At 41.5% G+C, this 60,948-nt stretch overlaps 1 protein-coding gene and 1 non-coding gene across 4 annotated transcripts; both read left to right on the top strand.

Moving 5' to 3' along the window:
• Positions 1 to 7,823: 7,823 nt before the first annotated feature.
• On the top strand, positions 7,824 to 39,301 carry LOC116039626 (multidrug and toxin extrusion protein 1-like). 3 transcript variants are annotated; one of them, XM_031284554.2, is made up of 16 exons: positions 7,824 to 8,231; positions 11,985 to 12,086; positions 12,185 to 12,253; positions 12,482 to 12,630; positions 15,064 to 15,106; positions 15,259 to 15,303; positions 15,396 to 15,493; positions 15,829 to 15,926; positions 16,440 to 16,621; positions 16,726 to 16,834; positions 21,698 to 21,773; positions 23,016 to 23,085; positions 23,181 to 23,313; positions 23,425 to 23,519; positions 24,904 to 24,967; positions 25,047 to 25,364. In XM_031284554.2, exons 1-16 carry the CDS (start codon positions 8,040 to 8,042, stop codon positions 25,280 to 25,282), a joined length of 1,761 nt encoding a protein of 586 aa, XP_031140414.1. In that variant the 5' UTR covers positions 7,824 to 8,039; the 3' UTR covers positions 25,283 to 25,364. The 3 variants fall into 3 exon arrangements, with proteins under 3 accessions (XP_031140414.1, XP_031140412.1, XP_035856231.1); XM_031284552.2 differs by lacking the exon at positions 25,047 to 25,364 and adding an exon at positions 38,463 to 39,301 and having other exon boundaries at positions 7,831 to 8,231; XM_036000338.1 differs by lacking the exons at positions 7,824 to 8,231; positions 11,985 to 12,086; positions 12,185 to 12,253; ... (11 more) ...; positions 24,904 to 24,967; positions 25,047 to 25,364 and adding exons at positions 31,014 to 31,380; positions 32,622 to 32,723; positions 32,876 to 32,944; ... (11 more) ...; positions 38,320 to 38,383; positions 38,463 to 39,291.
• A 21,117-nt stretch (positions 39,302 to 60,418) lies between these two features.
• Positions 60,419 to 60,492, top strand: trnai-aau. The gene has a single exon. It is a non-coding gene; the product is annotated as a tRNA-Ile (tRNA).
• Positions 60,493 to 60,948: the final 456 nt, after the last annotated feature.

Here is a 60,948-nt window from a genome sequence, read left to right as displayed (position 1 = left end):
GAGACAGGCACTCCAACAGAGCGTCAGAGAGAGGGTGAATAAAGGTGCAGAATGAGAAAAATAACTGTTTTTTTGCAGACAAATGTAACCACATCCATTCAAACACTCCGTGGCGGGGTTTGAGCGCCTCCTGGTTGTTGGTCGGCATCCTCCCCCACGGCACCGGGGCTGACCAACACAAAACCCCAGAGAGAGGAAGAAGAAACTTTAACTTCATCAACTTGCAGGGAAGCAAAGTTTACATACAATTTGTCTTTTCCTTCTGTTGCCCTTTACACCATCTTAAAACATCTTAAGAGATAACAAAAAAGAACAGAATCAATTGTTCCCAAAACATCAGCGTGGCCCCCCATTAGCAGGATCTTACTCCTCCTGTTTCAGCTGAGTTATGAGCCACTTCCTGTCTTGGAGAGTTGATGAAATGTCTTTACTCTTCGTCCTTAAAGAAGACAAAAACATTGGGATTGGTTTCTTCCTCTGAGGAGTTCACAATAAGAGAATCCTTTATAACACAGAAAAACACAGACGGCGAAGGTGGGATTTGAACCTTCAGACTGTGGTGCAGTTTCTCTTCCAGTTGAGCTCCCACGACTCAGAAAAGTCATAAATATTTCAACTCAGCTTTAAAGGTCCCATGACATGGTACTCTTTAGATGCTTTTATATAGACCTTAGTGGTCCCATAATACTGTATCTGAAGTCTCTTTCCTGAAATTCAGCCTTGGTGCAGAATTACAGCCACTAGAGCCAGTCCCACAATGAGCTTTACTAAGGATGTGCCATTTCTCTGTCTGTAGCTTTAAATGCTAATGAGGAGGAGAGAGGGGGGGGGGGGGGGGGGGGCCTTGACCAACTGCCACTTTTCTCGTTTGAAAGCCATGATGTCTCTCTCTCTCTCATGGGTGGGCCAAATTCTCTGGGCGGGCAAAGCAGAGAAAGGGGAGGTAACCTTTCCCCTTATGACATCATAAAGAGAAGATTCCAGATCGGCCCATCTGAGCCTTCATTTTCTCAAAGGCAGAGCAGTAGGGATGGGCAATACCACACTTTTAGGATTTTATACGATACCGATACTTTTTCTTGCATTTTCATCGATATCAATACCGATACCGATATCGTTAATTTCTTATTGGCAATTTTTGTCAGTAAAAATATTATTACATTTAAGACAAATCACAAGACAAATACAGACCATTTATACAAAATGTATTATGGTCAATACATAATAAAATAAATAACATAAATATTAAATATGAACAAAATTAAAATTAATATGAACAAAAACATACACATTTTCAGGCCCTTGTCTGTGTCGCTGTCGGCTGTGTCGCACGTTGACGCTCATTCGCTCGTCTCCTGTCACGTGACATGGGCCAGCTCAATACGCCGCCAAGTACAGGGGTGTCCCGGCACGTAGTAATTTAAGCAAGTAATCTAAAACAGCTGAAAGTGATGCATACACCCCCAATTATTATTTTTTAGTTTATATCAATATTTTTTTAAGGAAATCAATGCCAAATGAGTAGCGTGAGTATATCGATCTATCGATACCACAGGATCGATACGCCCATCCCTACAGAGCAGGATACCCAGGGCTCGGTTTACACCTATCGCCATTTCTAGCCACTGGGGGACCATAGGAAGGCTGGGGGAACTCATATTAATGTTAAAAAACCTAATAAAGTGAAGTTTTCATGCCATGGGACCTTTAAATTTACAGAGTCACTTCACATCTGTGAAACAGGTTTCAGGTTATTTTAATGTATAGATAAATGTATTACAGGGTTTGATTTGTAATCACTCATGTCTTGGAAAGTGTTAAAGGGGTTTTTCAAGGTTTATCTTCACATTTAAGATGTTTTTTTTATGGATTATCTGCATGTTTAAGAGATTTTAAGGGGCAGAAGGTGGTGAAGGAACAGAAGTAAAGGACAAACTTTGTTTCTCTGCAGGTTGATGACAGTGATGTTTCTTCTTTCTCTCTGGGTCTTTGTGTTGATCAGCCCCGGAGATGGTCCAGTGGAGATATGCGATAGCCCCTCCAAATGTCTGTGCCTGTCGCTACATAATTCCCTAAATCTGAAGGGGGGGGGAAAAGAGTCAATCTTTTCTGATAACTGCATTTAACTACTCAACCACTAGAGGGCAGAAACATTTAAAAACAAACAGCAATGACACACTACTGCATCATTGCTTTAGGCCGAAAAATCATCACGTTGAAACTCAACTTTTAAAGAAAAACATGAGAAGTCTTTAAAAGGGAAGAGAAAAAAGAGAGGGAAATAAATAAATGTAGACTTAAGAAATAAAAGGTCTCTGAAATAAATGAATGTGGCCTCATGAAATAAAAGTCCCCTGAATTAAATTAAAGTAGTGATTTCAATCATATTGAATGAAATGGCATTTTATAATGTGATGATGAAAAAAATGGGAAAAAGTGAATTTGGGGTAAAACAGAAAATCATAGGTGAATTCTTGTGTTAGACTGACCTACCCACCATATACTGATAAGTCTGCTGTTGCTCAACCGATAGCGGGCACAACATTTAATTAAAAAAAAAAAAAAAAGATATATATATATATATATATATATATATATATATATATATATATATATATATATATATATATAATTGGAGTATGCGGTTTTTGCGTAAGGTTTAAGGACCAAAAAATTCCCCTCATTTTGACATTTAATCATTTTTGTACCAAAAGTATTGAATTTGTGGATAACCTTATTTTTGAAGAAGATATCTGTGTCATTAGGGGTGGTCGTCCAATATGGGTGAACTTTGAGGGCCCCTGTCTCGCGAATGGTTGGTCATTGTGGTTAATCAAACCACGTTCTAACACTCTCTCATTTAGGTTAACATGTAGAAAGAAATATTCCAAATAGAAAGAAGTGAGGTGATTTCTGACTGAATGCCCCCACTGCAATATTTCAAACTTTTAGGATACATGTAGAGTTATTTACCCTTTTCAATATGGACTATTTATTTCCCTAATCACTCAACTTTGGCTGTCATCCAATCATATATACACACACTCACTGGGGAGGAAAATAAACTACACCATAGTAGAAAAAAAGAGGTTGTTGTTTTTCATACAAGCAGACAGCAACTTTGTTTCATCACAAAATAACTAAAAATTGTAGCTAACATTTTTAGCATGTCCTCAACCTGGATTCCCTCCACAATAACGTTGTCAGGAAAGCTCTTTATGGTGAGTATGCTGATGTCAAACACTGTTGGTCTGTACGTTCTGCTTTTAAACATGATGGGTTGATGTTAAGATGCTGTTAAGCTATATCCAGGATTTTCTTTTTCCAAATAGACATCATATAAAATACTGTGCAAAGCACTCAAAGTTACACAAAACATTACCAAACAGTTAATTCTGACTTGAGAATAGATTTTAGAAAAAATCCTACTGTCAGCTCGCCTGTCCGTGATCAGTCTCGTAAATATTTAGGGACTGTCTTGGATGACAAATGTGTCAAAGAAAGCCAACGAGCGTTTGTATTTCTTTTCGTAAGCTCCGTAATTTTAACACTGATGTGACTCTGTGACAATTTCCACTTCGACGTTCTGCATTCAGTGGAAATCCGGATTTCCACTGAATGCAGAACGTCTGCGGACCGGCTCCGCTGTGGAACGGCTCCGTGTTCTGCTGTCCTTCAATACCCACCAGGTCCGGATTTGTTGCGGAACGGCTGCGGCCATGACTGACAGCTGTAGTCACAAGGACCCACCAGATCTCGCGAATTCACGTAGAATAGAACCACAAAACCAACAACAGTTTGTTTCCATCCAGAGGAGTAGAGGGGAAACTACTCTGTGCTGTGTTTTCAAGGTGTTGTGCAGGGAAATATGATCTGCCGTGAGCACGGTGTATTTTATGTTGAAAATTATCTGGATGTTTTATTTTGTTTCTGTGCTTGACTTCCTGTCCTGCACTATCTGAATTGTGCTGAATTGCTGCGGAGCTCTTCAGCGGCCAGCAAAAATAGAAGCTCTGCGTATCTGCTCCGGAGGGCTGCGGACCGCCGGAGCTGGGACGCAGTCGGAACACAGCCATTCTGCAGTCAGTGGAAATACACACACTTACTTTAATGGAAACCTAATGACTCCGCCGCCGTTCCGCAGCCATTCCGCAGCTGTTCCGCATCCAGTGGAAATTGGTGGTAACGGTACAGATCCATTTGTCCGACACGACTGAAGCGTGGTGTCGCAACGTCATACATCCATTGTTGATGCTCCACGCCTTTGACCGGCAGCTGATTGGACGAACGCCTGACGTGGGTTTGGCTTCTCGAGAATTTCAACAGACTGTCATGGCGGCTCGTTGAGAATACGATCTAGTATTTTACGAAAATAGTTCACCGAAACGTGTTTCTGAAAACATTTTAAGCGAGAAATAGGCCATACAGTTGCTGAATCTGTCTTTATTTCAGATTGACAAAGGTCAGTTTAAAAGATTTTTGTCTACTTCTACTGGATCGTCGCGTCGCATTCAACGTATTTATTTGCATAAAAATGGGCATCGGCCAGCTTTTGGACGCGCAGCATTTTTTCAAATGCATCGCCGCCTTCCCGGAATTTTTTGCGTGCACGTTGAAGTCGCTTGACGTCACCCATAGGAATAGAGTGGAGCGCGGCGCGACAGAAGCGTCGCACGGTCAAATGGATGTGTACCGTAACCTGTTAACATGGGAGCCGAAAAATAAAAACGGACACGCCACGCAGCTGACACACTCACGCGACGCAGCCAGTGTGTGGCCGGCCTAAGTTAAAACGTAATTGTTGCTGCTGCGATACGTGCTCTCAATGATTGCTGTCGTTGTTGTTGTATGATTGTATATGTTGGCTGCTGGCTGTTTCACAGATTGCCCCTCGGGGATTGAGCCCTATCCGTGTTTATACTGGCCTCACAGCCTGTTTGCTGTCATTGCGTTCTATAGGCTTGCCTTTGAATTTTGTATAGATAAAATGTTTTTTGTCAATTGCAGGTGGTTAATGCCACTGGTATTTCCATTGGCACTGGTTTGGCATCCACTTGTGATACTCTCACATCTCACCAGAGCTTCTTTCCCCTTAAAAGCAGCTCAACAATATGATTTTGTATCAAGTTTGTTTTCTTGGCCTGTTCATACCTTTGCTTAGTAGTGTGATAGGTATTGGTTAACTCTACATATTTATCTACCTGTTTCATGCAGACGTATGGGAGTGGTAACTTGAAGCGTGTGGGTGTTATTCTCCAAAGGGGGGTTCTGATTCTGCTGCTGGCCTGTTTCCCCTGCTGGGCTATCCTCATAAACACTGAACCTCTCCTACTGGCTGTCAAACAGAGCCCAGAGGTTGCCAGGTCAGTCCCAATGGGGAAGTATTTTTGTCTTCATATGAGTGGAGTGGAGGATGGAGTCTGTGATTGCGTTCCTAACAGCTTGATCAAAAAATGTTAATATTATGATGTAAATGGCCATTGTCTTAATCACTTTTTAGCCTACTGTACAGTAACCCGGGCTCACATTAATTCCTTCACTATTTACATAAAATATACAGTCTTATGATTCAGTTCTACATGTTATTTACATACATATTGTTTGTCTTTTATAATGTAGATTTGAAGAAACTCAAAGAAGAAATCATTTGTATATGAAATAACCAAATGGAAATGTCTATTTTTGGTTAATCCTGTGAATTAAATCAAATTATTTTATTCCACTGCTGTTCAAAGCCTTTAAATTCAACATTGACACAAGGTAGTCTGCTCCATGATTTGCAACATTGCCCACAACGGCCTAATATAATAAGATATATTTGAGCGGTAGAAAACAAATCTTTATTCTCTCACCTCATACAGTCTTGCATAGCCAGTGGATGACTTTATGAGAGCTTTGTGAGTTAATGATGTGAGTTTCTTGAACATGGTTTGACGTCAGGAACGCCTTTGTGTGATCTGTGCCAATTTTGAGTAACTGAGTGTTCACGGTAAAATATCTGTGTTCCCAAGTTGCTTTCTTTGGCTTATCCTCCGGCTCTTCCTGTTTTAGCCTCCCTCTTAGTTTGCACGTAGAATCCAAGGTTGCTGAGGTGAGACAGGGTGAAAAAATGTTGGCAACATTTTGAAGTATTTTTTGGCTCGGGTAGTGTTCCTCTGGTCTTTCCAGACCCCAACCCAATAACCACAGGCTGATTCAATGGATTGTTTTTGCCCATCTGAGCAGATACTCCTTAAAAAGCACCTGGCTCTTTAATGTTGGCTGTGCCACTGTGTTATCTCTCTAGTCTTCTATCTGTCTTGTCACTCTTAAATGCTTCTCAGGCGCCTGAGTTGCTGGGTTGCAGGACGGAGATTGGCCTACTGGGGGGAGACTCTATTGAACCGTCAGTATGGCACATGATATACAGTAGTCAGAAGGGAATGTAAAATGAAGTAGCTGTGGTCTGCCGGTGGGAACACTGTTTTTATGAGAGGGGGAGGGGGGATGACCCCTTTGCTTCACTAGGTGTCAAAAGAGTAAGAATAAGTGACTTGTGATAAACCAAAGAGCCAAAGAGAACCATTTATATTTTCTCAGCTAGCAGACCATACCAGGCATGAAATGCAAGCAGTACCCTATAAAAAAAGATGAATATGGCTAGGGGCCATAAGTGTAGTTAGAATGTGAATTCAAAGATTTTAGAGAGCTGACACACCAGCCCGATAATCGGCCTAGATTGGTGACTAGAGTCTGTTCCGTGTGTTCCGTGCCGTCGTCCGTCCGAGGAGCCGTCGGCCTTCATTTGACCCGACCCAACATGTTCAGTCTGGAGAGAGCAGTCGCGACTCGCCCGGAAATGGGGAGCGTATGAGCCTCTCAAAATGTGACGAAAATCTTTTAAACTAACCTTTGTTGATCTGAAATGAAGACAGATTCAGACACTGCATGGCCTATTTCTCGCTTAAAATGTTTTCAGAAACACGTTTCGGTGAACTATTTTAGTACAATATGAGATCGTATTCTAAACAAGCCGCCATGACAGTCGGGCTGTGAATTTACGGAGAAAAAAGAACCATGTGACGCATTCGTCCAATCAGCTGCCGGTTTTCATTTTCTGGGAAATAATCAGACTGTTAATGGAAACAATACAGAGCAGCGCTGCCTGCTGGTATGGAGACGTATTACGTTTCGCGCACGCGCAGAGCGTACACTCAAGTCGGCGTCGCCTCAGTGTGTTCTGAGGCATTTTTTGGACCTCGGGACCCGACTGATCAGTCCGACTGGCTTTTCTGCCGACGGTCGGCCCGTCTGGTTGGTGTGTCAGGGCCCTTAGGATGAATATGTTTGAGTTTCCTTCTTCAGGTGCTACTTGAATATATAGTAAAGAGATTCAACTTGTAGTTCAAATCAGCATAAATGAGACTGAGATGTGTGGAGTTCCTCAGGGGTCAATCCTTGAACCACTTTTATTCAACGTGTTGAATAAATGTTATAAATGTTCCTCCTTAATTTGTAAATGTCAGTTTAAAATAGAAATGCATAATTTTTTATCAGTTATTCTGATCACCCACTTAGCACTGCCATAAACAAAGTCAAAACCTTGACAGCATGTAGCACACGAGCGGTCAGCTCAGACTTTAACACAAATAAAGATAACTATTCTGCCATTTATCTCCCCCGTTGGATCAGTTTGTTTCCATGACTTCCCTGTATGTCATCTTGTGTTTAAGTCCAGTGTGAGTGTGGTTCTTTTTTTCAGTTTCATAACTGTTGAAAATTAACCTGCAAGCGTAAGATGCCAGACACCGACTCTGAAGTGTCACGTAGGAAGAAGCCTAAACAGGTTATGTATTAAACTATTAACATCTTAAGATGTCGTAAGACATGGCGCTGTTCTTGGGGGCTTGGTCTACCCAATGGCAGTGACGCCCCCAAAACTGCTGCACGAGCTGGTTGGCTAGGAGGAAACTCCACGTGGGTACCTTCCTCCATAACACACATAGACACCGCTGTTAAAGGGAAAGCGGTCTGTCTGTTGAGGAACCCAGTAGCTAGTCATGGACAGTTCAATTAAAGCACCAATTAAATACTCAAAGGGAGTGGAAGGAGATTCGAAAGTAGGTAAGGCGGATGCTTCTGTTCAAGGCTCTGGTGATAGCCGGGGCTCCTGTCTGAAGAACATGAGTTGCTTCATCCCGCCAGACTACCGGCATGAGCTGGTACAACTTCTCAAGCTAGCGGGACCGGTGGTAAGACCGAACTGAATTTGAAATGAAACAGTGACGTTAACTGATGTTTGAGTGTTGAATTTTTGTTTGTTCACGTTTCTCCCATTTTCTGTGCATTGTGTATGCATTAGTACGTTAATTAAGTTAGTTTATAACTTTATGAAGCGAGCATTTATTAGGGAATATATATGCTTTCAGCTATTCAATAAAGTTAAAGTAGCCTCCTTTTAGTGCCGCAAACAGGTTGTTTTTTAAAGGCTACCATACACAGTGCATAGGAATTATATATAGGCTAGCAAATAATAACAATAAACCCATTAATTACATTATCTTAATGCAGTGTAACTACTGTAGCATGTAAATAATGCATATAAAATACAAACGTGAGCAAGGGCGTTCAACAATTGCCATTATATCGAATCAACAGCCACGTGCAACCTAGCTAGCAGGTGAAGAACACAAACAACGAAATCACCAGCTAACAATGAACTGACAACATAAGTTATACGACTTACAGTTCTCAAGGACGCACACGTTCTCGTAATACATCCATGACGCACACACGCGACCTCCACTGGCTAGTTATCCTCGTCTCTTTTTCCTTTCTCTCATTTTCTCTCATCGGAATCGGCTAAAATCGGTATCGGTAGGTCAAACTCAATGAAAAATCAGAAATCGGAATCGGCCTAGAAAATTGTAATCGGTGCATCTCTAACACAAAGCAATTTACAAAACAAGAAAGGAAAGCATTACATGCAATGTGAAATAAAGACTATGCAGATTGTAACATTTGTTGTGGAATGATATGCTAAAAGAACAGGAAAAAAAAGTTATAAACAGTCATAGGAGCACTAAAGGGCAAGGCAACAGTTATTAAATTAAATAGTGGCTGGGTTGGCTCAGTTGGTAGAGCGGGCACACATATGTAGAGGTTTACTCCGTGACGCAGCGGCCATGGGTTCGACTCCGACCTGCGGCCCTTTGCTGCATGTTGTTCCCCCTTTCATGTCTTCATCTGTCCTGTGAAAATAAAGGCCTAAAAATAATCTTTAAAATTAAATAAGCAAGGATTTAGGCATATTAGAATAAAGTTTTATGGCTATTTTTTCCATGTAGCCTATGAAAAAAAATGTATGGCTGCATACAGTTTTTGTGAAACACATTTGCAATATTCAAATTACCACATACAAAACACGGTGGACCAGTCTGCTCTGATTGGCCAGCATGCTTCTGGAATCTCTGGAGCCTCCGCTCCGTGTTTCACTAGTTGAAGCTGGAGCTACTGTAATGGAGTATATAGCAGGACTTTGTACCGTGAAGAATCACCAATAAAGGCTTCTAAACCAAATATTAAACAACCGGACATGTCCCAGCAGTAAAGTGACCGGAATTTGGGGAGAAATGACCATCATTGGAGAAATGACCAGCATTGGCCAACACAGCTTTGTTGCGTTAGCATGTAGCTACGTAATAGTTAGCAGTAAGCTAACGTTAGATTGTAGCTAGTGGAACGAAGCAGCACTTTCTACCATCAAAAATCACAGATAAAGGCTCCTGAACCAAACACTACCCAATCAGACATGTTTTAGCAGTAATGTGACCCGGAATTGGGGAGATTTAACAACATTGGCAGCCCAGATGACATTGTTCACTGCTGTCAGCAGCACTACTTTAGTTAGCAGTTGACATAAGGTGACCAGACGTCCCCGGTTTCCGGGGACAGTCCCCGGTTTCGGTGACCTGTCCCCGGCTGGAGATGTCCCCGGAAATGTCCCCAGTTTTCACTGTGACTGACAGACCCGAAATTGGAATGAAATAGTCGTGCACCCTGCACGCACAGGCTCAAGACAGCCAGAGCAAGCCTCAGAGCTCAGAGATGTTCTAGAATGCCCATTTTACAATGCTAAAATTACTGTTTATTTACATGGAGTCTTGTGGGTTTAGCGAACACAATTTCGCCGACTTTTTATATTTAAAAAAGGATCTTACTCTTTAACAAAAAGATCGACCTCCTTAGAAATCCTTTCCATAATGTTGTCAGACACTTAGAATATTAATCTGAGTCTGTCAGTGGCAAAACGAGCACTTTTTTGAAAAATGTAAATACAAGCGGCACAATTGACGTCCTATTAACTTACATTATAGCTTGTATCGCCTTTGCCGACTGCAGCGATCTCGTTTAATACTGGACCAATGTCAAATGAAAATATTTCCTCAATAGTTTTAATTGTATCCAATACTCAATGAGCTGCTGCAGAAACAAGCCCAGCGTGAAGCAATAAAGCAAAAGCTGTCAAATAAATGTAGTGCAGTAAACATTACAACATTTCCCACTGAGGTGTAGTGGCGTACACATACAAGTATGAAGTAGTAGCAGGGGCGATTCTAGGATCAGACCTTTAGGGGGGCTCAGCCCCTAATGAGAATGTGACACGGATATAGTGCATGCAAAAGTGTTAATCTGCGACATGAAATTACCAACTTCTTCACAACCGCGCTCCTGCTCTCCCTCTGACATTGACATATAATGTATTCTCATGTAAACTATTTATGTCAACACAGACATATATATATATATATATATATATTTAAATCCCACTTACAAATATGAATATATATTTCTACTGGTATGCTTCCTAGTAACATTAATGCAAAAATATGAAGAAAAAATCTATTCAACCTGTGTGTGCATGGTTAAAATTCTGAAGTGCAAAATAGTTCAGGCTACAGCACAAATATTTCCATCCATAGATAAGAAAAATCAAGTCTAACCTCTGAATTTCTTTTCAAAGTGCACCAGATTGATGCATTTAAATGTTAAAATAGACAAAATTTTCTTACAATGCATGCCCATGTGTGTCCCCGTTTTAAGTTTTACAAAGATAAAAACATTACCTTTTTGGAGGTATTTATGCTTCTGAGCTGAAAATGTCCCCGGATTTTGTCTCTGGTCACCTTAATATAGCAGCACTTTCTACAGTACAAAATCGCAAATTAAGGCTTTTAAACCTAATACTATTAACAGAAAATGTTTCATGAGTAATGTGACCCAGAATTGGGGAGAATTTAACGACACTGGCAGCCAAGATGACATATTTGACTGCCGTTAGCATGTAGTTACATGGGACAATGTTAACACTGCAGTGGCCTAAGAAAAAAACACTCCAGTGCTGCCTACTTGGAGCAGATGACCAATCATAGAAGTTTGGCTTAGAGTTGCGTAAGACTTAGCCGAGAGTAGAAAAAACTGTTGAAACCGGAGTGTTCAGAATAGTTGGAAATCTGAAAGTTTTAGCTCACAGAGATTTGTCTAAAATACATTTACCTCATTATTTGAAGTTTTGGCCATATTTAACATGAAAGTCCAACATTATAACATTGTAGATATGATAGAAAACACAGAAAAGCATAAAATGTCAAATGATCAAATCTAAAATAGAACTAAAAACAAACATTCAGACAGAACAATCAGTCCAGTATAGCAACCATTTTAAAGTGCAGTTCAATGGTGTCACTGTTTAATAATACATAGCAAGCCACCTCTAATCAAATGCATGTCTAAGTGCAACCATTGCATGGTATTTAGTTGGTTATTAGAAATACGTAATGTTATACATTTGTTATATTTATACAGTAAGGCTTATGATATCCATTAGGTCTTCACTCACTGAAAATGTCTATAATTATGCCTCATGTTTGTATTTATTTTGTATGAAATATCTGCTTTGTGTATTAACATGAAAATGAGGACTGATATTTGTGTTTGTACTCCAGATCATTTCCCAGTTGATGGTATTTATGATCAGTTTCGTCAGCACTGTGTTCTGTGGTCACCTGGGGAAAACTGAACTTGCAGCAGTGGCATTATCAATTTCGGTGAGGAGACTTTCTCTAATCCTATCTGGGTTTGAACTGGCATCTGATTTATCTATCTTTTAATGTTTATGTTTTTCTCTTAATTGTTTTTTTTGCAGGTGGTTAATGTCACCGGTATTTCCATTGGCAATGGTTTGTCGTTAACTTGTGATACCCTCATATCTCAGGTAGTGATCTCACCAGAGGTTGTTCTTTCACTTCCTTTATCTAACCAAGACAAACACAACTGCTACTGCTGCGTTCCCAGGTAGTCCTGGGGTCCCCTTTAAAACAACTCAACAAGGAGCTTTTGTATCATCTTAGTTTTCTTTGACCAGTCCTACCCTTGGTTATTGCTGTGATTTGGTATTTTGCATCTCTGCTTATGTAAGTATCCGTCTACCTGTTTCATGCAGACGTATGGGAGCGGTAACTTGAAGCGTGTGGGTGTGATTCTCCAGAGGGGGGTTCTGATTCTGCTGCTGGCCTGTTTCCCCTGCTGGGCTATCCTCATAAACACTGAACCTATCCTTCTGGCTGTTAAACAGAGCCCAGAGGTTGCCAGGTCAGTTATTTTCTAAAGGCGGGGCTGGTATCTATTACCAATATACACTTTCTATACATTGTTTGAAATGGTCTTTACGCCCCGACAGCAATAAATAGCACAAATAGCACAACTGTGGTTTTTATGCCTACTCCTGTACAGTTCTCATCAGTTGTTAAAACCAACTGTACCAACTGTGAAATTGGACTACTATTTAACACAACTACAAGACGTTTTTTACCGGTTATGAAACTGTCTCAATTTAATGCTGATGCCATCAGACGGCAGTGCAGCCCGCCATACGGCAGCTCATCGCTGTGCTGCTGGCCCCTGGGGCAGCATGGTCACCGGGAGAGTCCGGTACAGCCTAGTCTCGCAATGCCAGGCGCTAAGGGACTGTTTGTCATTTATTTAAGGGGTCACCAGAGAAGTTTTGGGACCTTCCGGCTAGAAGACTTGACCCTCAGTAATACTTTTTCTATGACCCTCCACAGCAATTTGAAAAAGAGGCATGACCCTTCCCTCATGTACTAGTTTGCATTTAGCAAACATGTACAAATGCCATTTGATTTTTTACAGCCATGACATACATGCGTTAACCTCTGCATTCTCATTTTACACATCCCACGCCTCTGTTATGGTGTGGCGGCCATTTCAGTAGATTTACTCACTAACACTGTTGTGGAAACACAATAAGCATGGAAACTAAATGCACACTTCCTGCATTACTGCATTACTTCAAATACTAAGTTACTCCTCTAGTAAACTAGTATTCACATGAAATAAAACAATAAAATAATTGAGACCATTCTGCAAAGGACACTGGGAAATAACAAATTCAACACTGGTTGCTATGGACTCGTCACTAGGCTTCCTCAGTCATTGTATATTTTAGCACATAGGTAAAGCTGCCGAAGCTTAACATTATATTCCAAAACATATATGTTTATTTTTAAAGCAGATTTAAAATTACATTGTAACAATTTAACAATTCGCCCTTATGAAATCCAATCGGTGCACCGCTGTCTTGGAATGCAATAGACAGACGTGGCGGAATGCCCCGACACTTAAATTAAAAATGTAACAGTGAACAATCAGTGTTCGACTTACAGTCTGTTGAGATGCCTCTCCAAACTCACCATAAAACGTTAAGACACGTTAAGAAAAAATATCCGTATTTTGCCATAATCCAATGACACGAAAAAAAGTAATCCACAGCGATCAGTAGATCCACAAAAAGGTAAATGACACGGTGTATCCAGCAAGGCCGATACGAGCATCACATTCACCAGCCAGCTCCTAACAGGTGAACGAGGCCTCTCCACTTCGCCGTTTAAACAAAGTGGAATAAATGTATAAAAATTCAAATCTACACAAAACCCGCAATCAATTAGTAAGCTGACATCACATTTATATACATGGCATTTAGGAAACCTTTATTGCAAGGTTGGCACGGCAAGATGTCCAGACTCGTGCAACAGTAAGTGATAGCTTACAGCAGTATATGAAATCTGATGTATTACCTACCACCATTTAGTTGTTTTGTGTTATTTAAGATATTTATAAAATATCTGGTCATCCCCCCCCCCCCCCCCAGCAAACTCATGGGTCAGACCCATCTGGTAGCGAAGGAGGGCCGAGACTAAGAGCTACATGAAAAAATATGCACCAAACAAGGCACTTTGAAATGTTGCTGTTTTCATGAATACAAAAGTTGGGTGACCCCCCACCTCCCTAGACTAAAAAATGTTGGGTGACCCTCCCCTATTTTCTTCCGGTGGTCCATTCCATAAATACCGAACGGTCCCTAAGTGCCGGACGGAGCCACGGTGCCGCTGCAAAATAGCCTCAGGAAGGAACTTGTTTTGGTGGAACGTGTACCTTCAAAAGTTGTTTTAGTCGTGCAACAGAAAACTCAGATTGGACAGATAGTCTAGTTAGCTGTCTGGATTTACCCTGCAGAGCGGAATTTCCGGCGGCCCCTGAACAATCCCGGAAGTTGTTGGCGCTGGCTAAAAACTTCTTTGCGGCACGCCAAAACTTTCCATATGCAGGAAAACCCTGATTTAAGAAGCTGGAATTAGAAAATGTTGACTTTTTAAGCTCACCCAGTAGAGTGTGTGCCCCATTTAGGCTGAGGCCTTAACAGCAGCATGGGTTGAATCCGACCCGCGGTCCTTTGCTGCATGTCGTCCCCCCTCTCTCTCCTCTTTCCTGTCTGCAAGCTTTCCTGTCAATTAAAGGCCATAAAAGCCCCAAATTATATCATCTTAGACAGAAAAAAAAATTACTAATTATTATTAAATAATTGCCGATTCATTTAGCCTATAAATTGACTAATGGATTAATCGAATAATCTTTGTGGCTCTAATTTCATATATCCATTATATTTACAGTCATATGTTTTAAGCCCACAATGATATGCATATTTGTTTGTTGTCTTTCTGTCTCAAGTATCGCCCAGCTGTATGTGAAGATCTTCATGCCTTCTCTGCCGGTGAGTTTGGTGCATTCTGAACCCTGTGTATCAAGATAATAATACAAAACATACAGAGGTTTTCAATTTCTGCATGATCATTACTCTCAAGCTCCAATTTGCCAACACTATGCCAAAGTAACACTGATTAATTTTTCTGTTTTCATTTTCAGGCTGCCTTTATGTACCAGCTGCAAGGGAGGTATCTTCAAAACCAGGTACAGCAATGCAAACTACACCAAATGTTAAAGTTTATGGCTGAACCATAGTTATTAAAACTGATATTGATACCAGGTGCTGTTGTTTACAGGGAATTATATGGCCTCAGGTTGTGACAGGAGTGATTGCAAATATCCTCAACGCAATCATCAACTACATCTTCCTCTACTGTCTGGATTTGGGCGTTGCGTGAGTTTTCCAGCCTTATTATTTTGTAGTGGAGCTTAGTAATTATTAGCACAGTATAACACTCAATTATTATATATTATTAAGAAACAATCAACCTTGCATGACACCGTGGCCCGTGGCAGGTGACACCATGGCGCGTGACACCTAGTTGACCAATCAGTTGTATAATATTCAGTAACATCTTTTGTTTATTAATCTGAATGATCATCTGGACTCAAAATATGTATGAAGTGTAGTTTCATAACCATGAACAGATGTCCACAAAATGTGAATATAACTGCTTTGTACTGTTTCTTCTTTGCTCTAAATGTGCTGTTTTTTTGTCTTTCTTTAAGTGGATCTGCTGCAGCCAATGCTATCTCACAGTATTTGCTGGCTGTGATCTTATTCGCGTACATCTGCTGCAGGGGTCTGCACAAGGCCACATGGGGAGGTCAGTTGTTTTCTTATTGTTTTTGAGATATTTGACCACAACATGAAATTGATTAAATATATTTTATTTTCTTCTTATGGGGTTGACTGCATTTCATCCTCTTTCATCATTCAAGTCTCTGGTTTTTCAGAACTTCTAAATAGGTTGTCTATTGTTGAACATTCCAGTTTTTAATGTTTGACTAGGTTAGTTACACTCTATAACTGTGTAATGTTGTGTAAAGGAGAGGTTACAGTGACGTAATTTGTCAGAAGGCTGTTGTATAAGACTAGCAATAATTTGCCAGTAGTGCAGTCATCCTGGCCTTTTTCTGACTTGAACAAAAAGTTTGCACATCTATTTATGTATTGAGTGAACCATTTTAACCTTGGCTCTATTAAACCCACTTTATGACATCAACATATGTCCATCCTTTTCTGTATTGTGATTTTAGCATAGCAGGAGTTTGCTCTAACATGAGATAAGAAATTAAAAGATAACCTGTAGCTTAACGTAAAGACCTCTGACCCACAGGTTGGACACTGGACTGTCTGCAGGAGTGGGGGCCCTTTGTCCGGCTGGCCATCCCCAGTATGCTCATGCTTTGTCTGGAGTGGTGGCTATTTGAAATAGGTGGATTCCTGGCCGGAGTGATCAGTGAGACTGAGCTGGGAGCTCATTCTATAGTTTATGAGCTGATGGCCTTAGCTTACATGGTAACCCTCTGCTTGTGTATTGGCCATAGTGCTAGTGAAATAACAGTGACGGAAAATTAGCTCTAATACACTTTTGGTAATAACTGCTCTATATCCTCCCATAGTTCCCACTTGGATTTGCTGCTGCTGCCAGTGTACGGGTTGGGAATGCTCTTGGTGCAGGAAACATAGAGCAGGCCAAACTGTCTTCCAAAGTCCCCATCATTTGTGCATGTAAGACCCCATGCATACTGTACATGATAACTGGAACACCTTTTCACTTGAGTGATAGTAGTAGTTTTGTATTAAGAATTAGTGGTGTAACGGACCATAGTTGATCTATGGTCCATACGGATCAACACTCACGGTTTGGAATGCATGTGAACCGCGGATTAATTGCAAAGTTTAACGATAATAATAGTGTGAAATAAATTGTTACTGTCGCTGTTACTTAAAGTAGGCTGATACATCTTTATGGAGGGTTGCCTTGAGGCAACGCAATTTTCTGTTTACGTGAACAGCATTTCTTAAAACCAATCAAGATCGTCTTGGGCAGTGCTAAGCGCTGCACGGAGCCCTGGTGCCGCTGCAAAATAGCCTCGGGAAGGTAACTTGTTTTGGTGGAACGTGTGTACGTCCAAAAGTTGTTTTAGTCGTGCAACAGAAAACTCAGATTGGATAGATAGTCTAGCTAGCTGTCTGGATTTACCCTGCAGAGATCTGAGGAGCAGTTAACCATAGTCCTCATAAATCCACCAGAGTTTAGAACGCCAACACAAAGAAAGCGTTAGGTAATGGAAATCCGGTCGAAAAAAAGGACATACGGCGGAATTCCCAGCGGCACCAGAGCAATCCCGGAAGTGGAAGGTCGTGGGAAAAACAACACAGACGGGACTAAACGGTGCGTTTATATGAAACCTCGTGGTGCATTCAAAGTTATTGTAAAATACCCTTTTCTCATCTGTTCAACAGCAATTTACTGGTGAAATATCTGTTATGGGTTTGGTGTTTTTTGTCTTGTTTTGGTAATCTGTTTTTTCTGTTTTGTATTTTTACCCTGTTTCCTGTTTTATTTTGATGGTCTTGTTTTCTGTCTTGTCTTGTCCTGTTTTACTTCCTGTGTTTTCCCGCCCTTGTGATTGCCCTAATGTGTTTCACCTGTTTCCCAGCCTTGTGTCACCTGTCTTGTGTTTCCTCGTTACCCTGTGTATTTAGTCTTTGTCTTCCCCCTGTCAGATCATTGTGTGTGTTTTTCGTCTCCTGTTTGTATTCCTGAGTGTTAGTTTTCCCTATGAGTCTTAGTGTTATTGTATTTTTTGACTTGGACTTTATTTTGGATTCCTTTTACCTGCCTTTTCCAGGATTCCTTTGGTTTTGTATGTTTTTTTTTCTATTAAATCATCAAACGATCCTCTGCTTCCATCTTTGCATTTTGGGTCCGCCATTCACCAACCCGCCGTAACAGAATGATCTGACCAACTGGACCCAGCAGAGAGGCTTCTTTTTTCCCGGTGGGTTCCCAGTTTTTGTTCCTACTGTTTGCTGCTCCAAGCTACCTGGAATATGGCTCCTGCATCCTCCATGACTGATGAGCTCTATGAGGTAATTTGTGACCTAATTGAGCTTAAAACCATGTGGAAGGAAGCTGACAGTGATTACCAGAAGGAGGCTATTCTGTCGTTTGCTCGTGTTAAAGTGTCAGAAAAGCCCTGGCTCAATGACTGTGTTCCAGACTGGGTTAAACGCTTCATTTCTACTCCAGCTCATTCCTCTGCTAAGGGTTTGTGTGCTTCCAAGCTAGTTAAATCCACCAACACTCCTCTTCTCACTCCCTGCCTACCCCAGTGCCAGCAAACACCTACCAGCCTGTCTGTTGCTCAGCCCACTAAGACTTTAACTACTGGATTTCTGTCAGTCACCCAGCCTGCTCCTTTTCTTAGTACTCCTAGTCCTGTCGGTTCTCCACCTGGAGGAGAGCCAGAGACTTTCTTGACTGTTTTTCAATATGTTACTAAGTGTGCTAGATGGACTGAGGAGGCCAAAGCAGCCAGCCTTCAAGCTGGAAAACAAAGATCCAGTACTCTTTCTAGCAGCTCCCCTGATCTCCTGTCTGTCAGCTCAGCAGCTGCCTGTTCAGCAGATACCCCCAACTGCAAGCAATCATTTGAGGGTACTCGCCTAGCCATATTTCCTGGGACCCGTGGAGGCCGAAGACGGGGAAAGGGATGTCATGGCTCCCGTCGCCATGCCCTGCATCACCCTCTCTTCAGCCCAGAGTCCTCGCTGTCCAGCGGCCCCAAGCCCGTGCTGTCCAGCGAGCCAGAGCTGTCCAGTGTTCCAGAGCTGACCAGTGTTACCAGTGTTCCAGAACTGTCCAGTGTTCCAGAGCTGACCAGTGTTACCAGTGTTCCAGAGCTGACCAGTGTTCCAGAGCTGACCAGTTTTCCTGGGACTCGTGGCGGTCGAAGACTGAGGAAAGGAAGACATGGCTCCCAGCGCCATGCCCTGCATCAACCTCTTGTCGGACCAGAGCCTGTACTGACCTGTGTACCTGAGCCTGAACTGACCAGAGTATCTGAGCCTGAGCTGACCTGTTAACCTCCGCTGACGTGCAGCCTTCCAGAACCTCCGCTGATGTGCAGCCTTCCAGAGTTCCAGCTGACATGCAGCCTTCCAGAACCTCTGCTGACGTGCAGCCTTCCAGAACCTCTGCTGACGTGCAGCCTTCCAGAACCTCTGCTGACGTGCAGCCTTCCAGAACCTCTGCTGACGTGCAGCCTTCCAGAACCTCTGCTGACGTGCAGCCTTCCAGAACCTCTGCTGACGTGCAGCCTTCCAGAACCTCTGCTGACGTGCAGCCTTCCAGAACCTCAGCTGATGTCCAGCCGTCTCGAGTCTCAGCTGATGTCCAGCCATCCAGAGTCTCAGCTGATGTCCAGAGTCTCAGCTGATGTCCAGAGTCTCCGATGACCGCTCTTCTTGAGTCTTCCAGTCGTCCAGAGTCTTTGACGACTGACCTCCCAGAGTCGACCGCTCTCCCAGAGTCCACGTCGACTGCTCTCCGAGTGTTTGCCTACAGGCAAGCCAGTGACTTTGCCAGTCTCCGGCATCCCAGAGACTGCCCCTGAGGCTTTGCCGGTCCCCGGCGCCCCTGAGACTGTCCCTGAGACCACCCCAGTGACTCCTGCCTCTCGTGCCCTGTCGGCACCTCTGTACCCGTTTCCTGTTTGGCGAACCCCAACCCAGCTGGCCCGTCGCCTGTCTTCAGCCCAGCTGCCCCTTCTCCTGCTCGGTCTGCCTGTCCTCCTGAGGGGTTTCGCCTTCGCCGCAGATCAGAAGGGATTCACCGCTAGCCTTCGGAAGGGATTCGCCTTCGCCGCTGGCCTTCAGAAGGGATTCGCCTTCGCAGACGGCCTCCAGAGGGGTTTTGCCTTTGCCGACGGCCTCCAGAGGGATATCGCCTTCACTGCCGGCCTCCAGAAGGATTCTGCCTTCGCCACCGCCCTCCAGAGGTGTTTTGCCTTCATGGACGGCCTCCAGAGGTGTTTCGCCTTCATGGACGTCCTTCAGAGGGGTTTCGCCTTCGCCGACGGCTGCCTCTGAATCTTCAACGTCCTGCTCGGCTGCCTGAGGGGCTCTACCTTCGCCGAGGGCCGCCTCGGAGTCCTCGACGTCCTGTTCAGCCGCTTGAGAGGCTTTGCCTTCGCCGACGACCGCCTCAGAGTCCTCGACGTCCTGCTTGGCCGCCTGAGGGGCTCTACCTTCGCCCACCTGTTCGGCCGCCTGAGGATCTTCGCCGTCCTGCTCGACCTCCTGAAGGTCCTCAATGGCCTGTTCGGCCACCCAAAGGGTTCCGCCTTCGCTGCTGTCTGCAGCCCTGGACCCCAGGACTAGCTGGCCGCAGCACCTTGGTGCCCAGGCCCCTCTGTCCCCAGTTACCTGGGTCCCACTGTCCTCAATTTCCCTTGCCCCGAGTGACTCTTGTGCCTTCCCTCACCCCTCCTGGGTTGATTTTTATTTTGACTATTTGGGTCCCCCTGTCCGGTGTCAGATCACTGTTTTTCGTCTCCTGTTTGTATTCCTGAGGGTTAGTTTTCCCTGTGAGTCTTAGTGTTCCTGTTATTCTATTTTTTGACTTGGACTTTATTTTGGATTCCTTTTACCTGCCTTTTCCAGGATTCCTTTGGTTTTGTATTTGTTTTTTTTTTTTTGTTTTTTTTTGTTTTTAAATTTTCTATTAAATCATCAAACGATCCTCTGCTTCCATCTTTGCATTTTGGGTCCACCATTCACCAACCCACCGTAACAATATCATAAGTTATTTTTATAAGTTATTATATTTTTGATGAATCATTTAAATTTCCCATTTTTTGTGAAGTACAAAAAAAACCAAACTAACAGCAACACAGACAACATGACGTACATGAAAACAGGTATTGAAAATACAAATACGTAGTCATACATTAGAACTGCATGCTAGTTCTCTGCAAATAGGGTTTATAGTAACTGGTGCTGTTAATCTAAAACCCATACAGTATCACAGTGAAGAAAAAAATATAGTGACTTGTTGATGCAGTGATCAGGCAGTGGACTGAGTCATTACATTCCACTGCTGTTTTCTTGGCCTTATCACCACTCCTGCTGTAAATATCAGCTCGGTGTAGCCTGGACTGTTCTCAAAACATCAAATACATTTAGTTTGAATTGATGTTTTATCTGAAGTTTATTTCAAAGACTTATCATTGCCATGTAATTCAAAGCATCGCCAGAGAGAGGAATTGAATTGAACTTTTGACCCATTACAAAAGATATCAGACTTCTCGTAATCGCTCAGATTGAATCAGAGAAAAGTTCAACCCACAAATGGCCGCATCAATAGTCACACTTCATATGTAAAAGAATCATTGCAGTTATTGTATAAACCACAGTTTTGAGCTATGAATTACTTCTTAGACTTGAACCATCCATTCATAATATTCCACTTTCTTGTGTTCACTTTTCCCCCTGGTGATTTTAATATGTAAATTATTTCTAACGCACAAATGGTTCAGTGTACAATTTATTAACACCTGTTTTTGTTGGTTTTTTTCATGGCAGTCATAGTTGCATGTTTTGTTGGAGCCAGCATCAGCCTCACCAGAAACGTCATTGGATACATCTTTACATCAGAGCAGTAAGAAAAGTCTTTCTAATTTCTTCCACTGACAGTTATTAATTTTGTTTATTTGCAGTCAATGTGACATAACTGGTGTAACAGGTATCCTGCATAGTGTCATGGAGAAACACCACAATCCTCCTCCTTCCTGATGCTCCCAGCGGAACTTTGGCCCCTCTCCCGAAAAAGCCCAGTCTGCTCTAATTGGTCAGCGTTTCCTGATATCCGGATTCTCTGCAACTGTGCTCTGCCTTCTCATAGTCTACAGTCTGCAACATAGCACTTTCAACTTTCAAAAATCCAATAAAGCTAAACCAAATATTATACAACCAGTTCCAGCAGAAAGGACCCAAAATGTAGGAGAAATTAACAACATTGTAGCGTATATGGGTATTTAATTCATTGTAATTAAGATTTAATATATCATAAAGTGCCTGCTCTCTATGTTGGTTATCAGCAAAAGTTGTTTAGTGTTTTAAACAAAGAATACATGTATTAACAAGCAGCGGATAACCATGCCTTTTCAGTCTCATAATCTGAAAGTATTTCCTACAAAGAAAATAAATTCATATCTCGGTGTACAGCGGATTATTAATAATTCAAATTTACAAACTCACATAATCAGATTCTTTATAATTAAGATTTTTTATTTAGCCTACCTAAGAATATACACTACCAAATCAGAATAAGCTGAAATGAATGAATGGAAACCAACACAGAACCAACACATTAATGGCAAACAATGAATGAAGCAACTTATTATGCAGAATCAGACAAATCGGCAGCAGTTTATGTCTACGGGAGATGATGTCTGAAGGCCCTATTACTATTTTCCCTTCACAACTCAGAGCATCATCCATTCACAGGCAAACAAAAGTTCTAACCTACTTGGATGGATGGATGGATGGATGAATGGAACTTTTTTTCATCAGCTGGTTATCTCCCGCGGCGCGGCTATGCTGTTTCTGTCTCTTTCTCTGCAGCAGCAGGTGAAGCTTCGAGGTGCGGTAGAGTGATGACCGTGTGTTGGCACTGGTTTTTCAATCAGCTCCAACTTTTGGCTAGTCGGGAGCGTCTAGCAGGATGTCCTTGTTGAATCATGAACATGTTTTTCAAAGTCTTTTGCATGCTACTTGAGCGCCTTGTCCGAACTTGGAATGGATCCGTTAATTCAGAGCGCACGTGGGCCAACCTCACTGTTAATTGAGATGTTCCTCTCTTTTTAAGTCCATCAATAATCTCTATCTGCATTTTTTTTAGAGACATTTTACAGAGGGTTGCTGACGTCATGATCATATTGGGCTTATTGCATCTTGCTGATGCTGTTGCGGTGAGAAACAACCTAATGGTAGTCATCAGGATTTTAGACCCAATATTGACATATACAGAATGTGATTTGACCAAATCTCTGTTTGATTTGGGCAGGGTGTGGCTGGAGGGGTTCTCAGAGGAGCAGGGAAACAGTTGATTGGTGCTCTGTGTAACCTGGTGGGATACTACTTTATTGGTTTCCCTATTGGTGTGTCCCTAATGTTTGCAGCAAACATGGGCATTGTAGGTAAGACCCGACCATTAATGTACAGTTCTGCAATTACTGCTGTATTATCTCCTGCTTGTCAAGTAGTGTTTCAGAAAGCCATTAAATCTCTTCTCTTGTCTCTGTAAAAAGGACTATGGACAGGACTTTGCATTAGTGTGTGGTTGCAGTTGATTTTCTTCATCACATTTATGTGCAAGCTCGATTGGAAGAAGGCTGCTGAAGAGGTGCGTACATACCTACCTACCTACCTAACGTATCCTTGACCAATCAAAATGCGACTGTTTCCTTTGGGTAACACTTTGTATTTGAAGGGGTGTGCATAAGACTGACATGACACCAGGTGACAGGTCCTGTCATGAACATGGAGTCTTTTGAAGGTTCACGACTGTTGTCATTAAGTGTCATTCTGTAAATTAGGACACTTTTAATGCCAAGTTAGCATCGTTTGAGATGTTTGTTATGACAACTTGACTTTAACAAAGACAACAATCTCTGTTATGACAACTCATAAATATGTCATGGCAGGCCTAATTATCAAACGTTAAAAAGCTATTTAGCTTTATGTTTTAACATTAAGTGGTTGGTTCTTACCTTGGCTGTCATGAGACCATTATAATTGTGTGATGAATAATTTCCTTGACCTCAAGTAAAGTGGGACCATTTGGACTTGTCATTAAGATGTCATAAAAGTTATAAGACCAGTTTGACGACAGTCAGTGCACTACGAGGTGATTTAATGAGTTTTGGACGTAGTAAGTTAGGTATAGGCTAGTCTCGCTTTACCAGACCATCCACACGCTGCGGAGCTGGCTAGTCCACACAGCATTCCGGGAAGGGAGAAAAACGTGCTCTGGTTTATTGGCATTTCTTTAAACTCACAATCGTCATGGGCGCGGCTAAGCGCCAGAAGGAGCCGCTGCAAAATAGTCATGCGAGAGAAAACTCAGAATGCACAGATAGTCTAGCCAGCTGTCTCAATTTACCCTGCAGAGATCTGAGGAGCAGTTAACCATAGTCCTCATAAATCCACCGGAGTTTACAATTCCAACACAAAAGAAAGCAGAAGGAAACGGAAATCGACGAAAATATATGCATCTGGCAGAATTTCCTGCAGCACCGGAGCAATCCCGGAAGTGGAATGTCAAGGATAATATAGGTATAGGCTAACGCTACTTGTTGCCAACCAAGCTAACTAGCTAATAGCAGCTAACTACATGTGGCGGTTACTTTAACAACAAGTAGTGGAAACTGATCTCATAACTTTTATGACCTCTTAATGACAAGTCCAAATATTTCCACTTTATTTGAGGTCAAGGGAATTATTCATTACACCATTATAAAAGCATTCAAAAACCAACCACTTAATGAGTTTAATGTGATATTAACACATAAAGCTAAATAGGTTTTTTAAAGTTTGATAATTAGGCCTGCCATGACATATTTATGACACGTTATTTTGTATTGCTTAATGTCAAGTTGTCATAACAGTCAAAAAGACTCCATGTTCATGATTTGTCTTATGCAAATAAAGTGTTACCTTATTGTGTCTCGAGTTGAGTTTAAAGTTAAAACCTGTCATTAACAAGTATTTTTAATGTCTCTGATCAGGCTCTTATGAGAGCAGGAGTCCAGATCAAAGAAGAAAATGAGATGGTTGGGATGGAAAATACAGGTAAGCTCCGACGCCCTAACCGAAACATTCTCATGTGACAGTATGTTGTTAAAACTAAAGGTTCTCTCTAAACCTCCAGACTTGAACCAGTACCCGGTCAACACTACTGCATCTAGTGGTGAGATTGCTGAGGTGGACCACACATATCAGGAGGTGCATATTGCAGACCAGACTAAATCCACTACCACTACAGTGGGAAATGTTCTGTCAATAACACAGCTGGTTTTACGTCGTGGCCTCATATTGCTGCTCATGGTCATCATCCTCATCGCTGGAATCATCGCAGACATCTTCCTCACCAGGCTGCTGAAATAAGTCATCCAGTGATTCAAAGCTTGCTTTCAGACTGATGGCTGTCAGGATTGATAGCATCCGTCCTTAGTTAAACTAAATATAAATGTTAACACTGAATCACCTTGTAATGAAATGGTTGCTGGTGCTGTTGATCCCCCCCATCTTCGATTCCCAGGCCTCTCTAACCACAATGTTAAAGTGTTACTGAGCAAAACACTGAACCCCAAGTTGCGTCCAGGATGCTGTATTTATACTGTAGCTGTCCACTGCTCCTAATACTTACGCCGCCTTCACATTGGCACAGTAAATACGGCTGCGAAACGACTGGAAGTCATTAATTTCCTATGGAGATTCGCAGACCGCACGCGAATGTGTCCAAACCGATGCGAACAAGTGCGGTGCCGAAAAAAACGTGTCCGGATGCGTTAAAAAAGTTGAACTCGTACAACAGGCAACGGACGGTTCCTATCCGACAATCCGAGCAGAAGTTAGCGTTGCTATGATACTGATAAACAAATCTGAATTCTTAACTTTTAATAAAATGATTTCATAACAATATGTTGTCATTTATTTTGTATGAGTATGTTTTAAGTATGAGAAGTTTTTCCGTGCAGAAACAATGTATAGGATACCTGCTATGGCTAAGTTGGTTAGCAACAGACATCGAACTATTGACATTATACCGCTATATCATATTTAACCAACATCCTGGGCAACTTTTCTCCATGCAGCAGCCTTTCTGTTTATATCTCTATAGCTCTCAGATGAGAGGTCATAGAGAATTGGACATTCGGACACTGACAGAATGAGTCATTCTAGTCTCTCCGCCTACTCGTTTCCGCCGCTTTCAACGGTGTAGTATGACGTCCACTGGGGGCGCGTTGCGTATTACGGAGCTGATTTCAAGTGCCAGTGTGAAGGTGGCGTTAGGATGGGTTAAATGCAGTAATCAAATTTCACTACATTTGTACTGTGTGCATATGCTTTTTTTTTTTTTTTAAACAAGGCGATAAGCATGGAATATCTAGCCAGAGAGACTCATATATTTTTTGAAGGTTTAACCAGTCAATGTATAACAGTCTGGACAGCAATATGAAACCCAGCCTGCTATAGCACATAGAGAGGGAAAAATGCTTGATTTTAGAGAGACCATTTTGAGAGGTTTAAACACTGTGCCTTGGGGTCAAATGAAAATAAAGTGCAGACACTTGAATGTATTTGTGTAGGTAAAGCACAACAGAGGATGTACTTCCTGCAGCAGCTGAAGAAATTCAACCTGCCAAAGACAATGATGGTGCACTTTTACACAGCCATCATTGAGTCCATCCTCACATCCTCCATCACCATCATGCTGCCACTGCCAAAGACAAGGGCAGACAGCAGCGTGTCATTCGGTCTGCAGAGAAGGCGACTGGCTGCAATCTGTTGCCGCTCCAGGACCTTTATGCCACCAGGACTCTGAAGCGTGCTGGAAAGATTGTGGCTGACCCCTCCCACTCTGGCCACAAACTCTTTGAGCCACTCCCCTCTGGCAGGAGGCTGAGATCCATCAGGACCCAAACCTCACGTCACAAGGACAGTTTTTTTCCACTCCGCCACTAGCCTTACCAACAAGGCCCGGAACCCACCCTGACTATCTCCACAGTATACATACACTCCTCCTCTGGCTCTACATGCCACTGTACCTACTCTGCTGTACTCTTTTACTACTTTTTAACTTATTGTATTATTTTATTTTTATCTTTATTAATACATACTGTGTGTATATGTTTATACTTATATTGTTTATATTCTTTTTATCCTTATATTTAGAGAATGTGTGACATGCACCAACAACACCAAGACAAATTCCTTGTATGTGTAAATTCTGATTCTGATTCTGAAATAGTGGCATCACATGCCTCATAGTGGGAGGGTTGAGTTTGTTATTAAATGGCAATAGTACTCCTTATTAAGGCTTGTTATTTTAAGATCAAAACATAAGAGTTCTGATTTTTTTTTTATTCAGTTTCCTTTTAAGATAGTGTAACTTTTTGTATCATGGTAAGTTGTTGTAGTATATGCACTTTATACATGTAGGATAGATGTTGATGTTCCTAAATCAGTATGTTGTATATTACGCACATGAATTGCAATTTAGTGCTCTCTAAATGTGTTCAGCTCAGCAATACATACACCACTCTTTTATGCCTTTGTCATCTTTGGTGACAATATAAATGAGTGTTCATGACGAGGAGCCTGGAGGAGAACACCAACAGTAGAAGCCTGGTAAGAGTGGAGCAGGGTGCCATCCGCACTTAGGAAGTTCAGGTCCACCCTCAGGTCGCAATCCCACTCCAAAGTCAGAGCTACGATGCTACTGGTGTTGCGGGTTGGTCCATAGTTCTGGACCTGATAGTTCTTCAAGAGCTCCCCTGCAGGCCACACTTGTCAGTTGCAACCAACTCTTCCCACACCTTGCTCTTTAATCATCAGTCTCATGAACTCCCCCTATGTTCATGGAGCTTATTTGATAATAAATATGTATGAGAAGGTGCTCTATAAATAAATTTACCTTTGCCTTTAAAGTAATTGATCTGTTAGGGGAAATGATGTGGCTGGGGACAGAAGCATTATGTGGTCCATGAGCCTGCAGAGCTGGAGAGCGAAGAGGACTCCTCCATCGACCTGGGAAACAGTTCCTTTGGTCTTCCTGGTTAGGAACACTGGTTAGAAAGTGTCAATGCTAGGGTGTTTCGGTGGGGGCAAGAGTGACAACCATATAACCTGGAGAGCAAGCATGTGGCAGGCAAGAACAATGGGCCTCATTCACCAATATCTTCCTAAGAATTTTCTTAACTTTGTTCTTAAAGGCATACGAACTGCAGCTCGCAAGCTGTAGTTTCAATGAGTCAACCTGTAGGGGGACTGAAGCTGGAAAAGTTGCATAGTATGCCTTTAATAAACTTCCTAAGAGAAGTCTACGTCAGATTCACGACATGTTCTTAAACAACAGAATTGTTCGCACCAGTGTTTTTAGGATTGATGAATCCCACGTCTTCGTAATTGAAAGTGCGTGCCAGTTGTTCCTAATTAGCATAAGAAAACGCCCCGCAAATTCCCATATAAGGACATGACACTTCAGGTGCGTGTGCAAGAAATATTGGAGAATGTCCAAAAGATGCACAAACGGTGGTGGTCCACCAATCACCAAACGAAAAAAGAACTTCAGTAATTCTGAAATAGAAATTCTACGGCAACAGGTAAATGCCATGAAGGAGATCACTGTTTCTGGACAACGTCGCCCAATTGAAGATGTAAAAAAGAAATGGTTTGACTTAAAATCACAGACCAAAAAATCCATTGCCAAACATAAGAGACATATGCTGACCACTGGAGGGGGGCATGTAGGCCCTGAGTTATCTGAGATTGACCAGCGCATCAGGGCCATTATTGGTGAGACGGCACTCTCAGGTGTGCCATCAGCGAAGCAACTGGACACTGACCAGGGCCCTATATCAACAGCTTTATATCCTCCAAGGCCATCTCCCACCAGTGAATCAGACAGTAAGCAAGTCTTTCTGCATTTTTACAATTTTATGCCATAATTTAACTGAAAGCAACGGTGAAAAATAACGCAGGATTTAATCAGCTTAATTGCTGATGTAAATTGCAGTATTAGTGCTTCTTTGCATACTATGATTTTTTTTTTCAACAAATGATCAGAAATACATTACAGTAAAATACTATCATTGTAAACGACTGTAGAATTAAATAAAATGCAGTAACCAATTATTTGGAGCAAACTGTCATCACTCAAATGTGCGTAAGAGTGCTCTTGAGTGTGCATAGATTTTGTTCTTAGCTAAGAACAAATCCAAGATAAGAAAACATTAGTGAATGTCATAATCTTTGTAAAAAAGTGCGTAAGTGGGGTTTAAGAACACATTTCTTTGTAAGAACGGTTGGTGAATGAGGCCCAATGTCATAGCCGATACTTTGTCCAAGGGTTGAGGAGAATTTACTCAGAAATGTTGCGGTGGAACAGCCTCAGTGAGAGACTGACTCACAGAGAAAGGATTGGGTTTCTAATTTGTCATGACGTTTCCCCACCAAGTTGTGTTAATGTTATGTCCGTGTCTTAATTGTCTACACTGTTTAACACCGCAACGAGGCGCTAGCTGGCCCGCAGAGCGAAGGACAAAGAGTCACCTGAAGTGGACGACAAAGGTAGGCCTCTAATTCTCAACTCCAGTCCGGTGGTCTAGTATGAGCTTCTGCAGTTTTCAAATGCACAAGCAAAACCACGCTCTGTAAGCCCTAGACATAGTAACAAGAGTAGTAAGTTTCCCCAGGGTTGTGGTAATGTCGTAACAATGTACACAGTGCCATGGATACGTATTGCTAAACCTCTGTCTTGATTGACAGGTCAATGGTCTAAAGCATCCACTGCTTTATCATCTATTTTAAAATAAATAGGAGTTGCCCCCTGCTGGAAATTAAATAGAATGCATGTTTAAGGCATTTCCGCATTGACTTCACTTTTTAGACCAGGAAGCTTATTTTTTACAGTCTGTGGGTGTAATGGGTGGGTAAACTGACCATAAGATCTCCATAATCTGAGTTTGGGATGACCCATAATCTGAGTTTGGGATGAGCCCTGATTCCATGTTTTACAGGATGGGACGTCCAGTCTACGGGCAACAATCAGGGCCATAGCTGCCATTAATGCCACTGAGGTCATGCCTTCTAAATCTTCTGAAAATGTAGTTTTTTTCCAAAAGACAAAAAAATCTGTATTGTTTAATGTAAACACACTGTGTTGTAGCGTAGCCAGAGGGTCAAAAAAGGATAGAAAGGCAGACTTCTTCAATTCCAACGAGTGTGTATTTATTTACACTGTGCCAAATCAAGGTATAAAATGAGAAAAACTAACTTGAAACTATCAAGAGAAAACTTGAGTAAATAACTAAATCTACTCATACAAAATGAAACAACGCACGTGTTTGTGGCAGCACGGCTTCTCGTCTATATACACTTGTACTGCAAATCAATAAACAACGTTTGTGGCAGCACAGCTTCTTTTCCTTCTCCTGAGCAGCAAAATGCCACAACCTTTATAGGGCTCTCAATCTACCCTGTACTGCCCCACTATCTCCCAGAGGTGGGCCTACACAACATTTCTAACTTCCAAAGCCTTGGCACAGAACAGAATAGTGAAAATATACAAAACCCAAGAGATTTACAAAAACATAAAACAGAGAAAAAACACAAAATCCTCACATTGGAAGCTGGAACCAGATAAAAATGCATGCAGGGTCAACACCTGGACAAAGAATACTAAAACAAAGTTTGAGCAAAGACAATGTAGCCAAGAGAGGTCGACCCTATGATAATATTAAGCTGTCAATAAAAAATATAGTTATACTTTTAAGTATGAGTGATGACATTAGTATTATGAGCAAGCTATGTAGTCTAGCAATAGCAATGAAAGGACACGTTCAGAGGTTAGGGTGGTGTTAAGCTCAGTGATAATAGTAGGCCTTTCCTGCAAATACGTCTAGCCAATCAGCTTCATAAAACACAAGGGCTAGGGCTATTAATAGTAATAGTAGTCTGAGAGGCACAAACTTAGATGTGGCACACACACATGCAGGCACACACATATTGTATTACACAAGGGCTAAGGTCTATTTATTAGTAATAGTAGTCTGAGAGGCGCAAACTTGGATGTGGCACATCTGCTGAAGTCATAGTAAAACCTAAGTTAACGGAACCATGATGTGCACTTGAATGCAACATCAGATCTACCCAATTGCAGTGACGGCCGAAAACTGCTGCACGAGCTGGTTGGCAGAGGGAACTCCTGAACCACGCGAGTATCCCTTCCTCCGTAACAGACCGCTGTTAAAGGGAAAGCGGTCTGTCTGTTGAGAACACTTATAGTCATGGACGGTTCTATTAAAACACCAATTAAATATTCCGAGGGAGTGAAAGAAGATTTAAAAGAAGGTAAGGCGGATGCTTCTGTTCAAGGCGCCGGTGATAGCCGGGGCTCCTGTCTGAAGAACATGCGTTGCTTCATCCCGCCGGACTACCGGCATGAGCTGGTACAACTTTTCAAGCTAGCGGGACCGGTGGTAAGAATATTTGTTGAGTATGTGTTTTTCGTTTTTGAACAGTAACGTTAACTGCTGCTTGAGTGGTGACGTAAATGTTTGAATGTGTTCACGTTTCTCCCATTTTCTGTGCATTGTGTTTGCATTAGTAATTAGTTTATAACTTTATGAAGCATACATTTAATAAGGAATACCGTATGGGCTACATACTAAGTACATATGAAGTAAACCCAGTCTTATGTAAGATTATAATTATTATTGAAGATGGTGTAAACATTAGGGCTGTCCTCGACTAAAGAAATTCTTAGTCGACTAACACTTATATGATTTTGTCGATTAATCGATTAGTTGATGTAATCGACAGAGCTGTGCTCTTTGAGAGGTGGTTAAGACTAGAAAAGCACAATATAAATGTAGTTAATTAACCATCTGTAAAACTGACTTTCTCCACAATTAATCCTGCAAAAGCACCACTTTAAATCTTGTGTTTACCAGAAATGTGCTCATAAGTTTCTTGGAAATGAGTAATTAAGCATGAATAAGCATAAAAAAATGACTCATCAACTAAAGAAATCTTAGTCGACTAAGACCAAAACGACCGATTAGTCGACTAATCGACTAAGAGGTGGCAGCCCTAGTAAACATAGCATAACCTTAGGCTTACTCACTGGCTTTTGGTCATACTTAATTTTGTTTTAAAATGTAACGGGATGTAGGCCTATTGGAGTTGCAGTCTTATATTAGTTTGTTATAACGTTAGACCATTACATTGTATTCAGTATTCACTTCATTTGTCATTTCACTGAGTACTTGCATACCCAGAAGAAACGAAAAGTTGTTTGTCACGCTTTACTGTTTGTCACAGTGCAATAATAAAAACAGGAATAATACGTATATAGTACTAAGTTTAAAAAAATAGGTGTAAAATAGAACTAAAAACAAAAATTCTGACAGAACAATCAGTCCAGTATAGGAACCATTTTAAAGTGCAGTTTGACGGCGTCACTGTTTAATAATACATAGCAAGCCACCTCTAATCAAATGCATGCCTACATGCAACCATTGCATGGTATTTGGTTAGTTATTAGAAATACGTAATGTTATACATTTGTTATATTTATACAGTAAGGCTTATGATAACCATTAGGTCTTCACTCACTGAAAATGTCTATAATGCCTCATGTTTGTATTTATTTTGTATGAAATATCTGCCTTGTGTATTAACATGAAAATGAGGACTGATATTTGTGTTTGTACTCCAGATCATTTCCCAGTTGATGGTATTTATGATCAGTTTCGTCAGCACTGTGTTCTGTGGTCACCTGGGGAAAACTGAACTTGCAGGAGTGGCATTATCAATTTCGGTGAGGAGACTTTCTCTAATCCTATCTGGGTTTGAACTGGTATCCCAGCCTGCCAGTACTGGCATCTGATTTATCTATCAAAAGATAGATGTTATATAGATAGATGTTTATGTTTTTCTCTTAATTTTTTTTTCTTTCTTGTTTTTTTGCAGGTGGTTAATGTCACCGGTATTTCCATTGGCACTGGTTTGTCGTTAACTTGTGATACCCTCATATCTCAGGTAGTGTTCTCACCAGAGGTTGTTCTTTCACTTCCTTTATCTAACCAAGACAAACACAACTGCTACTGCTGCGTTCCCAGGTAGTCCTGGGGTCCCCTTTAAAACAACTCAACAAGGAGCTTTTGTATCATCTTAGTTTTCTTTGACCAGTCCTACCCTTGGTTATTGCTGTGATTTGGTGTTTTGCATCTCTGCTTATGTAAGTATCCGTCTACCTGTTTCATGCAGACGTATGGGAGCGGTAACTTGAAGCGTGTGGGTGTGATTCTCCAGAGGGGGGTTCTGATTCTGCTGCTGGCCTGTTTCCCCTGCTGGGCTATCCTCATAAACACTGAACCTCTCCTACTGGCTGTCAAACAGAGCCCAGAGGTTGCCAGGTCGGTCATTATTTAATCCCCCTAAACATTACCTTCAGCATCTTTCCCTTTAGAGACACTGCTGTACATGTGGTCTTATTGAGACTGACTTAACACTTATCTGTTATCCTCTGTCCTCCCGTTTTAACTGTCTATTTTCATTCAATGTTGCACTGTACAGCACCTTGTAACCATGGTTTTAAAAGGTGCTTTATAAATAAAATGTACCTACTTACTTATCAATACACAGTAAAATGTGCCAAAACTTCGGTAAGCATTCCTATGGAAGCCCAGTATTCATGTTGACTTGTCATAAGGCCCTGCAGTGTGTATCAGGATGTGCCGTTATAAATCTGCTAAGCTAAAGGTTTTTGTTCACATTAGTCACTAAAACACTGATGCATGGGAAAATAGGGTCCAAGTTGAAAAAACAAGCAAATTACCCTTTACACCTGCATAAACTTTTTTTTGCCACTTGGGGGCAGCAGAGAAAAGCTAAACACTGTCACCTTTTAGGTATAGTTATGGCAGCTGTTAGGAAATAGTTCCTTATTTACACATTCAGAAGATACAGAGCTACGGAAGTATTCATTCAGAGTTGTGTTTATGTACAGCCATGTTTTTCAACCCAACAATTAAATGCACATTTGTTTGTTGTCTTTCTGTCTCAAGTATCGCCCAGCTGTATGTGAAGATCTTCATGCCTTCTCTGCCGGTGAGTTTGGTGCATTCTGAACCCTGTGTATCAAGATAATAATACGAAACATACAGAGGTTTTCAATTTCTGCATGATCATTACTCTCAAGCTCAGATTTTCCAACACTATGCCAAAGTAACACTGATTAATTGTTCTGTTTTCATTTTCAGGCTGCCTTTATGTACCAGCTGCAAGGGAGGTATCTTCAAAACCAGGTACAGCAATGCAAACTACACCAAATGTTAAAGTTTATGGCTGAACCATAGTTATTAAAACTGATATTGATACCAGGTGCTGTTGTTTACAGGGAATTATATGGCCTCAGGTTGTGACAGGAGTGATTGCAAATATCCTCAACGCAATCATCAACTACGTCTTCCTCTACTGTCTGGATTTGGGCGTTGCGTGAGTTTTCCAGCCTTATTATTTTGTAGTAGAGCTTACTAACGTAAGAAAGCTTTTTTCCACACCTCTTTTGTCGGGCAGGTGCGTAGGATATGATCAAAAGTAGCAGATCAAAAGCTTAGAGAAGAGTCCCGCACACTGACCATTACGCGAGCAAATAATTTATTTAGAAATAAATAAATGATTGCTTGTGTAATGGTCAGTGTGCGGGACTCTTCTCTAAGTAGTAGAGCTTACTAAAAAAGTGTGATACCAGCACCGATACTAATATAGTGACTTCCATTCCAGGCCTTGAACAATACCTTTTTTGATAAGAATTTTATAAAAAATTATTTTAACAAAATTACATTAAAACATTACACATTATGGTACAAATCTTTTTTTTTCTGCTCCTTTATACCTACAGTATGTAGTCAAGCCTCTCAAATTAAAACAACACACACGCATGTGTGCTCTGTCTCTGTGTGTAACAAATTTTTTTCCCTGCATGCCTCCACGACGTGTAGACAGCCAATCAGCAGCAGTATAGGATCTTGGTAGAAGCATGCTGCATGCTTATTGGCTCACTGACGCTGATGAGATTTACTCCTTAGGTATTGACTAAGGAGGCAATTTGGTCAATGCCTAAAAAGTATTATTGTTATGTCCCTGAATTGAAGGAAGTTGTATTTCATATAATATGGTAAATATAGTACAGTGAGTGACCAAAAACATTTTTTGGTTATGTATGATTGATCAATCAATCTTTCTGTCCTAGCCTGATAATAAGACTATACCAATCCAACATAACAGATATATATGCCTTTTAAATTTAATAATTCAAAATCTATTACCATTTGTCAAATGTAGTGTTCATTACTCAATTGTTGTATTGGATGGCATTGTGCAGAGTGTTATTATGCAGTAACATCTTTTGTTTATTAATCTGAATGATCATCTGGACCCCAATTTTTTGTCTTTCTTTAAGTGGATCTGCTGCAGCCAATGCTATCTCACAGTATTTGCTGGCTATAATCTTATTCGCGTACATCTGCTGCAGGGGTCTGCACAAGGCCACATGGGGAGGTCAGTTGTTTTCTTATTGTTTTTGAGATATTTGACCACAACATGAAATTGATTAAATATATTTTATTTTCTTCTTATGGGGTTGACTGCAGTCATTGTCTTATTCTATCCAGTAATTTCATCCTCTTTCATCATTCAAGTCTCTGGTTTTTCAGAACTTCTAAATAGGTTGTCTATTGTTGAACATTCCAGTTTTTAATGTTTGACTAGGTTAGTTACACTCTATAACTGTGTAATGTTGTGTAAAGGAGAGGTTACAATGACGTAATTTGTCAGAAGGTTGTTGTATAAGACTAGCAATAATTTGCCAGTAGTGCAGTCATCCTGGCCTTTTTCTGACTTGAACAAAAAGTTTGCACATCTATTTATGTATTGAGTGAACCATTTTAACCTTGGCTCTATTAACCCTTGTGTTGTCCTTCGGGTCACCGGGACCCGGAGGACAACCCATAGGGTTATCTATATGTTTATTTGACGTTTTGTATTTGACGCGAGGGTCACTGGGAGGGGGGGACCCCGAAGCTCAACGCCAGGCCAATACAAAACGTCAAATAAATTGGATGGATCCCGGTGACCCGAAGGACAACACAAGCCCACTTTATGACATCAACATATGTCCATCCTTTTCTGTATTGTGATTTTAGCATAGCAGGAGTTTGCTCTAACATGAGATGAGAAATGAAAAGATAACCTGTAGCGTAACGTAAAGACCTCTGACCCACAGGTTGGACACTGGACTGTCTACAGGAGTGGGGGCCCTTTGTCCGGCTGGCCATCCCCAGTATGCTCATGCTTTGTCTAGAGTGGTGGATATTTGAAATAGGTGGATTCCTGGCCGGAGTGATCAGTGAGACTGAGCTGGGAGCTCATTCTATAGCTTATGAGCTGACGGCCTTAGCTTACATGGTAACTCTTCTAAATGTTTTTCCCCGCCCATCATTATGTATTAATTTTAACCGTTAACTAGAGCTGCAAAGATAAATCGATTACTTAACTATTTAAATAATCACCAACTATTTGAAACGATTAATCTGTTTGAGTAATTTTTTGAAGAAAACGTGAAAATTCTCTGATTCCAGCTTCTGAAATGTGAATATTTTCTATTTCATTCACTTCTCTATGACAGTAAACTGAATAGCTTTGTGTTGTGGACAAAACAAGACATTTGAGGACGTCATCTTGGGCTTTGAAAACCACTGATCGACATTTTTTCCCATTTCCTGGCATTTTATAGACCACACTACTAATCGATTAATCAAGAAAATAATCGACAGATTAATCAACTATAAAAATAATTGTTAGTTGCAGCCCTACTGCCAACCCTCTGTTTGTGTACTGGTCATAGCTCTAGTAAAATAATGGTTAAGCAAAAGTAGCACTAATACATTTTTGGTAATAACTGCTCTATATCCTCCCATAGTTCCCACTTGGATTTGCTGCTGCTGCCAGTGTACGGGTTGGGAATGCTCTTGGTGCAGGAAACATAGAGCAGGCCAAACTGTCTTCCAAAGTCCCCATCATTTGTGCATGTAAGACCCCATGCATACTGTACATGATGCCTGCAACGCCCTTCACTTGAGGGGTAGTAGTAGTTTAGCGGCCTTGTGTAGTCTAGACTGTTCTTAAAACCTTTGGTTTGAATGTTTATTTCAAAGACTTTTCCTATTCGGAGAGAGGAATTTAATTGAACTTTTGACCCATTACAAGAGCTATCAGAGATTCCTTGTAATCTCTCAGATTTAATCAATAGTCACACTTTATATTTAAAATCAATCATTGCAGTTATTGTACACACCAGTTTTGAGCTTCTTCTTACACTTGAACCATCCATTCATAATATTCCACTTCCTTGTGTTCACCTCTTCCCTGGTGATAATATGTCAGTTTCTCCCCATGGCAGTCATAATTGCATGTTTCATTGGAGCCAGCCTCAGCCTCGCCAGAAATGTCATTGGATACATCTTTACATCAGAACAGTAAGTAAAGTCTTTGACACAATACTCTGTAACATTTTATTTTAAGGGGGGAGTGTGCGTAAGACTGATGCCACCGTCATAACTATAACATAACATTCGCAGAGTCTGCCTTACAGTATCTGTTGCCCAGTTTGTTCCATTTCAGTTAAGCTAAACAAACCTAATCTGTTCATTGTATTTATATGTCAGCTGGAGATGTTTCCTCACTGAAGAACCTTTGCCAAAACATCTTTTAGTGTCTACCAATAATCTCTATCTGCATTTTTTAGAGACATTTTACAGAGGGTTGCTGACGTCATGATCATATTTGGCTTCATGCATCTTGCTGATGCTGTTGCGGTGAGAAACAACCTAATGGCAGTAATCAGGATTTTAGACCCAATATTGACATATACAGAATGTGATTTGACCAAATCTCTGTTTGATTTGGGCAGGCTGTGGCTGGAGGGGTTCTCAGAGGAGCAGGGAAACAGTTGATTGGTGCTCTGTGTAACCTGGTGGGATACTACCTTATTGGTTTCCCTATTGGTGTGTCCCTAATGTTTGCAGCAAACATGGGCATTGTAGGTAAGACCCGACCATTAATGTACAGTTCTGCAATTACTGCTGTATTATCTCCTGCTTGTCAAGTAGAGTTTTGGAAAGCCATTAAAACCCTTCTCTCGTCTCTGTAAAAAGGACTATGGACAGGACTTTGCATTTGTGTGTTGATGCAGTCGATTTTCTTCGTCACATTTGTGTGCAAGCTCGATTGGACGAAGGCTGCTGAAGAGGTGCGAACCTACATCCCTTGACCAATCAAAATTTGACTTTGTCTCAAGATGAGTTTAAAGTTAACACCTGATGTTAATAACTATTTATAATGTTTCTGATCAGGCTCTTGTGAGAGCAGGAGTCGAGATCAAAGAAGAAAATGAGATGGTTGAGATGAAAATTAAAGGTAAGCTCCGACGCCCTACCTGAAACATCCTCATGTGACAGTATGTTGTTAAAACTAAAGGTTCTCTCCAAACCTCCAGACTCGAATCAGAACCAGTACCCGGTCAACACTACTGCATCTAGTGGTGAGATTGCTGAGGTGGACCACACATATCAGGAGGCGCATATTGCAGACCAGACTAAATCCACTACCACTACAGTGGGAAATGTTCTGTCAATAACACAGCTGGTTTTACGTCGTGGCCTCATATTGCTGCTCATGGTCATCATCCTCATCGCTGGAATCATCGCAGACATCTTCCTCACCAGGCTGCTGAAATAAGTCATCCAATGATTCAAAGCTTTCTTTCAGACTGATGGCTGTCAGGATCGATAGCATCCGTCCTTTAAACTAAATATAAATGTTAACACTGAATCACCTTGTAATGAAATGGTTGCTGGTGCTGTTGATCCCACTGAGGATCAACCCCTGAGTCTGCAGCTTTGTTCAGTGTTTAGCCAACAACCCTTTCATATACTACTGGACAGCCACTTAATGGCAGAGAGTTGAATCAAACAAGGCAATAAGCGTTGACTTTCTAGCCAATGAGACCAAGATATTTTTTGAGAAGTTACAATGTACAACACTCTGGACAGCAATATGAAACCAAGGCTACTATGGCGCATAGACGGCGAAAATGGCTTAATGCAATTTTGCAAGAATTTCTTGAGGCATGTTTGATTCGCCATAACAAGTACTAAGAGTAAGGTGCTGTATTCTGTATAATAGTGAATTTAAATAATTTACTATAATGTTTAAAGATATATCTGAGGGTATTTTTGTTGGTTTTCTTGCCTGTACTAAAATGAACATGTTCTTATTTATCTTTTTTTTTTTTTAACATGTTCAAAATAAACTAGACTATTAGTGGAACATGCCAAGTTAAAGCGTAACTCTCGCCAAAATGCATCCTAGGGTCTTTTTGTGAATGTACCCGAGTCAAACTTTACTTTAAAAGCATATTTAGGACGGAAGCGTCACTTTTAAGATTTACCGTATCTTCGGTCAAATGGCCTTTGGCCTATGGGAGTGCTAGGGGCACTTTTATGCTAGCCTCAAAATAGTTATTTTTAAAACACTAAGAAGGCTCGACACAACATGAAACTTTACTCGAAGTATCACCAGGGGCTCTACACATGAACTTGAGCATTGAGAACATTGTTTGTGTACACTGAGTTTACTAAAAAGAAAGGTTTTGAGCAACTCACGTTAGCAGTTGTTGTTTACGCTATCCGCCATTTTCCCAGTCAAAAATAGGCGATCTATGAATGCGAATGAACGGACTCCATAGGAGGAAATGTCATTCTTACATGAGGCTCCTTTTACCTCCTACAAGGTCAATATTGTTTTTCACTAACGACAAAACAACAAATTATCCGTGCATTTATAATTTTAAGCTTTAGGAGCTTTCCATCTTTACTCTCCTCCCTCGACTATTTTTGACTGGCTCGATAGATGGCGGCCGGAAGAACAACAGCTACAGTGAGTTGTTAAAACCTTTCTTTTTAGTAAACTCTGTGTACACAAACAATGTTCTCAATGCTGGAGTTCATGTGTAGAGACCCTGGTGATACACGGAGCAAAGTTTCATGTTGTGTCGAGCCTTCTTAGTGTTTTAAAAATAGCTATTTTGAGGCTAGCATAAAAGTGCCCCTAGCACTCCCATTCAAAAAGCCATTTGACCAAAAAACGAAGATACATTAAATCTTAAAAGTGACGCTTACGTCCTAAATATGCTTTTAAACGAAAGTTTGACTCGGGTACATTCACAAAAAGACCCTAGGTTGCATTTTGGCGAGAGTTACGCTTTAAGTAGCTCAGGTAGAGTTAAAGAAGAAAAGGTTTGGAAGATGTTCTGATTTAAGAGAAAACCTTTTGAGAAGTTGACACACTGTGCCTTGGGTTCAAGTGAAAATAAAGTGAAGACACTTGAATGTATTTGTGTATAGGTGCTCAGGTGGCATCACATGCCCCACAGTGAAAAGACTGAGTCTGTGTGTATAACATATGGCAATAGTACTTCTTATTTCGTCATTAAAAGCTTAAAACACAAGAATTCTGAACACCACAAATCAAACCCATGTGCTTTTGCAATTTTGCCATAGGTCACACAGGGGAACAAAGCCACAGAGAAGGTGTAACCATAGACTGTAAAAATAAAATAATAGCCATGACAACACTCATTGATTTGTGGACTGCAGTTTTAAAGACATGAGTTTGCCATCTTGTTTTTTTGAAACCGGAGGTGACGATTTTTGGATGAAAGAGTGAAGCTAGGGAGGTTGACACGGCCGAGCCATTGTTGTTAATGGTTGCAGTAGCGCTGCGCTAAACTAAACACTACAGAGGGAAAGTTGCCGATTTTCAAACCTTCTGTAGCAATTTACCGACGCAGATCTCCTGGTACCGGCGCCATTCATCTGCATGTATGGCAGTACACAGAACATTTGGAAACGTTCCCTTAAGTTACCAGCTAATGCTAGCTGTAGCTAGCTAGCTTGGTTAGCGGAACTCTGAATAAGAAAACAATTAGGCAAACAAAATGTTCCAAATAACTTTGATAAAGTGGAAACACATTGAGGGTCAAAGTTTTAGACGAAAGCAGACAACACCTAAAAGCAAAGTTACAACTATTTAAATCTACACAGTGCCATGGATACGCATTGCTAAGCCTCTGTACTGATTGACAGGTCAGCGTGTAGCCACGCCCTAAAGTATGCCCTGCTTTATTGTCAAAAAAAAGGGAGTCGCCCCCTGTTGGAAATTAGATAGAATGCAGGTTGAAGGTAGACTGGGTAAACCCAGCACGATCTGCCGGCAATTTGATTTCGCCCTGCAGCTCAGGCTGGAAACCTGTACATTTTTCTATCCTGCTTCCGTTACAAATCTGCGGGGACTAGGATGACCAGACGTCCCGATTTGACTGGGACAGTCCTGATTCTGAGTTGCGTGTCCCGAGTCCCAACAAAAGCCTGTCGGGACGCTAAAAGGTCCCGGTTTTCACCAACCAATATGAAATTGTCCCGGTTGTCAGCGATTACATAGCCGACGTGGTCTTATTATAGCCCAATCATTAACTAAACCCATGTAGAAAGAAGCGTCCAGCGTATGATTTTAACAATGTATGTGTGTGCGTCAGTCAATCGTAGCGGTCTGCATAATATGTGCAGCCAGCGTTACAATGTATATTTGTAAACGTTGTTGCAATGCCTTTTCTTATCTGTCTCGTTTTAACAAGTCCCTCCAGGTCCGTTGGAAAGTCAGCGGACGAGCGCTGGGAAATGGGAAATGTTCAAAAGCAGGGAGATTCCGTTCAAAAATGTAGGTCTCCTTTGTCAGTTTGCCATGTGTCTACCGGGCACAAAGCGGATCTTTTCGCTCATGAACAACACATGGACTGACGAGAGGAACCGCATGACCATTCCCACCTTAAACCCCAATTTTGCTGACACCTGTGCGCAATTTCACAGTAGGCTTTCAGAATGAATGTTTCCAATAGGGAAGCTATCTGCTCTATCAAATGAGATTACATTTGTGTGTGTGTGTGTGTTGTTGGTTAGAATAACACTGGTAACACTTTACGGTAAGGGTACATAAATTATCATGAATTCATGCATGAATTAATTGATGTAGGCTATGTATTATTATGCATTATGTAATTAATGATGTATGTGTTACTGCATTGCTTAATATCCCATGAATCATCAGGAATTGACGTGTTTATAGTCTGTCATTCGTGACCTCATACATGAACAACACAACGAAAGCATTAGGTACGTGGGCACATCATTATGAATTATGATTTATTAAGCATGATCATGATTATTTTTCTGCAAATTCTGATTTGAACACAACTTGTACATAATGATGTACCCACCTTACCTAATGTTTGAGTTGATGTGTTGTTCATGCATGAGGTCATGAATGAGAGGCTATGAACTCATGTCAATTCCTGATGATTCATAAGATATAAAGGAATAAAGTAATGCACAAATCATGAATTAATTCATGCATGAATTCATAATTCATGTACCCTTACCTTAAAGTCTTACCATAACTTTAGTTCAAGCCTGTGGCAGCAGTTCCAAATAATTCGTTTAGTGCCATGCAATGAAAAATACCTTTTTCACAAAGTTCTGTGGGTGCATTTACCAAAAGAATGCTTTAATTCTGAAAAATAAAGTTGGTCCCACACGAAACTCACTCAGTGTCTTTTAATATTATTTCTTAGATATGTAGGCTACATACCAAGAAAATTCATGAATATTAACTGAGATACACCATTATGTTGTGAGCAGTAGGCCTACGTGTGCTGTTGGCAAAATTGTGTCTAATCTGTCTGTGTCTATGTCTGACCTGGGCTGGCACATGTTCACAACAAAAAGCGTGTGCATGCACGAACATTACGGTCACGTGCAAAGTGTCCCGGTTAGTTCCCTAGCGGGGACTAATCACAAACTGGCTTATCCACTTGGCGTGCTATTGGCGGTTTTAACACGATGACGACAGAGAAGCAGCTTTTTGTTTACATTCAACATGGCGGCCACCAAAGCGCAGCAACCCGTTGATGCCGCTGTTGCTGCAGTTTTAAAAGATTTCAGAGGCAAGTTATCTCTGAAAACGGAACAGAAACTTGCCCTGGAACAATTCCTACAAAAGACAGATGTGTTTGCCTTACAACCGACTGGCTTTGGTAAAAGTCTAATTCACCAGCTACCCCGGCTGGTGGCCAAAAGAATGGAGCTCAGCTTAAACCCCGTTGTTGCGGTCGTGTCACCGTTGGTCGCGCTGATTGGTTGAAGGACTATCCAATTGCGTACCCGTTGATCACACCTCTTGTGCAGTAGAAAATACAGAGCAGACTCCCCAGACTGTCTGTCAGTCTTAAAAGATTGAGCTTGGTCTGGTGATAGCCAGACTAGGAAATCTCTAAAAAATCTGTAATGTTTAATAGAAACACACTGTGTTGTAGCGTAGCCAGAGAGTCAGAAAAAGGATAGAAAGGCCAGCCCAGGGTCATGGCAGTTCGTGAAATCGGTCACGTTATTGAATCTATTGATTTGTGTACTTAACACGTTAATGTCGTTATTTTCGTGCACGAATTTGGGAAAAAGTTGGGTCTATTCAATGACGTCAGTGATGACATCATCAACACCATAAATACTCAGGAAATTACATTTCTGAATGGTGGACCAGACAAAGGAACAAAGAAAAGGTGAGTATGAAGAAACAAATAATTAACTATTAAAACCTGCAACTTAATACATTTGAACTGAAACCAAACTGTGGCTGTGTGTTTGCTTTAAATTAAACCAGTACTCGATGTCAAAATGTAACAATTTAAACACAAACAAACCCAGGATAGTAAGTGCTGAAATGTTACACAAAAATGGTAAAAAAAAATTTTTATAGCAAACTTAAAATGAATAAAATATGAAAATGTCTAGAGCAATGTGTTAAATAAATGTGGACAAATTTATATATACACGCACAAGTGGTGAGTGCAGGGAATCTCAACCACTTTTTCACACTCGCCACAGATTTAATGTCACACATCAATTTGTAATTGTTTTAAAATACAGTTGCACCAAACAAATTATAATTTGATTCATTAGAATCAAGTTATAATTTGTTTGTGTAATTATACACTTGGCAGCCCCTCCCTAATGTGACCTCCGACACTGGCACGTGAGAGGAGCTAGCTACAAGTTAGACTATAGCCACGACATTCCACTTCCGGGATTGCTCTCGTTCTGCCGTTTATTCCGCCGGATGTCAGTCTTGTCGGTTGTCCGTTTTCGGATGCCCGTTACCTTTCTGCTTTCTTTGCCCCGTGTAGGCTGAGTCCTTAGCAGCGGCCCGGGTTCGAATCCAACCTGCGGCCCTTTGCTGCGTGTCATCTCTCCCCCTTTCCTGTCTATCTGCTGTCACTATCGAATAAAGGGAAAAGCCCCAAAAAAGTATCTTAAAGAAACAAAAGTAACGTCAGTAAACGAGAGCGCGTTTTTTTTTTTTTCCATCCCTGAATGCTGTGTGTATGTCTATGGTGTGGACAAGCCAGCCCTTCTTTGGCAGCACTGTGGAGTAAGGTCTGGCAATGACAGACTAGCTTCAAGTTGGTGCTAAACATTTGGCCCTCACACTGTAAATAAGGTGATTAAATGCAAAGCCACATTAGTCAAATATATAACCACTAACCTACATACTGTCACAACTTTTGAGTCAAGTCGGTTTTCCTTTACCCAGCATGTAGAGCTGAAATTAACAGTAACTTCCTTATCGATTAGTCTGCTAGTTATTTTCTCTATGAATTGAATGAATTGTTCGGTAAGAAAATGGTGACATTTTACAAAACCCATTGCAGAAATGCAATTTACAATGACATAAAACAGAAAAACAGAAAATCCTCACCTTGGAGAAGCTGGAACCAGAGAAAATGCATGCAGGGTCTACATCTGGACAATGGAGTAAAACATATATATATTTTGAAGTATGAGGGATGACACTGCAGTATGAGCAAGATATGTAGTCTAGCAGTAGCAAGGACATGTGATGTGATGGTGCTATTAAAGGATAACTACCGTTTTTTCTTTTACCTGGACCCTATTTTCCTATGTTTTTGTGTCTAAGTGACTGATGGGAACAACAATCTTTGAAATTGCTGTTACACAAGTATAATGAATCAATCATAGTCATAACACACACACACACATCAAGAACACTCATTTATAATAATAATAATAAGTTTATTTGATATAGCACCTTTTACAGACAAAGTCACAAAGTGCTTCACATGATAAACATTTGTAAAAAATACAGTAAGATCCGACAAAAAATAATTGAAAAGGCTAAAAACATAGCAACACGTTTAAAGATTAAAACCTAAAACTCAAAGTTACAAACATGAGTCAAAAGCAAATTTAAACAAGTGTGTCTTCAGCTGCTTTTTAAAAGCTTCAACAGAGACTGCAGAACGTAAGACAGTAGGAAGGGCGTTCCACAGGTTTGGAGCGGTCACCTCTAGTTTTTAAACGAGTGCGTGGGACCACCAGTAATCCCTGGTCAGAAGACCTGAAGGACCTGTTAGTAGTGTACAGATGGAGCAGGTGCCTGACCATGCAAAGCTTTATAAGTCAGAACCAGAACTTTAAATTGCATCCTGTACTTGATCCGAAGCCAATGTAATGAGTATAAAATTGGAGTGATGTGCAACATCCTGCTGGACTTGGTCAACAGCCTTGCAGCAGAGTTCTGGACCAGTTGTAGACCGTCCTGGGGCGACTTGCTGAGACAGTTGAAAATGGAGCTGCAGTAATCAAGCCGGGATGATATACATCTGCATATACATACATCTAATACATCTGCGTATACACAAACACTATCATTAACAGACGTAAGAGCATACATTCATGTGATTTGGCTTAAAGTTTTTTATAATGAAACAAAGATAAAATAAGAAAACGCACATAAAAAAGAAGAAAAAAAACAGTGATAATCATTATAGGCCATTATGAAAGAGGAAAATTTTGGTTGGACCCAGTTTATATAGTCCATATGAAAAATATTTGTTGGGTTAGAAAAAGTAATATCAGGGCTCTTTTGGGGGGGGGGAGACTGTGACCCCCCCCCCTATTCGTTGTGGCCGAAGAGCTGGGTCATAGGTCAAAGACAATGTCATTGTTGTGTCACAGTATTGAATGTGAGGCAACAGGGTGACCCCTAACACAGATACAGTACAGAACATAGATACAGTACGGGTACAGTTGTCAGGGTAACAGGATACAGGTTTTAGAGGCTTGAAAGCAAAGGCATGAAGCAAAAAAAGCAACTATACAACTTGACAAACTGCAGGAGTGAGTTAAATATCTGCAGGGCTAGGGCAGAAAAGTGGGAACAGCTGAGCACGCAGGCTGGGGAGGAGGAGGGGGGAGATGGTTAAGTGACTGGGACCGGAGGGAAAGGGGTTATTGCAGGGCAGGAGGAAGTGAAGTGACTTATCCCCTTATTGGACTTCTGTTTTTGAGACATTTACAGAGATATTTGGAATGCCATTTGATTCTTCCCCCTCTAACAGCTATTTTTACTGTTGTCCAAGATCATCAACAACAGGCTAAAGGCACGGTCACACATGCCTGCTGAGGCGATACCGGCTTGTTAGACACAACAACAATCAACATCTCCTCCACATGGCTCACTGGGAAAACTCCAGCCAATGACAGCCAAGTGGTGTCAACCACACACAATGCTTTGCTGGTCCAGGGTTCAACGCTCAAAGGTTGTTTTTTTTCACTTGTAAAAAAAAGTCAATTATTGTTATTTTTACTGGCCCCTATACAATTTTACAAAAAAACACTGTCAAAATTCAGACCAAAAAAGCGTAAAAAAATAAAAAAAACCTGTCAAAAATTGAAAAGTTGAAATGTCGGAAAAAAAAGTCAAACGTTGAAAGCATCAAAAGTGTAAAAACAATGTTGAAAAAAACTTCAAAAGCATCAAGTACCAACTCAACTCTTGATTAGCCAACAGCACATTCACATCAAATGGTTATGATACGATGATGCCCCAACGGGCAAGTGGGTGTTTAACTTTCATCGGGTAACCCTTATTCATCTGTCTCTGTCTGTCTCTGTCTGTTCATCTTCCAGCTTTTCTAACAATGTATTTTAGCTCTTCACGTAGATAATGCAGTTTAGCTTCCAACTCTAACACTTTTCAATCATATTTTAGTGGTTATGACACATACCTTTGACATGGAAGACCTGGGTTCAAATCTTATTCTGCTACATTAACTGATGTGTCCTTAAGCAGAACACTCAATCCCTATAGCAATTTGTTTTCTTTCCTGTTTTTTTTCATTTCTTTTTTCTTTTATGACACATGCCCTTGGATTGGGAGACCCAGGTTCGAAGCCCACTTTGAGCCGTGTTACATCTGACATATATAGCAATTGGAAGTTGCTTTGGATGAAAGTGTAAGCTAAATGAGATGTAACGTAATGTTGTGATAATCTTTATAGCATGACACAGCACTTTTCACCAGACATAAAAAACATTATATTTTGTCTGTCTTTTCTCACACACAGAGGCACACACACACACACACACACACACACACAAGCAAACACACACACACACACACACACACATACACACACACACACACACACACACGCACACACACACAGACACAAACAGACACACAAAAACACACACGCAAACACACACACAGACACACACACACAGACACACACATACACACACACCAAAACACACATGCATGCACACACGCAAACACAACATGCACACACACACATACACACACCAACACACATATGCAGAAACACACACGCAAACACACACACACCCATGCACACACACATGCAGACACAGATGTGTCTGTCTCTCTGTCTCTGTTTCTCCCTGTCTCTGTCTGTCTGTTTCTCTTTCTCCCTGTCTCTCTGTCTGTCTCTCTCTCTCTCTCTCTCTCTCTCTCTCTCTCTCTCTCTCTCTCTCTCTCTCTCTCTGTCTGTCTCTGTCTGTCTCTGTCTCTCTCTGTCTGTCTATGTCTCTCTGTCTCTGTCTCTCTGTCTGTCTCTGTCTCTCTCTGTCTCTCTGTATCTGTCTCTGTTTCTCCCTGTCTCTGTCTGTCTGTTTCTGTTTCTCCCTGTCTCTGTCTCTCTGTCTGTCTGTTTGTTTCTCTCTGTCTGTCTGTCTCTGTCTGTTTCTGTTTCTCCCTGTCTCTGTCTCTCTCTGTCTGTCCATGTCTCTCTGTTTGTTTCTCTCTGTCTCGGTCTGTCTGTCTCTGTCTGTTTGTCTGTTTCTGTTTCTTGTTTTTATTCCCTCTTCCGTACGTTTTTTGGCTCTCCGTAACTTCTGCATACTTTGAGCTATAAAAACCATTCAACTTTTAAAATGTTCAGCTCTTTCAGCTAATGTCGGGACTTCTTCAACTTTTTTTCTACTATTTATACTTTTTAAAATATTAAGCTTTTTAACACTTTTTTTAACATTGAAGTCAATGAGATCATGCTTCAAATCCTTCACATTTTCTTCCGCTCCCAACATTTTCAGCCCCTCCATACTTTCACCTACAGTTCTAAATAAAGAACCTACGGTTCTCTCACACTGTCTCACACTCATTAGCAGGTGTGGTGATTAATGATCAAAGACAGGCTTTATAAGTGCTAAAGGAACATTCATGATTTATACAGATGATAGTGTAGTGGATAGGGCACATGCCTTTGGTGTGGGAGATCCTGGTTCAAATCCCACTGGGGTACATCAGTCAATGTGTCCCTGATCAAGATGTTATTTCACTTTTTCAACTATTCTCACTACTTCAACTTATTCTTACGGATTTAAGCTATTCAACCGATTTAGCTTTAACAATTCAGCTATTCATGTTTTATTTTGGCTCTCCTCTCTTTCTCTCCTCTCTTCTCTCCTTCTCTCTGTCCTCTCTTTTCTTTTGTTCAGCCCCATTCTTTTTACCTAATATATTTCACATCTCATATCAGCTAGATTGATGCTTTTTCGTTCTATGCAGTGTCTGATAATAATACAAAGTATTTCTTCTTTCAGCCGTTTTAGGTAATTCATTTCAACTTTCATCTTTGACAGTATTACAGTTCAGCTTCAAGCTTTTCTAACAATGTATTTTAGCTCTTCACTTGGGTAATGCAGTTTAGCTTCCAACTCTAACAATTTTCCTGATTTTTTAGCAGTGTAGTGCATTTGAGCTTTAAGATTTTTCGTACTATTTGTTTCATATTTCTGCATTTGTGAGTGATTATCAGTTAGAAAATATACTCAGACCTCACAATGTTCTACGTCTTTTGTCATTCAACTTTTGAAGCCAACAGTTCAGTTTAGCATAAGCTTTTAACTTTTTAATGAAATTCATACGTATTAAAACGATTTCCACTTTTTCAACTCTTCTCACTACTTCAACTTCTTCTTACTGATTTAAGCTATTCAACCAGTTTAGCTTTAGCAATTCAGCTATTCAGCATTCCCACGCATTTTCCGCAGGAAATGCATTTTCTATAGAATAGAATGTGTCTTATTTTATCAGTAATTATGATCAAACAAAAGAAACTGTAAAACATCATTAGATAATGTATTTATATACTGTATGTACATATTTACATATCTAACCCTATAACATATACAACAGAATAGAAATAGCTAAAAACTGAAAACATGCCACTCAGTGACATATCATGTTTGAGAATTGTCCTTCACATGAGGAGCGAGATCCCGTGGATCCACACGACTACGCAGGTGAAGTGTGGCTCCCCGTGTGAAAAGCCCTTTATTCCCACAATGGGGACATTCTCACTGTTGCAGCATCGAGGGAAAGAGATAGCTTCATATTTCACTTCCTTTACGACAACTTTTAACATGTACAAGATAAACATGAGCAGGGGCTAAACAGCTTTTCAAATCCAACATGAAAAGTATTGGACAGTTTGAATAAAAGTAAAAAAAAAAATATGTTATTGTGGTAAATGCACATCTTAAATATTAGGTAGTTGCTGAGCACACATGGTTATTGGAGTTACAGAAAATGGCATCCCAATTGGCGCATACTTGGGTGTACTGCTCTTGTGTAAAGACATCCATCTTTTTCCTTTCCATATTTCGTAAAGTGTTCTTTCTTTGCCATATTTTAGGAATCATCAGAAATCATAACATTCATACTGTATATTCAAACATAAACAAACTGGTATACGATAGCAACAATAGAATCAAAGATAGAATGGAATAGAATCAATAACCATTTGGATTGAAAACATAAGAATACATGTTGTTGTTGTTGTCATAACGACACACTATGAATACTGGGACCCAACTTTAGTTCTGACACAAATTCACTCAGACAGTAGTTTGTATCAGAGAGTCATTTGACTGTGACAATCCAAAGGTGCACATCGCAACGAGAGAAAAGACACTGGTCAGCAGAATACGAAGTTGGAAAACATGGAATTCCACTCCAGAGAGATTGAACCGCAAATTAATTTCTATCTCAGTTCACTTGAAGAACAAGTACGGTGTGAACTGAAGGACAGCGAGGCAAGGCTCACCCAATGTGAATCTGAGGGAAGAGTTCACCTGATCATCCGAGAGGACTTGCTGGCCAATGTCCTCGATCAGCTCCAACAACAGAGAGAGGGCAGCACTTTGAGCCATGACAAAAAGCTGATGCAGAGGGAGATGTGTGACTTAAAAGTTCAGCTTGCTGAACGTGTCCCCTCCCCACCCAGGGAAACAGAGTATCTGAAATCCCAGCTGGGAAAAATCAGCAACAGACTGCGAAAAACCCAAAAAGAGCTCGACCTGCAGTACTTCATTACTGAAGACCTGAAGGTCGAATTGGAGCAGATGAAGGGAGAGAAGGAGGCCTTTAAAAATAATGTGGAGACTCAGAAGATGGAGCTTGGTAAAGAGAGACAGATGCTCGAGGTAGGTAAGACCACCAACGTGATGTTGGAGAGCTATCTAGAGATTGAGAGGGTTCAAGCTCAAGAGCTGAAGGATAAATTGAGCAAGATGGAGGAAGCTCTCCGAAAACAGGCAGAGGAGGCAAAGGAGATACTGGAAAGATCCCAGGCTTCCCATAGAGCCCAGCTGGATGAGGCTCTGGCTAAACGTGTCCCCTCCCCACCCAGGGAAGCAGAGTATCTGAAATCCCAGCTGGGAAAAATCAGCAACAGACTGCGAAAAACCCAAAAAGATCTCGAGCTGCAGTACTTCATTACTGAAGACCTGAAGGTCGAATTGGAGCAGATGAAGGGAGAGAAGGAGGCCTTTAAAAATAATGTGGAGACTCAGAAGATGGAGCTTGGTAAAGAGAGACAGATGCTCGCGGTAGGTAAGACCACCAACGTGATGTTGGAGAGCTATCTAGAGATTGAGAGGGCTCAAGCTCAAGAGCTGAAGGATAAATTGAGCAAGATGGAGGAAGCTCTCCGAAAACAGGCAGAGGAGGCAAAGGAGATACTGGAAAGATCCCAGGCTTCCCATAGAGCCCAGCTGGATGAGGCTCTGGCTGAACGTGTCCCCTCCCCACCCAGGGAAACAGAGTATCTGAAATCCCAGCTGGGAAAAATCAGCAACAGACTGCGAAAAACCCAAAAAGATCTCGAGCTGCAGTACTTCATTACTGAAGACCTGAAGGTTGAATTGGAGCAGATGAAGGGAGAGAAGGAGGCCCTTAAAAACAATGTGGAGACTCAGAAGATGGAGCTTGGTAAAGAGAGACAGATGCTCGAGGTAGGTAAGACCACCAACGTGATGTTGGAGAGCTATCTAGAGATTGAGAGGGCTCAAGCTCAAGAGCTGAAGGATAAATTGAGCAAGATGGAGGAAGCTCTCCAAAAACAGGACGAAGAGGCAAAGGAGATACTGGAAAGATCCCAGGCTTCCCATAGAGCCCAGCTGGAGATGCAGGACAAAAGCAACAAGAACCTCATGGCTGCTCTGAAGAAGGCTGAGCAGCAGCTGGAGAGTAATCTCAACCAGTGGAAGGAGGACAAGGCATCCCTCCTACAGGCCACAGAAAGCCTGAAGCTGACTCAGCAGGAAAAAGAGCAGGACTGGGAGAGGACCGAGAGCACCATGAGGTCTCAGCTGGTAGATCTTCAGAGCCAGATGATGACAAAGCCAAAGAAGAAGAAGTGGTACAAAAGGCTTCTGCCTGGCTGAGGAATTGTATAGTATTTGTACTTGTATAGTGTCTGTCTGTCTGTCTGTCTGTCTGTCTGTCTGTCTGTCTGTCTGTCTGTGTGGGTCTGTCTGTCTGTCTGTGTGGGTCTGTCTGTCTGTCTGTGTGGGTCTGTCTGTCTGTGTGTGTGGGTCTGTCTGTCTGTCTGTGTGTGGGTCTGTCTGTCTGTGGGTCTGTCTGTCTGTGTGTGGGTCTGTCTGTGTATTTGTGGGTCTGTCTGTCTGCGTGTGGGTCTGTCTGTGTGTGGGTCTGTCTGTCTGTGTGTGGGTCTGTCTGTCTGTCTGTGTGTGGGTCTGTCTGTCTGTGGGTCTGTCTGTCTGTGTGTGGGTCTGTCTGTGTGTTTGTGGGTCTGTCTGTCTGCGTGTGGGTCTGTCTGTGTGTGGGTCTGTGTGTGGGTGGGTCTGTCTGTCTGTGTGTGTGTGGGTCTGTCTGTCTGTCTGTGTGTGGGTCTGTCTGTCTGTGGGTCTGTCTGTCTGTCTGTCTGTGTGTGTGTGTGGGTCTGTCTGTCTGTCTGTGTTTGTGTGTGTGTCTGTCTCTCTGTGTGTGTGTGTGTGTGTGTGTGTGTGTGTGTGTGTGTATATATGTATGTGTGTGTGTGTGTGTGTGTGTGTGTGTGTGTGTGTGTGTGTGTGTGTGTGTGTGTGTGTGTGTGTGTGTGTGTGTGTGTGTGTGTGTGTGTGTGTGTGTGTGTGCGTGTGCATGCAGGGCGTGTGATGCGTCAGTGCAGTAGTGTTGCAGTAGCAGTGCTTGTAGTTAGTGCATGCTGCTTCTGCTTGCCACTCTCTGCTTTCAGCTACTGCCACCGGATAGCCCTTTGTTTTCAGGGGCGAAAAGAGGAGCCGAGTGTGTAAGGCTCCTCAGCCGGTACATAGCCTCTCCACTGCCAAGATCTCGTACACGCCTCCCCGTGGCACACATGGTAACTGGTCGCTTGTGGTTCCAGGCTAAGTTGTACAGGATCTCGGAGCAGCAGTGGGCCCCAGAGACGTGGCATGCAGGCCCATCGGTGAGTGGAAACGCCCTGATGCCCGTCAACCACTGTCCCAGTTATGGGTAAATAGCCCCAGCTATGGGTAAATAGTGAAGACCCCAACAGCAGCGCAGGCGGAAGATGTTGGTGTGAGAACCACCACAACGGCTGGGAAGGCGGAAGAAGGCAACCCCACAGCCACGTGGGTTACCTCGGGAGGGTACAGTGGCTAGGGGAGCAAACCCCAAAGACAAACCTGCACCTGGGGACAGGCACAGGTGGAGTCCATGTGGTAGGAGTGAAGATGGTGGGAGTGAGGTCTGCGCACCCACACCCTCACCTTAATCCTCACCTATGCCACCCCCGAAAAACGGCCTGTGGCGATGTGAGAAAACTGAAACTATTCCTCACAACTATATAATAACTACTGCATACACACAAACACTAGCTACACAAATAATCTTTTAAAATAAATGCATGTTTGTTGGTGTGACGGCCCTGGGCCTGTCGTACATGTGTACTGTGGTTTGTCTTGTTAACTTGCAGGTGTAGCGGAGGAGATAATGAGATGACTGTGATCACCTGGCCGGTCCTCCCAGACTATTTAACCCCGCCTGCCCCGAGACCAGGCGGCCGCATTCTCCCGACTGCACACCAACATGTTTTCTCTCTGTTTGAGTTTTCCCTTTGTTAACTACTGACAACATGCACCTCACATTCTCCATTACATCCATACACCTTCATTCATCACTGATACTGACAATCACACCTCATCGTTCTCTTGTTTGCATCATTATTTAATAAATGTCACTTTATTATTGTTACGTTGCTGTGCATCTCCCTGTTTTGTTGTGGCCTGTGAGCCGGTCGTAACAAGTTGGGGGCTCGTTTACCGTGAGTATAAAACCAGGACCTTGTTTGTGGTTTTCTTTAATTAATCCTAGTTAGTTGCTGTTGAGGCAATTTGGTTAAGTTGAGCTAGTCTATTGTTGTTTAAATGTTAAGTTGCACTACAGTCATGTGTAATATAGTTTGATGTATAAATCAGGGGACAAACGCTCATTTGCATCCTGAACCCCCAAAATATAACTTAGCTCAAATTATTTTATATGTTAAATATAATATACTAAATATAATATACTAAATATAGGTTTTTGTCTGGAGGTACATGTTGGTCATCCAAAGAAAATAATGAAATTAACAACACAAGAGCATTTCTTTCAGGGAGATTTTGCAGGTTTACTACGAGTCTCATGTAGCTTTAGACTTTAAGACTAAACAGGTTTATTTAGTGTCACAGAGCCTTTCAAACACAGCTGCAATTCAAAGTTTTATGAAGAAGAAATGCTTTAGAATATACACTGGTTATTGTCAAATCAGCTACAAACTTGAATTATTTGATATTATCAGTTTACTTTTTTGTTTTAGGAATAATCAATAAATCCTATGATTTTAATATATGTAGTTTTGGTTTAAAGGTGCTGTAGGTAGGACTGGGAAGATCCAGGACTTAGCCAACAAATTTGAACATCAACAACTTCTCAGTCCCTCCCCCTTTTCTGCTAAAGCCCAAAACGGTCTCCTAACCCCCCCCACAAGGGAGAATGAATGAGTGTGCATGAGCAGTGATTGACACGCAGTTAGACACCCCCCCTGGCCCTGATTGGTGCACCCGAACCGCTCAGGGCGCCTGTTCAGCAGTCACAGCCCTCTCACTCTGACATCTCTCCATTAGTGCATGTAAAAGGACCGGAGCATGTGTGTGTGTGTGTGTGTGTGTGTGTATTTCAGGCCTGTGTGTAGTGTGTAATAACAACAGAGTGTAAATTGTAATTCCCCCATTGGGGATCAATAAAGAGTATAAATTATAATAATAAAAATAAACATCTGAACAGGGAGCAGTGGATTTTTGCAAATCACACTGCAGGCTGTAGGTAGAGCCAGAGGAGCCGGATTTTTCTTCAGTTTCAGCTAAAATGACAGAAAGTTAGCTTTATAAGTCTTACCTACTGCACCTTTAATGATGTGCCTGAGCCACGCCTCTTCCTCCGACACAGAAAGCAGACGAAATGTGGCACAGAAAACATCTTATCTGTTGTAATGTTTTATGTCTTGTGTTTAAAGATGGCTCAATTCCATCAAGTGTCCCAGTAAGCTATTTCATTGAGTCAGCATGCACAATACCAGGGCCTCTCCTAAGTGGAATGCAGCCATCATTAATGGTTTTGAATACACCTGTGCTTTTCCTACTATGACATGTCAACATGTTTGCCATGAAAAAAATCTACAGTGTGAGTTGGAAACTGGATCTCGCAGAAAGTGACCATAACCCCTGGTGTGGCGGCAATATTAATGCACGGTGCAAATAGTCCCAGAAATGGTGTCTTGATCTAATATGACTAATAACTATGATAGACTTATTTAAAGGTCCTATGACATGGTGCTCTTTGGATGCTTTTATATAGACCTTAGTGGTCCCCTAATACTGTATCTGAAGTCTCTTTTATATAGGCCTTAGTGGTCCCCTAATACTGTATCTGAAGTCTCTTTTATATAGACCTTAGTGGTCCCTAATTCTGTATCTGAAGTCTCTTTTATATAGACCTTAGTGGTCTCCTAATACTGTATCTGAAGTCTCTTTTATATAGACCTTAGTGGTCTCCTAATACTGTATCTGAAGTCTCTTTATAGAGGCCTTAGTGGTCCCTTAATACTGTATCTGAAGTCTCTTTTATGTTTGTGGCGTCTGCCAGAGTGGATGATGTCATCGCTAGAGTGCAGCACCTTAAAAAAAATATCTTTCTCCCCTCTCTATAAATTGCTCTCACGCCCACAATATCTAATTGTCATACAAAATTTATACATCAAAACATAGGTATTTTTGTCTAGTTTCAGCCAATGTGCTCAGTTTTGCGATATGCCTTATACTTTTGGCCCACATTTTTAAGTTTATCAACATAAATTTTACATGAATACGTTCACAAAGGCCTTGTGGTGGTCACGATTACATCATTTCACCGATAGCCCTTATCGTTTTAGCAGTCTGAGGCTTTCTTTGAGAGCTTGCTCTGTGTCTTTGAATAGCTCCAGTGGGGCACAGCTGACAGTTTCAGCAGGTGACACGGTCGTTAACCTGATTAAAGATCAAAGAGATCTCATCACAGACTTCAAAGGGGGTTTTCACTGGTCATACGTTACCATGACAACCCTTTCACAGACAGTCAACTTGACTACTACAGGCAGTAATATGAACATTAGTCTACATCTTTTGCGTTCCACTTCTGTCTGACTGTCTCTGTCTCTCATTGTCTGTCTCTCTGTCTCTGTCTGTCTCTGTCTCTCTGTCTGTCTCTGTCTGTCTGTCTGTCTGTCTCTGTCTGTCTATGTCTCTCTGTCTCTGTCTGTCTGTCTGTCTGTCTGTCTGTCTGTCTGTCTGTCTGTCTCTGTCTCTCTCTCTCTCTGTCTCTGTTTCTCCCTGTCTCTGTCTGTCTGTTTCTGTTTCTCCCTGTCTCTGTCTCTCTCTGTCTGTTGTCTGTCTGTTTGTTTCTCTCTGTCTGTCTCTGTCTCTCTCTGTCTGTCTCTGCCTGTCTCTGCCTGTCTCTCTCGCTCTCTCTCTCTCTGTCTTTCTCTGTCTGTCTCTGGCTCTCTCTGTCTGTCTATGTCTCTGTCTGTCAAAGTTTTTGCCACCGGAAGCAAATGTTTCATTCCCCCTCCACTCGCATATAATGGAAGTGAACCAAAGACCTTGCCCCAAAAAACGGTGCTCTCTTCCATAGCATGTGTAGCAAAGGTCTGCTCCACCCTAGATTTAGACGGTCTCCTGTTGGGATGCAACAGGCTCCATCATTACTAAAAATGCTAAATGAGATGCTCCTCCCAAGTTTTGCTCAGCACCTTTTACCTCAGACTGCAAATTCACCTATAGACCGACTTGTGTCACCATTTAAAAAATAAGTCAGTCAAATGAGCTAAGGTCTTCAGTCTGATGATCTCAATATCTATTTGCAGTGGTTGTATATAGGATTTGGCATCGAGAACCGATTCCTACTTGGAATCATTTCAAAATTTACGATTCCATTGGAATCGTTTCTTTATTGGAATCGTTTGGAATCGTTTGGAGGATTTGGTTTCAAATCTGATCATGGGTTCCAAATTTAACATGGGCAAGTTTTGGTTTCCGTAATGACCAGGCGCTTGTTGTGTTGCAGCCTTGGAGCACAGTAAGCGGCACTCTAGTGTGGCTTTATTTTATGTTGAAAAAGCCCTTGTAAAACTGCAATCCACTATTGAATCAAAATAAAACTTTCCTCTTATTTGTGAAATAAGAATGTGACCCGTTTCAACTCCACCTCTCAAAGAAGAATCGATAAGAACCGGAATCGAAAGGAAGAATCTGAATTGGAATTAGAATTGTTAAAATCCAAACGATGCCCAACCTTAGTTGTGTATCCCCTTCAAACATTGGTCAGACTGCTTTCAACCACACGTTCCAAGAACCCTGGGTCTGGAGCAGGACAAAGTCTGGAAGTGAGTGATGACTTCTTAATGATTGTAAGATCAGTATTCATCAGTATTACACTCTTCTCCTTCCATCCATAAGCTCAGAGCACAGCTACATATAAACCAACATCAATACCTTTACATTCACTTAAGTAACCTGAATTTTTCAATGTCATGCAAAGGAAAAGCACTGTTTATGTAATTTATGTAGGCGATCAGAGAAACCCGAACTCACCCAGCTACAGTATATTTCTCCTGGAGAAAAACGATTTCTTGGCAATGTAGACACAAAATCATGTTTCTAATCAGCCTGCTATGTGCATGGAGAAAGACATGAAAGTATCCAGTGCATTAAGGCAGAACAAAAAGATGAAAATCATTGCATGTAGCAATGCATCCTTGTATTCCAAGTCATTTGGAATACAAATAATACGACTAAAGTGTAAATTAAATTCATGCTGATATGGATTGACATTACAGGGGGAGGTGAGGAATAGTATATTGACTGTTCAATTTAACTAATGGTTCTGGGCAGCATTTTAACCATTGCAAAATTACAGGACGTTGTCTGTAATACATATTGACATTTGAGCCAAACAAGAATACCAGTACCTACCTGTAGCTGACACTGCAACGGCCCATTTGAGCTTTAACTGGCTCATGCTCTCTCAATAGCTTTATTCTCCTCACTTTTCTCACAAAAGTACAATTTCAGCAAGGACAAGCATCACTTCCTGTGAAAAAAAGCTCAGCCATCTACCTTAAAATACATGGACCTCAACCAGAGGGGATTAGAATTACAGGAGGACAGCAAGTTTGCAAGTTTACTTTAAAAGGAGTATTGAGGGGGATTGGGCATTTTTGCCCATTGCATCCTGGGATAGAGTATAATCTTTGAATAGGAGTAAATGTAGAGAGAATAAATGAATCACAGTGGGCAAATATTTCAATTTGTCTGTGCAGAATTCAGTCTAAAACGCTGCTGCAACTCTTGCCATCGCCATACTGGGAATCCATCCGGCCTTGGTTGGGGTTGTCGCTGCCTTCACGGGTGTGAATTAGGTTGAGGAGGTGACAAACAATCACAGTGTTGCCAGGAGCTATTGGTATTGTTTGGCCAAATCATTTGCAGAATTTCTGTATAATACTAATACTGTATAATAATTGCTTATCTCTTGTCAGGCCACAGACAATTCACTCAGTGATAAAGCTGCTCATCAGACAGTATCAGACAATACGTTCTTAAGTATATCCCGTATTTGTGCATAAGTCCGAGAAAGTGCTTTAGACACATCTGCATGGCAGCTCCGTGTGGATGACGGCGATTTCAAAATCATATCCAATTTATTGTCTGCATTATTGAAATAATCTGTTCAATCTATGAGTAGAACCTACACAAAAGGCGTATAAAGACTGCATAGGTCAAAAATATGACTTTCATCTTGATAGCTGCGTTGCGTTTGTATTAGCACATTGTTCAGTAAAATCTTTCTATTTTGATTATTATTACTACTATACAGTTATAATAATAGAGAAGGCGTTTACCCCCTGTGTCAGCAGCAGTGACAGCAGCAGTGGCAGCGAAAACTGTCCTGTCCTGTTAATAGTGTCCTGAGGAGTGTCCCTGGACAGTCAGACACTGTCCTGTACACTGTCCTGTAACTCCCAGACACTGTCCTGTGACTCCCATGACTGTCCCAGGACACTGTGTCCTGTGTCCTGTACAGACACTGATACACTTGGAGTTATGTAATAACAACAAATCATGCCAGTAATCTAAATTTGTTCATACATTAGTGTAACATAATCTTTGGAGGGCAGCTCATCTTCATTAGCTGGTTTTGTGCTACACTGTGATTTTCAACAGGGCAGATTCATTCTGCAAAACAACCCTGTATGTAGACTATGACTATGTGTAACTAGTAATCATCACTTCAGGGATGCCCCATTGGCTTAGCTGAATACGTAGACTATTTATCTAAGCTGAAAAGAGACAGTAGCTGATTTAATGATTTGTCATGCACCGTATGCTTCTGACACTGATGGATGGGGTTGTAGGGCCTAAAACGGCCGCTGAGTTAAGAAATGGGTCAATCTATTTTTAAGACAGACCTGCAACAAAAATTTAGACAAGACTCCCTGACATACGTGTTTGTTTGTGATGAGACTGGTGTCATGAAGAGCCCAACACCAACGTTACCAGGGCTGTGACCCCAGGTTCAAAAAACAAAAATAGTTCTCACAGAAAATGGGGACTAACCCTCTGATGGAGGCATACTGTATTTAAAGCCCCTAATGATGTCTGTTATACATTTGAGATATACAACAAGATAAGCATGTACAACCTTAGACCCAGTTGGTGTTATGCCATAGCCAACTCACAAAAGCAATTTATCCCATTGCCTGACAGTCAAAATGTTCTACTTTCAGATGCTTGACACAACTTAATAAAATCCAACCAAACAAGACTTGCTCATGCACACTGCAGCTTTCACCAGAAGCTCAGACTCCACCTTTAAATTAGTCAGGGAATTAATGTTAGTTAGCAACAGCTGATATGATATGACCCGCAGTTTTTCATTACAACCGGCAAAACTTGGCGACGATCAATGCTGCATAAAAATTAGACGCTGCTACCCATAGAAATAGAATGAGAGTAGAACGGACATTGAAGTGTTTGCTTTGGTCATTTGACTAGTTCAAAATAACACTCAGCACTGTGCATTGACCCAGAGCCGGCCAAATTTATGTTACAGAATAGTATTGCTCTCATTACATATTACATTGGGTAGAAGTGGCACGGCCGGTTAGCTCAGTTGGTTAGAGCGTGGTGCTAATAACGCCAAGGTCGCGGGTTCGATCCCCGTACTGGCCACATTCGTTTTTGTTTGGTGCAATACTAGTCTCGATAGTTTGGAATAAACTCAGTTAATTTCCAGGATAATCGCGAAATGTCCAACGTAAAGCTAGTGTTAGAAAAATAGAAATTCAAAATACCGGAGAGAGTTGTCTCCCCCGCCCCCTCCTCCCCAGACTCGAAGTTCACGGAGGTTGCCAGGCTGAGACCGCAGCATCCACAACAAGTTGCTAGACGATTGTCTCACATAGCCAGACATTACTCCACAGCACAGCGGAGCACAGCTAACGTTAGATGCTGGCTGACAGTCATAAAAGCCTGTGCTCACGCACTCTGTAGCCAACTGACAGGCAAAAAATTTCGGCTTAGAATTACAGTAGGAGGAACTGCTAAAAACACAACAACCTCGCTGTGCTTTCATGTAACGTTAGTACAGCCTGTACTAAGTACTGTTAGTACAGCCTGTACTAACGT

This window comes from Sander lucioperca, chromosome 4, assembly GCF_008315115.2.
Source record: "Sander lucioperca isolate FBNREF2018 chromosome 4, SLUC_FBN_1.2, whole genome shotgun sequence".
NCBI classification, from domain to species: domain Eukaryota; kingdom Metazoa; phylum Chordata; class Actinopteri; order Perciformes; family Percidae; genus Sander; species Sander lucioperca.
The sequence above is the reverse complement of the archived record's forward strand: the minus strand, read 5'-3'. Positions and strand labels throughout refer to the sequence as shown.

What these genes read in the sequence shown, in the direction of transcription:
- LOC116039626 (XM_031284552.2), top strand. Translation starts at nt 8,040, where the DNA reads ATGGACAGTTCAATTAAAGCACCAATTAAATACTCAAAGGGAGTGGAA. An exon ending in TGATGGCCTTAGCTTACATG is followed by an intron (nt 16,622 to 16,725) that starts GTAACCCTCTGC and finishes ATCCTCCCATAG; the next exon opens with TTCCCACTTGGATTTGCTGC. An exon ending in AGCAAACATGGGCATTGTAG is followed by an intron (nt 23,314 to 23,424) that starts GTAAGACCCGAC and finishes CTCTGTAAAAAG; the next exon opens with GACTATGGACAGGACTTTGC.